The sequence below is a fragment of the Lepidochelys kempii genome, chromosome 6 (genome assembly GCF_965140285.1).
Source record: "Lepidochelys kempii isolate rLepKem1 chromosome 6, rLepKem1.hap1, whole genome shotgun sequence".
NCBI classification, from domain to species: domain Eukaryota; kingdom Metazoa; phylum Chordata; order Testudines; family Cheloniidae; genus Lepidochelys; species Lepidochelys kempii.
Window position 1 is genome coordinate 113669861 of NC_136385.1, and position 71857 is coordinate 113741717.

At 44.9% G+C, this 71857-nt stretch overlaps 1 protein-coding gene and 1 non-coding gene across 3 annotated transcripts; both read left to right on the forward strand.

Moving 5' to 3' along the window:
- Positions 1-18699: 18699 nt before the first annotated feature.
- Positions 18700-29577, forward strand: EIF5 (eukaryotic translation initiation factor 5). Of its 2 annotated transcripts, XM_073349737.2 has the most exons (12): positions 18700-18809; positions 18933-19117; positions 21989-22268; positions 22649-22730; positions 23139-23311; positions 23734-23845; positions 25876-26015; positions 26631-26786; positions 27160-27321; positions 27727-27891; positions 28227-28361; positions 29195-29577. In XM_073349737.2, exons 3-12 carry the CDS (start codon positions 22197-22199, stop codon positions 29285-29287), a joined length of 1290 nt encoding a protein of 429 aa, XP_073205838.1. In that variant the 5' UTR covers positions 18700-18809; positions 18933-19117; positions 21989-22196; the 3' UTR covers positions 29288-29577. The 2 variants fall into 2 exon arrangements, with proteins under 2 accessions (XP_073205838.1, XP_073205836.1); XM_073349735.2 differs by lacking the exon at positions 18700-18809 and having other exon boundaries at positions 18860-19117.
- LOC140913958 (small nucleolar RNA SNORA28) lies at positions 24038-24161 on the forward strand. Its single transcript, XR_012159719.1, has one exon. It is a non-coding gene; the product is annotated as a small nucleolar RNA SNORA28 (small nucleolar RNA).
- Positions 29578-71857: the final 42280 nt, after the last annotated feature.

Below are 71857 nucleotides of genomic sequence, written 5' to 3' on the forward strand. Positions count from 1 at the left end.
GTTCTGACGTGAAAATTTGGTCAGCCCTGTTGCTGGGAAAATGTGGTAAGGATTTTACCTTGAACCAAGTCTAGTTTGTTAAGTTTTAGTTACTAGAAAGCATTTTATCTTTATTTGTGCATACCTTTACCATGCACTGATGCCCAATCCCAGGCATCAGTGCATGGGTCAGACAGGTCCAGCCCTGCAGAGACTAGCATCCAGGGTGGCAGAAATCCAATTTGGCAATGGCTACCTTGAGCCAGTTGAGATCTCCACACAGTGGTGTGATGTCTTTATATGCAACACATGCACTGCATGCCCCAGAATTCACACACACACAAAAAGTTTTATTCTACAAAAGTATGAAAGTCCAGCATGTAATCGATCTGTTCACATTGGCTGTCTTCTTTTTTTGCTGGCAAAGCATGCAGTGCTCAAAGTTGCATCACATTGCCTAGGCAACATCACTCTGTGGGCAGCTCACTTCCTAACTGGCTGTGCTTTGGAAAAAGTAGTTAAGGCAGTCAAGTGTAGAACTGAATCATCCGTCATAGAACAGAGCTAGTGGAGCAAACTCTTCATCAGGATAGGAAGTTTAGTGCAAAATTTGTTCATTAATTCATTTTGTACAAGAGACTATGTAACAAAACCAGCAATTATAAGAAATGAAAGGTCAAAACAAAACCTGCAATTAGGGAGTACTTAGAGAAAAGCACAAAAAGAGCTGAACCAGCATTTCAGTGAAATGGTGTACTAATAGGAATGGATCCGTGGTTGCGGAAACAAACAAGCTATACTGCTGGCCCTGTCTACTTTTTGTCAGTGAAAAGAATGTGTGGTAAAAGGCAGGACACAACGACCTAAACAACCTACACAATGCCTCCAGACATTACAAAACTAGCCGGCAGCACTTACTAGCCTGTAAACAGTTACAAACATTTGGATATGCTCGCATTCATCTTCAGTGAGATGAGCAATAGAGAATTGCTCTGAGACAACACAATGAAAAGGTTTGTCAGAATTGGGCTATTTTGCAAAGACTGGTAATTCGTGTTGTATGTCATCTCAGAGAACAAAAGCTGATATTTCATGGGCATAACAAATTGGATGACTCCCTGAATCAGGGCAATTATGTAGAAACCTTAGAATTAGTCTGTGAGTTTGATCCCTTACTCAAACAGCATTTAGAAACCTCTACTGGTTTTTCTGGAACATCAAACAGAATTCAGAATGACCTAATTGAAGCAGTAAGTAAGGTCCAACTTAATGCCGTTGGCAAAGAAACTGAGGCACCACCATTTGTTCCTATTTTACTTGATGAAACCTTGGATACTGTCAATAAATCTCAGCTTTCATTTGTACTGTGTTACAGGATCAAGAGTGGTGATGTTGCAGAACACTGTTGATTTTACTAATGTTACTAAAAATTGAACTGCAGCTGACCTTGACCAGCATTTGAAACTGTGTGCCAGAAGTTTAAATTTGGTGACAGGATGGTAGCTCAGACATATGATGATGCAGCAGTAATGGCAGGCAATGTATGTGGGCTTCCGAAGGTATTTGTGAAAGGTTCCCCTGTGCACTTTTTGTTCATTGCTACATTCATGTTTTAAATCTTGTCCTCAGTTTTGCAGCAAACAATATCAGAGAATGCTGGATTTTCTTCAGAAATTTAGAAGGAACAGCTACGTTTTTCTCTCAGTTTCCAGGGCTGAACTTCTTCAAAATACAGTTAAATGGAGACTGCCTTCTATTTGTATCACAAGGTTGAATTTTCATTCGAGGCTTGTACAAACCATAAAGCAGAGCGTAGAACCTCTGACTGAATTCTTCAAAAGTGTGGTACAAAATCCTCAACCAAGGGTCTTCTGACCATGCTTGATGATTTTCAGTTTGTGTTTCCAAGAGTTCTGAAGGAACTCAAATGTGAAATTGCAGAACTACTAACTGTCTGTAACCTATCATTTAAATCAGCTTCTGTACCAAATGACTGGAGGATAGCTAATGTGATGCCAATTTTTAAAAAGGGCTCCAGAGATGATCCTGGCAATTACAGGCCGTAAGCTTGATTTCAGTATCGGGCAAACTGGTTGAAACTATAGTAAAAAACAAAATTGTCAGACACATAGATGAACATAATTTGTTGGGGAAGAGTCAACATGGATTTTGTAAAGGGAAATCATGCCTCACCAAGCTACTATAATTCTTTAAGGGGGTCCACAAGCGTGTGGACAAGGCAGATCCAGTGGATGTAGTATACTTAGATTTTCAGAAAGCCTTTGACAAGGTCCCTCACCAAAGGCTCTTAAACAAAGTAAGCTGTCATGGGATAAGAGGGAAGGTCCTCTCGTGGATCAGTAACTGGTTAAAATTTAAGAAACAAAGGGTAGGAATAAATGGTCAGTTTTCAGAATGGAGAGAAGTAAATAGTGGTGTCCACCAGGGGTCTGTACTCGGACCTATTCAACATATTCATAAATGATCTGGGAAAAGGGGTAAACAGTGAGGTGGCAAAATTTGAAGATGATACAAAACTACTCAAGATAGTTAAGTCCCAGGCAGACTGTGAAGAGCTGCAAAAGGATCTCTCAAAACTGGGTGACTGGGCAATAAAATGGCAGATTAAATTCAATGTTGATAAATGCAAAGTAATGCATATTGGAAAACATAATCCCAACTATACATATAAAATAATGGGATCTAAATTAACTGTTACCACTTGTGACAGACCCAGACCAGTGGGGTACAGGAGTCTGGTAGAAGGCAAATATACTGGGCACTGGATGAATAGTTTTCTGTTCCCTGAGTGACCAGAGCAGGGGCTGCACTAGGGCAATTAGGAACCTGTTAGAACCAATTAAGACAGGCAAGCTAATTAAGACACTTGGAGCCAATTAAGAACATATTAGAATCAATTATGGCAGGCAGACTAATCAGGACACCTAGTCTAAAAAAGACCTTCCATCAGTTAGTGGGGGGGCGTGCAAGGAGCAGGGAGTGAGAAGGAGTGCTGCTGGAGGAGTGAAGAGTTCAAGAGTGATCAGGCTTCAGGATGAAGATCCTGCAGTGAGGATAAAGAAGGTGCTGGGGGGAAGCCATGGGGAAGTAGCCCAGGGAGTTGTAGCTGTCACGCAGCTGATACAGGAGACGTAGACAGCTGCCATCCACAGGGCCCTGGGCTGGAACCCGGTGTAGAGGGCAGGCCGGGGTTCCCCCCAAGCCCCCAAATCCTGATCGGACACAGGAGGAGTTGACTGGGTCTGTGAGCAACACCAGAAGGGAAGGTCTAATTTGGAAAGGGATCTGGCCTGTTCCCAACCCACTAGGTGAGACAACAGAGACTGCAGAGATAGTTCTCCGTTTCCCCCATGCTGGCCAGTGATGAGATTAGCTCAGTGAATGGAAGGTTTGAGCCTCTAGCAGAAGCGGCCAAACTGTGGGCTGCCGTGAACCTCTGAGGTGAGCAAATCCGCCAAAAAGCACAGGACCCACCAAGGCAGAGGAGGAACTTTGTCACACATTCAAAAAAGAGATCTTGGAATCACTGTGGATAGTTCTCTGAAAACATCCACTCAATGTGCAGCGACAGTCAAATAGGGGAACAGAATGTTGGGAATCATTAAGAAAGGGATAGATAATAAGACAAAAAATACCATATTGCCTCTATATAAATCCATGGTACGCCCACATCCTGAATACTGCATGCAGATGTGGTTTCCGCATCTCAAGAAAGATATATTGGAATTGGAAACAGTTCAGAAAATGGCAACCAAAATGATTAGGGGTATGGAACGGCTTCCGTATGATGAGAGATTAATAAGACTGGAACTTTTCACCTTGGAAAAGAGACGACTAAGGGGGGATATGATTGAGGTCTATAAAATCATGACTGGTGTGGAGAAAGTAAATAAGGAAGTGTTATTTACTCCTTCTCATAACACAAGAACTAGGTGGCACCAAATGAAATTAATAGGCAGCAGGTTTAAAACAAACAAAAGGAAGTACTTCTTCACACAACACACAGTCAACCTGTGGAACTCTTTGCCAGAAGATGTTGTGAAGGCCAGGACTATAACAGGGTTCAAAAAAGAACTAGATAAATTCATGGAGGATAGGACAATGGGCAGGGATGGTGTCCCTAGCATCTGTTTGCCAGAAGCTGGGAATGGGAGACAGGGAATGGATCACTTGATTACCTGTTCCATTCATTCCCTCTGGGGCACCTGGCATTGGCCACTGTTGGAAGGCAGGATATTAGGCTAGATGGACCTTTGATCTGACTCAGTATGGCCGTTCTTATGTTCTTTTCCGCTACAGCAACATGACTGAAGTGACAGAGGTGTTGTTTGACATTCTTCAAACCAAAATGTACAATATTGGAGTTTATATTCAGCAGATTCATGAGACAATAGCATAAATTTGCCAAAAGCAACAAACTTTTGATAAGTTTTAGAAAGAGGGGTTGAAGGTAGATTCACATGAACCTTGGGAAAAAAGAGCAAGAGAAGGCCAAGCGAGATATAAGCATCTCTTCTGTGATGTTAGTGACAATATCAGCAAAGAGCTATTGGTACCCAGGTAATCTACTCTGAAGACCAGCCTATGCACAACCAGAATGTGTGCAAGGTCCTAGAAAGACTCTGCCAACACAGGCTCTATGCTAAGCCAGAGAATTGCATCCACCATGGAACTGTTAGGCTAAATTCTGTTCACTGAGGGGTCTGCATGGACCCCCGGGAGGTGGAAGTGGTTTGCGATTCAGCAACACCACAAAGCATTTAAGAAATTCAGCCCTTTATTGGGTTTGAGAATTTCTACAAATGTTTTATAGGGGATTGGTCCGAAATCCTGACCCCCCCCATAACCTCTCTGCTGTGAAAACCCTTCAATCACCTGATGGCAGTGTTCACCTCTGTGCCCATCCTCGTACATCCCAACCCAGGTCAGCCATTCTTCCTGGAAACCAGTGCTTCCAATGTCACCCTCGGGGCAGTGCTGTCCCAGAAACAGGGCCTCGACCAAGAAGTTCATCCCTGTGTGCCAAGCACAGTTATGAAATTTCGGACAAGGAGCTACTTGCCATCAATGCGGCTTTTAGAACTTGGAGGCATTAAGGAGCTAGACATCCAGTTCAGGTGTTTACTGACCACAAAAATCTAGAATACCTGTGCTCTGATAAAGCCCTAATGCAACCACAGCATTGCTGGGATCTCTTTTTTTCTAGGTTTAATTTAACTATCACCTGGCTTCCACAATGGTAAGGCAGATGCTTTGTCCTGCAAAGGAGAATATGCCAATGATCCTAAGGGACCTGAAGAGGAACCTCCCTACATCCTGAAATGCAATCACTTCCTTGGAGGATCACCACTATCCAATTTGTTCATGAGCATACATTCCACCCTATCAAATGACCCCTTCACCCAGACTCTCCAAATTTCCAACACTGAATCACAGGGTAAGTTCACACAAAAGTCAGCCTGTGGGATTGTGGAATACTTTGACAGACGCCCAGAGCATGAGGCCAGTGGGGTCTCCATCTACACAGCAAAGCAATAGGGCTTGAACCCTGGGTCTGAGTTGTGGGTTAGTATGATTTGTGTGTAGACAGAAGGGGGATTAGGCTTGAGCCTTAGTTTGAACCCTGGGTTTACACTGCAGTGTAGACAAAGCCCTAGATATGAAGAAGGAAGATATGGAACCTCATTGACTGGGAAAGGTACAGGCTGGAAGAGTGGTCCTGGGAACCACCAGCCCATTATATGCGTGCTCCCAAAGTAGTCAGAGCCTTTAATAGACTCCATCTGGATAAGTCCAAAACTTCAGCCCCCTAAGGAAGTGGTGGGGAGATCTCAGGACCCAAGCATTGAACCCCGATCTGGAAGGTCTTTTGGTGCACCCTTAACCATTGCACCACAGTCGTGCCCTCAATCATGACATCTGACCTACAAACCCACAGCAGCCACACCCCAGGTGCCTGATTGGATGGGTAGGCAGCAGTCTTATTGGATACCTGGACTATATAAAGGCCCCAACAGGAAGCAGAAGCTGTCTGAGTGACAGACCATTGCCTGCTGGTTGCTGCCTAGACTGCCTTGCCTGACCCTATCTTGCTAGCCTGCTGTTTTGCCTGACCCTGCCTTGTTGCCTTGCTGCCTCCCTCCCTAACCAAACTGACTTGGCCCTGTGGATTGGATCTTTCCGCTATTGACCCCTGGGAGAACTCCAATCATTGCCCTAGACTCCCTCTGAAAGTGATCGACCTCCAGGCCACCCGACCACCCATGCAAACTTGACAACTGCTCTGGACTGCTCCCAGGCCTGCCTTTGCCACCAGACAATCCAGCATCACAACAAAGAACCAGGACCGAACCCATGTGAGTGGGGATGGGGAGAGAAAAACCACTCCAAGAGCTCAGGCTCCAGCCCAAGCCCGAGCCCAAACATCTACTCAGTGATTTTTCATCCCCGGAGCTCAAGCCGAAGTCAGCTGACCTGGGCCAGCTGTGGGATTTTTATCCCTGTGTAGACATACCTTTAGATGCCTTTAATGTGTAGATTGGGTAGTATCCCTTTAAAAAGTTTGAGAGCCCGCTAGTGGGCCTCCCTGTCTTCCTAGTGCAGTAACCACCAGAACCCTGCTAGAGCAACAGTATTTCTGTGTAGTTAGGCCCTGTATATTTGTATAGAGTTAATACGCATTGTTATTTGGAATCTGTGTCCCTGGGGCTTTCTCATATTGTTAACGTTGTGTACAGAGCAAAGACACAACAAGGCCATTGTAAATGGGTGTGCCTATTCTGGAGCGCTGCCTTCTGGTCTCAGGTGGCTTTGCAGCACCCTGCCTCAGTTTCCCTTCACCCAGGAGCTGATCAATTAGTCCACTGATGACTGAGTCATATAACAACACATCTTCTTGAGGATTATTATTAATCTTATTATATATCTTATTAATATACAGTAGCTTCAAGGAGCACAGTCCCTTTTACACCAGTCTCATTCCCTCCTCTTTGAGGTCTATCTTTCTCCTCTGACCTCTGACTTCAAAAGTACGCAACTAAATACAGGATTTCTACCCTCCCTGGCTGCTCCTCACTCTTTCCCCCTTAGTCACAGTAGTTACCCAAGTCCCTCTTCATGGGCCTGTGGTCTCTGGGCTTTCAGGCCACTACCTTCTGAAGGCTTCCCCAAATACTTCTCTCAGGAGCTTGGCCCCAACTACTCAGCTGCTTCCTTCAGCCTCTCAGGAGCTCCTCCCCTACCTTAAGCCACTTCCCTGCTGCTTCTCTGTCTCCAGCAGCACTTTCCTGCTACTCCTGACTGTCTTTTCCCAGGAAACTCTCATTCTCCTGTCCTCTCTTCCTTGCCTTATAAAGCCCAGGTACCTTCCTTTTCAATCAATCAGTAACAGACAATCGGTCACAGCCATACTGAGAAATCTACCTTAAAATATCCACAATCTTCCTCTCCCCTGCCATGGACTACAGTATAGAACTAAAAGTCCTGCATCAAAAAATATCTGTCTCCTGTTTCTTCTCCTTGTCAGGTCTTGATCAGGTCTCGTCTGCTCTACAAGGCATAACTATTTTTGGACTGTAGTATAGCAAAACTATGTTGTAAACAGGTACTCCACCATGATTAATATTGTCGCATAGATGAGCCCTAAGTGTCTGAACTAGTGTCAACTCTACCATGAAGGTCGAACACAGCTTGGGGCAACAGCCAGTTCCTTAAAACCTTGCAGCCCTTTCTGAAGAACTACGCACAAATCTTCTCTGGGCTGGTAATCGTTGCATATGAAAGTCACACATACGTTCTACAGATGGCTGTGGTCATTTGTTCATTAAGAGATACTTTGAGCTTTTTGGTCACATTTTATAATAAGGGTACTTTAATTATAGTACTTATTATTATTGCAATTAATTAATAATTACAATTCTAGTGCAGTTACCTTGTGGGTTTGCTTTTCAAGATGTAATTACCACTGATTCATATAATCTGAAGGTTAACTGATCATTGCCAAAGATTTAACATTCTTGCCCCTTCAGTTAAGATGTGAGAACATAAGAACATAAGACCGGCCATACTGGGTCAGACCAGAGGTCCATCTATCCCAGGATCATGTCTTCTGACAGTGACCAATACCAGGTGCCCCAAAGGGAATGAACACAACAGGTAATCCTCAAGTGATCCATTCCCTGTCGCTCATTCCCAGCTTCTGGCAACAGAGGCTAGGGACACCATCCCTGCCCATCCTGGCTAATAGCCATTGATGGACCTACTATCCTCCATGAATTTATCTAGTTCTTTTTTTAACTCTGTTATAGTCTTGGCCTTCACAACATCCTCTGGTAAAGAGTTCCACAGGTGGACTGTACGTTGTGTGAAGAAATATTTCCTTTTGTTTGTTTTAAACCTGCTGCCTATTAATTGCATTTGGTGGCCCCTAGTTCTTGTGTTATGCGAAGGAGTAAATAACACTTTCTTATTTACTTTCTCCACACCAGTCATGATTTTATAGACCTCTACCATATCCCCCCTTAGTTGTCTCTTTTCCAAGCTGAGAAACTTCTCAGTATACAGAGGAGCCCTTCAAGAAGACATCCCGCTAAACAAAGAAAGTCCAGACTTGAGCCCCGGATATTTCTAAGGTGAAAAAATAAGCAGAAAAAAATGTAACAGAAAGTTCCGATCTTCTCTATGTATCATACAAGAAGCAAAAATCCTTATGCAGAGGTGGATTAAGATTTATTGGGGCCCTGGGCGCAAAGAACTTTTGGGCCCCCACACACCTCTCTCCACAGGACCCTGCTCCCTCTGCTGCATCCTGGCTTCTATGTATGCATGTTGCCTTCCAGACCTTCTCTCTATATTTTTGCTTGCAAAGAGATTCTTTGGTCCCCCAGTATTCTACCAAAGGATCCATTAAAAGTTAGCAGAGGATTATATTATCAGGCAGTTTTTGTGAAATTGTGTTGGTGAGTGGATGTACTTAATTATCAGGTGATGAAATATTGAAAGCGCTTTAGCTTTTCACAATTTTCCCATCAAATCAATGTCTGCTTAACCAGTTCCTCCTATATTAGCCTTTCTTCCCTGCAAGCAGACTACTCAGGTTGGTATAACTTGGAGAAAGAGAAGAAATAGGACATGTACAGGTCTTGGTTTTTTCCATAGATGAGTTACTGTACAGTAAGCAGAGAACAGGCAGTCAGATCATTTAGCTAACAGTTCAAAATAAAAACTCAAAACATGAACAATGACGGTGAAGAGGGGCATTCGAACAGTGGCACAGTGGAAAAGAAAAAGTATTTTTGCTGTTTTAATGACGAATGGTGCAAAGAAAATGCATTCAAAAACTGGCTTCGCAAAATCAACACGGTTACAGCAGAATGCATTCTATGTCATCAAGGGGTTTTGGTGAAATACGAGGGAAGACGAGCGTTAACCAGCCATGCAGAGAACACAAAACACAAGGAATCAGAGAAACAACAGAAAAGAACACCACAAATCAATGGGGTTTTTTTACCCAAAGAGGTTCATCCCAAGAAAATCTGCTGACCATGGCTGAAGTGGGGTAAGTTTACCACAGTATTTCGCACCATTTAAGTTATGCAAGCCAAGACTGTGCAAACAAAATGCTTCCAAGATTTTTACTTGATTCTGAAATTGTGAGAAAAATGTCTTGTGGACAGATGAAAGCAACCAGCATAACAGACCATGTTTGGGTACCAAAATCACAAGAACTTTTGCTTAAGGACTTGGATGGTGCACATATTTTTTCAGTTGGATCCAACAAGGGAAATAAGACATTCTCACTGTATTTTCCACTGAATGCATCTGATGAAGTGAGCTGTAGCTCACGAAAGCTTATGCTCAAATAAATTGGTTTCAGAGTAACAGCCGTGTTAGTCTGTATTCGCAAAAAGAAAAGGAGTACTTGTGGCACCTTAGAGACTAACCAATTTATTTGAGCATAAGCTTTCGTGAGCTACAGCTCACTTCATCAGATGCATATCGTGGAAACTGCAGCAGACTTTATATATACACAGAGAATATGAACCAATACCTCCTCCCACCCCACTGTCCTGCTGGTAATAGCTTATCTAAAGTGATCATCAGGTGGGCCATTTCCAGCACAAATCCAGGTTTTCTCACCCTCCACCCCCCCACACACAAATTCACTCTCCTGCTGGTGATAGCCCATCCAAAGTGACAACTCTTTACACAATGTGCATGACAATCAAGTTGGGCTATTTCCTGCACAAATCCAGGTTTTCTCACATCCTCCCCACCCCCATACACAGAGTTTGTGTGTGTATGGGGGTGGGGGGGATGTGAGAAAACCTGGATTTGTGCAGGAAATAGCCCAACTTGATTGTCATGCACATTGTGTAAAGAGTTGTCACTTTGGATGGGCTATCACCAGCAGGAGAGTGAATTTGTGTGGGGGGGTGGAGGGTGAGAAAACCTGGATTTGTGCTGGAAATGGCCCACCTGATGATCACTTTAGATAAGCTATTACCAGCAGGACAGTGGGGTGGGAGGAGGTATTGGTTCATATTCTCTGTGTATATATAAAGTCTGCTGCAGTTTCCACGATATGCATCTGATGAAGTGAGCTGTAGCTCACGAAAGCTTATGCTCTAATAAATTGGTTAGTCTCTAAGGTGCCACAAGTACTCCTTTTCTTTTTTCAAATAAATTGGTTAGTCTCTAAGGTGCCACTAGTACTCCTTTTCTTTCTGGTAACTATGTGTTATTTCTTTGTGACAGAGGGAATTAAGCATGGCTTGCTTGATTTTTATAATGACAATGACGGGACAAGTGAGGCAATTACAACAGGGGTCTCCAGTATTCTACAGGAGAATGGTCTCAGAATTAACAATGTGTCGTCTTATGTGGCTGACGATGCCTCTGAAGTTTGGGAAACACAGGTCAGCGTATCAGAAACTCAAACAGCTTAATGACCAACTGATACAAGTGGGATGCAAATGTCATGTAATCCACAACTGCCTCAAAAATGGGATGTGAGGGCATTGAGTTTTGATGTAGAAACACTCATTCTCAAAGTATACAGCTCATTTTCCTCCTCAGCCAAGAAGACAGAGTCTCTTATGTCATTTTTCGAGTTTGTTGAAATGGAATACAAAGATGTGCATAGGCACGTACCAACAAGGTGGCTGTCACTTCTGCCCGCTATTGAATGAGTACACAAAGCTGACCAGCATTGAGGGAATACTTCTTGTCAGAGGGGGAAGAAGAATGTATCAAGATTGTGTGGGACGCATTCAGTGAGGAAGAACATGAGTCTCTTCCTCTTTATGTTTACTTTCTGCACAACTAAAGAGAAGAAGAGAGGACAAATGCTATGGAAGATCAGCCCAAGGCATTTTGGGCATCATCTCTCCATCTGACAACATAAAATTCAGAGAGGAAGCAGTTAAGACATTGACATAGTGCACTGAATACCTGGAGAAATGGCAGTGCTCTCACTCAACAACGAAATGAAATGGTCCGATTTTGAGACTCTTGCTACAGCACTCTGCATCGAGATTGACATTGACTTACTGTTTGATAACTACTGTGTTTTACAGCAGTCAAGAGAAGAGATTGTCTCAAAGGGGCAGAAAACAGATCAGAGAGTGGTTGAGGTTTTCAGACAAATCCCATAGAGCGGTGACAGCCAAATGTTAAAATTGCTCTCTTTTGCACTGTCCATTCCTGTATCCAATGCCTACTGCGAGAGAGTTTGATGGCACAATTGTGGAACAAGGACAGAAACAGACTGAGTGATAGCAACGTGAAAGCAGAGCTGCAGGTGCAACTGAACGTCAATATCCTGTGCAGACTTTCATGAGTTCTTAAAAAAGAACCCCGAGTTGCTTAGAGAAGCAAGAGGCCAGCTGAAATACAGATTTAAAAGAAAGGAAGCCAAGAGCCACAACATTCTGCAGGTGACCCAGCTTTACGGTAAAAACATAACATTTAATTATAATTAAGTATTTAAGTATGAAGGTTTAAAGTTTAAAGCTATTCATTGTTGTTGCTCTGTAGCTAGCAAACTAATACTCAAAATAATGGGTAAACATGTAGAAATGTAAAATCGCTTTGAAATAAAATTATCATATTGAGAGTAACATTAGCTAACTAATACATTATTGAGATAACTTAACCCCCCAACCCAGAGCCTGCACCCCCTCCCGCATTCCAATCCTCTGCCCCAGCCTGGTGAAAGTGAGTGAGGGTGGGGGAGAATGAGCAACAGAGGATGGGGGGATGGAGTGAGCGAGGGTGGGGCCTTGGAGAAGGGGTGGGGCCTCAGGAAAGGGGTAGGGCAGGGCTAGGGTGTTTAGGTTTATGCGATTAGACAGTTGGCAACCCTACTGGGGAGCTCTGGGCCCTCCACCTGGCCTGGGTGGCGCACCCCGGGGGCAGGGACACGGGCCGGTGGCTGCTCTTGGGCCTCCCCACCCCCTGCCAAGGGCAAGTGGAGAGTCCAGGGCTCCTCACAGCAACCCAGGCTCCCTGGGAGGCTCTTACCAGGGGCCGGCTCTGACCTCTGGCCTGGCTGGGGGGCCTAAGTGGGAAGAGGAGGAGCAGGGGGCAGGGCCACAGTTCTGGCATATGTCCCCCCCACACTTCTACCCAGGTTCCAGTGCTCCTGCTATGTCCCCCAAATTGTCCGGGGCCCCATGGGCCCATGTATTAATCCACCACTGCCTTTATGACACAAACACATGGTTTTTTACATCTTCCACCACCTTTATCTCAGCACTGCAGAAAACTGTGACTAGCTAGATAACAGCAATGGCCATGGAGTGAACTCTGTTCTTAATGAGAAGTTAACTTCAAAGCCTAGTTGGAACTATTCAAATGCTAACATTATTTTGGAATGACACGGAGAAGACCTCTGTATAAGCTCGAAAGCTTGTCTCTTTCACCAGCAGAAGCTGGTCCACTAAAAGATATTACCTCATTTACCTTGTCTCTGTGGCTGACACAGCTACAACAAAACTGTAAACATTATTTTGGAATGGCACTCTAGAAACAAACACTTGAGTGAAGCTGAGTGGCTTTAAAAGTAGTCTTTATCCTTGCCCCCTTGGAAGTGAAATGCCTATTTTAGACATGGGTTTACCAAACTCATTAGACTCTTTTTAGTGTTTTGTCAGGCCACAGCCCAGAAGAGCATCACACCTCTATTTAAGAAATCACCATGAGTTGTATTGATCTTTCTTGCTGTATACTGATCTGAGAGATTGGCATATAATATTTACACATTTTCCTCACTGTTTGCATTTGGCAGGGCTGGCTCCAGCGTTTTTGCCGCCCCAAGCAGCAAAAAAAAACAAAAAACCTTGCCGCCGAACACGGAGGCGGAGTGATGGTGTGGCCGCCGAATTGCCACCAGCGACCGAAGAAGAGTTCCCTCCCCACCGCCGAATTGCCACCGAGCATGAATCGTGCTCTGACGGAGCAGCCGCCGAATTCCCGCCACCACCGAGGGCGGATTGCCCGACATCCTGCCGCCCCTGTACATTTGCCGCCCCAGGCACCTGCTTGGTTTGCTGGTGTCTGGAGCCAGCCCTGGCAGTTGGCAAAAAATGGGTACTCTAACCTTCTGAAAAAGGAAGTTGCTTCACCTTGTTCTGCCTTTGTTTTCTCTCTCAACCTCTTAATGTCTTGTCTATTTAGATTGTAATATAATAAGAGACAGTCCCTGTCCCAAATATGTGTCTGAACAGTTAGCACAATGTTTGATGTGGCATGCCCTCTAAGCACTACCATAATAAGTAGTAATAACTAGAAAATTATGCATTTACTGACTATACACATACCTTCTACTACACTCTTGTTCTCCTGTTCCTTTTTAATTTTGTTTATTTTTTAATTAAATAACAAAACTAGCTTACATTTATAAAGCATAAATACCAAGGCATTTTACAAACCAAATCCACTCAACAAGATGAACAGCAAGCTGCACAATAGTGGAGGCTGTGGAGATTCTGGTCAAGTATAACAGAGTAGACCCCTGTTCTGAGTGCTGCAGGATCTTTAATGTCAATGCAGAACAGACATCCAAAAGACCCCTGCACAGTAAACTGCATGATTTTCAAGACTGTGTTAACCCAGCTGGAAGCTAGACTTGTGCTTCCCAAGAGTTTACATATTCAGACCTGACACCTACATAATTAAGCTATCCTATTGCCAAGGTGTGAAGAAGAATAGTGACCCTCCCAGCTGACCTGATTACTACAGACAAAGCTCAGCTGTGTCCACACAGTAGATTTTCTCGCAACACAAGCATGAATCATCCATATTTGCGCATCTACTGCCACACTCCCCAACATGTTTGCATCAGTGCATTCTGGGAAAATCTGAACAGCTTTCAGAGGATGTGTCTCAGAGGAACAGAGTGTCCAGAGGATATGCAGGCAAAACCACACACAAGGCAATGCATTCTGGGATGCCCTACAGCACAGAGAGCTGGGAAGAAGGCAGACTGACCAAACCAGTTATACCAGCATAGTTAGGAATCCTGCCCACAGTGCAAAAAACCGTCACCAAACCAGTCACAGGAAGACAGTGTGAATAAATTTGTTAGTCTCTAAGGTGCCACAAGTACTCCTTTTCTTTTTGCGGATACAGACTAACACGGCTGCTACTCTGAAAAGTGTGAAGCTCAACACTCTGGCATGGTCAAAATGCTTTTCACAGCCATGATTGGTTATAACTGAATACTAATCATGTGGCATTGTTAGAGCCAACTATGTTACTAACTGATTACAAACTTGCTTAAAAGTTGCAGTATAGACATGGCTTAACAATGGATATCCCACTTTATAGCCATTTCAGATTATTAGAATTTCCATGCTTTTGTGGGTTTGGATCTTAATATAAATATCAATTAAATTCTTGTTTTTTAAAAATTAGCTGTATCATATGTAGCAGGTATTCACTTTTTGGGAGGGGGAGGAGATGGATTCTTTGACAAAACCTGATCAGACAATAAAACAAATTTGAATTATTCAAAGCTGAACTGAACCATCATAAAGCAGTTCTGCTATAAGGGAACGCTTACTCTAGGGAAATGATTCATTGCTGACAATTTCCTACTGTCAGTAATTAAATCACCATTAAATAAAAAAGAAACCCAGGCAGCTGGGTTAATAATGTCTCAACAATAAACGTGGAGTATAGTTATAAATTGTTTAGTTTATAGCAGTGAAATGCAAAGCTCACAAGTGGCCTGTACTTTGAAGATCACACGAGCAATTTGAACTATGAACTCTGTGACTCATTAAGGCATGACTTTAAAGAAGGGGAAAGGTGATTTCTGTCTTTTCAGAGCCCGTAGTTTCTAAGTGTACAAAATTAAAATGACTTTCAGTCAGTAAAAGTACTTGACATCTAAAATCAAATTTAAAAAGATTGTTTTGATCAGATGAAATGAAAAACTAGGCTCCCCCAAATAGCAAAGAATCCACAATTTTTGTATATTTTGTATAAAGATTGCTAACAATAATGTCCTCTGACATCACCCATATTGGATTAATTCCTGCAGTATGCATTAGGACTAACATTTTAAAACAGACCTATTAAATTAATTATGTCACTTTTTATACTATAAAATATAGGTCTAATCTGCATCTCAAGACCGTGAAATCAGACCTCACTAGGGTCATTCATTATGTCAAAATGCTGCAAATTCAAGGTCTCTGTTGCTCCTCTGCCATACCATGAAGCGGTGTTGTCAGCAGCACATTTTTAGTACTGTAATTTATTAACCTCAGATGTGTTGTACCATGAAAGGAAAGTCACAGAAAGGAGGCATTGAGAAAGTTATAGGTCCACGCATAGTGTCACAGCAGAGAAGTTTCCTGTTGTACTTTTCTTGCATCCCACATTCTGATTATTTTTTTCCTCATGATAATTGCCAAGTCTGACATATTTTGGAGATACGTTTCCTTGTTTGGGGTTTACATTTTAAGGCAGTTTTTAAAACCTCTCCCTCTTGTGGGGAATGATTTTATTGTGCACATTTCAAAGAGACATTTAAAATTTCCCTCAGGATTTATTGTACCTCTCCCTAATTCAGTCAGAGCTCAACATAGCCCTGACTACACAGTTTATAGGCCAGTGTCCTGCCCTGAACACTTGCTATTCAGTAGACTGAGAACTTGTATAACTAGGGCAGCAGCCATGATGTAGGAGGATCTTGTTAGAACGCAGCACTAAGCACTGAGAAAAACACACACTCATTCTCTGGTAACTGTACTCCAGCTCTGCTGCTGCAGAAATAACCTGTTTTTCATTGTAATGTGTCACTGATCATGTCCTTAATAATGGCCTGACTTTTCCTTTGTGTCTTCTAGGAAAATCACATTTATAAGCCACCTTTGCATTTGACTGTTGTTCTTTTTTCTGCCAGACCAAAAAGAGCATTCCAGAGTCACAAAAGGTCTAACAAGAGTCCTCTGTCTGTGACAACTTGGTACCAGTGATGGCCTAATTTAAAGATGGCTTGGAAACCTAATTTTGTAAGTATTTTATTAGCTATTGTTATTAATCATTTTATTTTTGAAGTGGTCCACTCCAGCCTATTCTCCTCTGCTCCTCTAGACAGCCCTCAAAATACTGTACAATATTATCATTAAAACATGCCAAATGACAAGGACTGAGGTTTCTTCTGCTGTTGTCTGAGTGCATTTATAAGGAAGCAGAGAACAGTAAGACAGAAAAGTGATTTGTATATTTAATTGCCATGATAATATCTCAGAAATGCCCATTTAATGCCTTTCTGCTTTAACATTATTTGTATTATACAATAACAAAAATATTAAATTCCTACTTTATTAGGAGCCTTCAAAAATCCTAATGCTGGCCCTGCTTGGTGCCATTTAGGAGGAGTGGAAGAGAACATGGCATTAGTAGTAGCAGGTAGCAATTGAGATACTTGGTTAGAGGGAGTGGAGGATGGGAAAATGGGTAGAATTTCATGCCCTTTACAAGACTAGTATTTTTTAAAATGAGCCCCCAACTCCTAAAGCTGGACCCACTCAATGCCTCTGTCCACTCAGGAAGGGAGCTAGCAGTACTGGTGACAGGAATAGTAACTGTCTGCAAGAAACAGGGGTTGTATCTTTTCCTGGGCTTTGCTTTTATCAAAATCAAGACCCCGTACCCTGAAGACAGCTCTAATAGTTTGTCCAGTAAGGAAGAAAGTTAGTGGTAATGGAGACTGTATATATGACAGGGAGAATTGGAAATTCATGCCCTTTTGTGGGGTCAGGCCCTGCTCAGTGCCACATTCCTATCAGAATGAATTAGCAGCAAAAAGGACAATAACTATCTGTGTGACAGGGAGAACTGGGTGTTCATGTCTCCTTCTTGGGGAGCAGCAAATGTAGGAGGCTGTATGCCTGTTTTTGGGGTTAGCATTTTAAACCCCACTCTAGATGGATTCCTTATTGGCTGAGTAAAATGAGGCCTGACATTGAACTTGATAACATTTCTCTGTCGGTATGGAATGCAATAACTTTTGGACACTGCATTCAAACAATTCCAAAATGTCAGGGAATGTTATAGGCATCAATGGCCAAAATCCTATTGATTTTGAGAAAAACTGGAAAGGGGGACATGCAGAGCTCCTTCTGTATGATTAGCAAACCCAGCAGTTTCATTCACATTTGTGACAGGTTTCAGAGTGGTTGCCATGTTAGTCTGTATCAGCAAAAACAATGAGGAGTCCTTATGGCACCTTATGGACTAAATTTATTTGGGCATAAGCTTTCATGGGCTAGAACCCACTTCATCTAATGCATCTGATGAATTGGGTGCTAGCCCAAGGAAGCTTATGCCCAAATAAAATTTGTTAGTCTCTAAGGTGCCACATGGACTCCTCGTTGTATTCTCCTTTGTAACTTTCTAGAGATCAAAGAACTGGTTGACAGCAGCCATCAACACCTTCCAGCATAACAACAGCAACTATGTTCATCATCGCAATAGTTTAAAATGTTAACAGTCTGATTTATCTCCCAAACAGAAAGGGGTAGGGGGAAAAGGAGGGCAGAGGAACAGGGGGCACATGGGAATCCCTGGCACAGGGAGAGAATAAGGTTGGTATGGGGAAGGAGAGGAGAGCCCTTGGCATTAGAGGGAAGGGGGGCCATAGTGCCCTGGCATTTGGCAGAGAGGGGGATGGGGGGGAGACACAGAGTCTCTGTCATCATAGGGAAAGGAGAATAGGAGTCATGGGAGAAGGGGCACAGGGAGCTCTTGCCACGGGGGGCAGGCAAAGGAATGGGCGGGGCACAGAGCCCCTGGCATAAGGGCTGGGGCAGTGATTGCAGGGACGGGTATTAGAGGCGAGCACACAGGGCTTAGGAGGATGAAAGGAGCCCCTGGCGGGTGCAGTAGCTCAGCCTACAGAAGCAAGGAAGCGGGCAGCCCTCTAATACGTATATGGCGGTGACCAGCACCATTTCTGTGCCCTCGGCCACACCAGGGGCCAAAGAGGCCAGCCACCCTGCTCCTCCCCCACTCGACGCACAACCCGGCCCGGCTGTTTCAATGACTCATTCTTTTCTCTCCCGTCCCTACCCCCTTGCTCTCCTTCTCGCGAGCTTTGGCCACTATAGACGCGATGTCCTTTAGAGTGCTGGGGGTAGGGGGGGAAAGGGCGGATTGATTGACCGCAGCGGCAGCCAATAACATAGGCGGATGGCGAGCGGCGAGCTAATGGTGGGGCGAGGGAGGTGCGGCCCGCCGCTGGCTGATTGATCCCAGCCGTGGCGTCGCTCAGTTGGAGCGAGAACATTCTAGAGGTGAGTACGCGGCGCCCATCGCAGGGGCAACCAGCAACCGCCCCCTTCGGCTTCAGTTGTGCCCGCCCCTTTCCCTTCCCAGGTGCCGCCGTTAACGGTGCCCTGATTGTATCTCCCCCACAGATTGACTGGCGCCGCCGCTGCTGCTGATTCCGCCCGCCCCAGGACGCTCGGACCCGGCGGCTGCGGCGCCCGCCTTCCCTCCGCCCGGATATAAGCGCCTCTCGGCCCCGTTCTCCTTACACACTCGGCTTCGTCGCAGCCCGGGGCGAGCAGCGTTGGGTTTATGTCTTTATTGGACGAAAACGGTGAGTGGCCGCCAAGGGGGTGGCGAGGCGCGATGTGAGGAGAGCGCGTCTGGGGACGTGGGGGAGGATCTACAGGCCGGGGTACCCGGGGTGGGGGCGGCTGATGGGGGTCCGTGCAGCCTCGACGGGAGTGGCTGAGGTACTCCCGTGCGGGGGGAACAGGCGGCGCTGGCTATCCCGGTCGGGTGGTCCCCGTGCGACGAGGCAAAATGGCGACGGTTGGGGCTGCGCCTCGTGATGGGGGGTGGAGGGGAAGCTGTGTGGCGCAGTTAGAAATCCGCAGCGCAGGGGGGGGAGGGGGCTGCATTCCAGGGGTTACATCGGGAGGGGCGAGTTGGGGGGGGCTGCCTGAGAAACCGCGGAGGCCCCCGCATGCGCAGTTGGAGGGGGTGTCGTCCTCCCACCCGTTCTGTGAAAGGCTGACTCAGTGCTTAATCGCTGCATTTATGAGTCATCCCAGAGCGGAGTGGGGCGGTTCGGCGGGAGGGAGGCTGGCTGCTCGCTCAGCGCGACGGGCTCGGGGGCGGTGTCGGGAGGTGGGTGGGGGCTTCGGTCGCCAGCAGACAAAAGCAGCGATGTGGATGAGGCCACACGTCTGTCTTCCTTCCCCTGAGGTACCTGGTTCCTCTGCAGCCCCGTGTGTAGGCCACATGATGGCTGGTTTTAGATTGGCTGTGGAAAGCACTGCCAGTCTGTTGTGTGGTGTCTGTTTTTTTTTATTATTTTTTTTTCCCTTTATAAAGGGCTCTTTCTAGCTGTTCTGGGGCAAAACTAAGTCTGTCGATCAGGTCCTGTAGATCAAGTAGTGTAAGCTGATCCTTGCAATTTACAATACAAAGGACTTGTAAAGATATTAGTTGGTTTTCACTCCAGGGATTTTACAGGCATCCCAGGGGAGAAGAGCTGCTTGTTATATTGGAAAGTGAACACCTAACTGCCCACATCTCCCTAACTCTCTGAGGAAAACAAAGGTAGAGAAACGAAGGGAGCATTATTTATATCAAAACAAGCTAATACAGGGGTTCTCAAACTTTTGTCCTGGTGACCCCTTTCACACAACAAGCCTCTGAATGTGACACCCCCCCCCCCAATAAATTAAATACATTTAGAAGCATTATAAATACTGGAAGCAAAGCGGGGGTTGGGGTGGAGGCTGACAGCTCATGATCCCCCCCACCCCCCATGTAACAATCTTGTGATCCTCTGAGGCGTTCTGACCCCCAGTTTGAGAACCCCTGAGCTAATACCTTTGATATGTCCCCTGCTACACCTCAGGGTTCACACTTAGCTGCTTTTTTTGGTCAGCAACTGTAAATGACTTCCAGTTACTACGACTAACTAAATGTTGGGGAAACTGTTGTTCAGTATTGAAAAATACATTCTTGTGCTGTTTTGTTGCTGTTATAGATTGAAGTATTTTGTACATTTCTATCAAAACAAGTTACCTAAACACCTCCACTTGAAGTAGCAGTGTGGTAGCATGTATAGCCATTCTAAAGAGCTGGCAAGAATAAACTTGTCTCAAATGTGGTATCTATCTAAATGGTCAGTCAATATTTAATCACAGTACAGCTTAGAAACTGAATTGTAAATGTATAGCAGAAGTGATGCAATACTAGGGTGCTTCTGAGAAATCAGGGAAGCATTGGGTAAGTTAATGAACATCTATGTACCACAGAAGTAGGAAGCCTAGAAATGCAAAACATCTTAAATATTTGGGGGTGGGGAGGTGGATGTTTTGGTACTACTATGCTGAATCAAAGGTGCAGAAGGAAGTTTCTATAGAAACAAGATGGGGCTGCTACACTTATGAGATCTTATGAGTGGAAGGAAGCACTGGTTAATTTAACAAGTTTAGCCGCTTAAGTCCAGGAGAAAAGCAAGCTGTTGGCAAACAACAACAATTTATAGTTATATAGAAGTGACAGTATAGTTTGCTAAACACTACTTATTCATGTTGAAGGTAGGTATTTCACAGCATTCTGGGTGACTAAATACAAATAAGCCACACACTTCACTTTAAAATGAGTCTATTCAGTTACACCATAACCAAGGATTTAAGGGCTGTTTTTTCCTTGCCTCCTTCTTCCAGAGCAGTCAAACTTTCACCCCATGTGACTCTTTCAATAGCAAGGCTGTTCTGTGACCCGTGACAGGGTACTGTGCAAAGGATTGCAGATCCAGCCCTTTGTCATGCCCGCTCATTAGGGGAACAAATTGGAGTGGGCTGGAGGTAACCTGGCCCTAATTGGGGAGACAGACGGCTGCTACCTAATTAGCCTGGGGCTCCATAAAAACCTCAGGGGAAAGCCGGAGGAAAAGAAAATGGCAGGGAATAGAAGCAGGGAGGTAGCTCTCCCCTCCCACCTGCCTGCAGAGAGTGAATGGTAATTTGTATGTGGTGGGAACAATCCTGAGAATAAAGTGCACCTGTGGTTACAAAGCCCAGGGTATCAGACTGACTTTAAGCCTAGCAAAAGCCAAAGGGGATCTGCTGCTCATTCCCATCCATCTCATAATATAACATTTCTCTGGTAACCTTTTACATGGAAAACTCATTCTTTAGCTGTGTCTGTGCGCTCTAGTAGGCGAAAAAGGGGGAAACTTGTACCATAACACAAATCAGCATTCTACAGGACAGCAGAAGTTGACAGTCTACAGCTGAGGAACTGCTGCTGTAATGATACAAACTGAGACTACGTAGTCAAATAACTGACTTCATGCATAGGAAATGCTTTTATGTCCAGCAGAAATAAGACTTAGAGAACATAACTAAAATTTCAGATCCAATAACTATTAAACAGTGTCCTTCAGCATGAATATACTTCATGAAAAGTTTTAGACTGAACTTCTTTTTTTAAACACTTGCAGAGCTGTTGCGCAGCCATTGGTACCTGTATTGGGGGAACATAGCATACAAACAAGAACCTTACAGCCTCAGTGGCGAAAACTTTTTCATGTCAGAGACCGAGAACTCTTGCAGTCGTTTATGTCATCCCGTCTTCTCCAGACAGAAGATACCAAAAAGCTGCAATCAAAGATCTCTTCATCTTATTGATAAAGCTACTAATAAGACAAAATGTCTGTCAATGTCAACCGCAGTGTTTCGGATCAGTTCTATCGCTACAAAATGCCCCGTCTGATTGCAAAGGTAACTCTTCCTAAACTCTGGTAATCAGAATATAAGCACTATTTATATAGAGCTTTTCATCAGTATGTCTCTTGTAGATCATTTTGAGAGAGTCGGTATCATTATCTCTACTTTACAAAAAGGAAACCAAGGCAAAATTAAGTGACTTGCCCAAGGTCACTCAGCAGGCCAGTGACAGAGTCTGGAATAGAATCCCAGTGTCCTGTGTTCTGGTCTGCTGCTTTATCCACTATACCACACTACCCCTCTTCCATAAGTAATGATACTGCTTTAAGCAGTGTTTAACTTTGTATGCATTTCTTAAATGACTTAGACAGTGGTGTGGCATTGACCTTCACATGTATACCTAATTGTGTGAATTTGATTTTTTTTCCTCTTAGGTTGAGGGCAAAGGAAATGGAATAAAGACAGTTATAGTCAACATGGTTGACGTTGCAAAGGCGCTTAATCGGCCTCCAACGTGTAAGTAACGCTTAAAGTAACATGAAATTCCCTCATGGCTCTTTTGGTCCCCAAGGATTGCTTGGATAACATCATATGGTGAAAGCAGGGGGCGGCACTTTTTTAGAGGTTTCATATGCATATTTTACTAGTGCAGCACTGACACAGGCTCCATGGGCCTTAAAGTTTAATAAAGGGAAATATATTATTTCTAGGGTAAAACACTACTTGGGTTGAACTTTTCTCTTAGAAAGACATGACCCAGTACAGCTAAGAACCATAAGAGACATGACCTATTAAGAGTACTGCCAAGCATTGTTAGTGATAGTGAATTATATTTGAAAGATGAGCACTAGTATACAGGTCAGGCCTGGCTGTCAGGATCTTACTGGCAGGCTTTTAAATGTGCCAATTTCTGTCTTTTGAAAGATCCCACCAAATTTTTTGGTTGTGAGCTGGGGGCACAGACCCAGTTTGATGTTAAGAATGACCGTTACATTGTCAATGGATCTCATGAGGCGAATAAGCTGCAAGACATGTTGGATGGATTCATTAAAAAATTTGTTCTCTGTCCTGAGTGTGAGAATCCTGAAACTGATCTGGTGAGCATGCTTAAGTTTTTTCCTATAACCAAACAGGCTTTTCTGGTATTAAAAACACCCACGACTGTCTTATTCTTAGATAATGTGCACGCAAGTGCTAATGCATGCAAGATTGACTACTTCAAGTCAATTTCATGCTGATGCTAGTGTGTAGGTGAAAGTTCATTGTAATATAATTCAACTTCTGAAGTGTTCGTCTGGAAATGTTTCCAGTCTCAAACCCTAAAATTTCAGGATTGAGAAATTTAAAGAATTAGTTATGTAAAAGTTAGCATAACTTCCTTATACAAATTATGATAAACAGCCTGACATGAAAAGTTTATCTGAAATCTCTATTGGCCTCTTTGGATGTTTAAGTTGTGGCATAAAGAAGTAATATCAGAGTTGAAATAAGGTTTTAATTTTGACTTTCCCTCTGGCAGCATGTCAATCCCAAGAAACAAACTATAGGTAACTCTTGCAAAGCCTGTGGCTATCGAGGCATGCTTGACACAAACCATAAACTCTGCACATTCATTCTCAAAAACCCACCCGGTAAGTGTTGCATATTTTTGACTCTCATAAAGGAAGCAATCCACATGCTAAAACATCCTTGTAGCTGAAATAGACTCTAACTTCTACCTCTATGTTGGAGGGGTTAGGCAGTGGGATATGAGGTTGGGTGAAGTTACAGACAAGTTTATTTTTTGTCCTTCACTGAGAAGGACTTAACTGGTTACTCTACGCAAGCAACACTCTGTGGCAGATATCCGGTTGCCTGTCTCAATTTAAGCTTGCTATAATAAAAAAGTCTAACCTATTCCAGTGGTCTCTACTAAATGAGGTCATGTGTTATATAGACTCTAACAACCTATTTGAACTTGCAGATCAGGAAAGTAATATTTGTGTTACCACACACTAGCCAACTTTGGGCCAGACTGCTTCCCAGTCCCTCCCAATGCTTATAAACAGCACACTGAGCTACATCTCCTGGAGAACAATTGTAGGTTAATCTTGCAGGCACCAGGTTGATTTATGGGAAGCAAAGTCAAAATGAGTAGTTTTAGCTCTGCATGCTAACTGCTGCTTTTAAATGCCCTACACAGGGCTATAGTGCTTAGTACCAAAACCATTACATGATGGCAGAATGGCTCCATGTCACACTTTCCAAAATTAAGCTTTTTTCCCCCTCTGCTCTGGAAGTCTTACAGAGAGCACTAAAAACAAAGTATGGCTCAGTCTCCCAAGCTGCAACTCTCACTTAGAGGGATTTCAGCACTGAGCCTGAGGATGCAAAGGACCAAGAAGACATCACTCTTTCTGCTAATAAGATTAGTGATGGGTACAGGGGTCTTCAGTCTATTTCTAATCTGTGAAAGTGGCTTGACTCAAGTTTTATGACTTAATATGTACATTTATATCTCAAAATATAAGTTTGAGTTAACTGCTTCTGCAACTTCAAAAGTGACTTACTATAGTAATTTTGAGGCCATAACTGGTTGGCCATGGCCAGCCAGTTACGGAGACATCTGATAGAGCTTTTGCTAAGCAGACAAAAGCATAACTAGACTAATGGCTGGAAACAAAGCTAGAAAAACTCAGACTGAAAAGCTGCCCTCAACAGAGAGTGACAAACTACTGAATTAGCTTACCAATGACCTCAAGTCCTCTATTTCAAGTATTTAAATCAAGCTTGGATTTAGTCAACTGTGAGGTAGTGACTCTAGTTCAGGAATTACTAGGTGAAATTCTGTGGCCCATACCAGTGGTTCTCAACCAGGCATATGAATCTCTGGGGGATACCTTCCAGAAGGTACATCAGCTCATCTAGATAGTTGCCTAATTTTATAACAGGCTCCATTGGAAGAAAGCACTTGCAAAAAGCCATTATATGGCGCTCTAAAATTTCATACATACAATGACTAGTATAGTTACTATCAGTGTTTCTCAACCTGGAAACTGTAATTTTCAGTAATGTGCTGTGACACTTTCTTGTAAAGTACTTTAAGTGGGATGAAACCTGGGGTACATAAGACAAATCAGCCTCCTGAAAAGGGTACAGTAACCTGGAAAGGTTGAGAACTGTTGGCCTATGCTATGGAGGATGTTGGACAAGAGGAGCATAGTGATCCCTTCTGGCTTTAAACTCTCACCAGGCCCATTCACTGGAGACCTTGTAGATGTGATATGCACACTTTACCAAATCATGGCTCTGATATTTAAAACAGGGAAGGGGGGAGGAGGAATAGTACTTAATGTGTAAACCTTAAAACTAGGTCTCCAATATCTGTCAAATTGTGGCTGTTGGCTTCCAGCCTTGTTGGACACAAGGGATGTTGTCTTATTTGTCTTAAGACTAATTTCATCCCATGCTATGTGGGGTCTGCAGTGGTGGCACAACCTTCACATTGAGGGAGAGGTGGCACTATGAAAAGGAGCCTTGGAATACTGAATTAAACTAAAACTTCTTCAAACTAGGTTCTGTAGGAATCTGATACATTTGAAATAGTGCTGACAAATTGTCTCACTAAGTGGAAGTCTTGTTCCCACTTGGAAACTAAAGTATCGAGTCTATTTTCTTCCAGAGAACAGTGATGCTAGTACAGGAAAGAAAGAAAAGGAAAAGAAGAACAGAAAAGGCAAGGATAAAGAGAATGGTTCTGTGTCTAGCAATGAGACACCATTGCCGCCACCACCAGACGAACTTGATGCTCCACGTGCAGTGGTAAGTAGACTTTCCAGAGACTTGTAAAGAACAGTGAGGTTGGCTTATAAATTAGACTTCAAAATTAGAGTCAGGTAACACTTCCACTTATAACTGCTTTCTGAAATGGTGGTGGCTCCCTTTCAGAGCTGCACTGAAAATGAGCCGTATAGGTAGCCCAAGCCATTTATGCTGGCTTTAGTGATGATAGGTCCTTACCATCCCATGATACTGAAGCATTCTTCCTTCCTGTTTGGATCTCAAACTGTTAGGGGGGTGGGAGGGAGTCTCGTATCCCATCCCCAGCTCTGCAGTTTAATCCATGAAGTGGTTAATGGAATTAGTCTACCACTAGACCTACTTTCTGTGGGGTGGGGGCAAGCTGGAAATATGGCTAAAATACTAAGCTCAGTATTAGCTTTTTCTGTAGGTAACTGCTATAGGACCATAGGGTTGCCCCTCACTGGAAGTTACTCATGAGGCATCCCTATGAATTTGAGTACTCCCCATCCCCCCATCAAAACTACAGATTCACAGTAGAATACCTTGGAATGGCATTAGTATTTAATATGCCCATAAGCAGAGCATCACTTGCCCTTAAGAGCTCATTAACTCTGTGTGAATGCTCTTCTTCAGGAGGATGATGATGATGACTGGGGTGAAGACACAACTGAAGAAGCCCAGAGGCGCAGAATGGATGAAATCAGTGATCATGCAAAGAACCTCACACTTAGTGATGACCTAGAAAGAACAGTAGAAGAGCGAGTCAACATATTATTTGACTTTGTTAAGGTAAAACTGCAGTTCCTCTTCTAAAACATTAGCTCAAAACAATACTTGATGTCATTATAGTAAACAGTTCTAAGGTGAAAAAAGGAGTTCTTGTGGCACCTTAGTCGAACAAATTTATTTGAGCATGCATCCGATGAAGTGAGCTGTAGCTCATGAAAGCTTATCGGATGCATGCTCAAATAAATTTGTTAGTCTGTATCCATAAAAAGAAGAAAAAGTGTACTTGTGGCACCTTAGTCTAACACGGCTGCTATTCTGAAACTTGTTCTAAGGTGGTGTAGTTTTCTAACTGTAACCTGGTGGGGGGGAAGGGAGAGTGACTAGAAGTACAGGCTTGTTAGCATTGGAGTTGTGACTAATTTCTCATCTGCAGAAAAAGAAGGAAGAAGGTGTCATTGAGACTTCTGACAAAGATATTGTAGCAGAAGCGGAGAGACTGGATGTAAAGGCTATGGGCCCTCTAGTTTTGACTGAAGTCCTCTTTGATGAGAAGATTCGAGAACAGATAAAGAGATATAGACGCCATTTCCTACGTGTAAGCTTTTTAATCTCCAACAGTTTTACTGGCCTCCATATATAAAGTCTGACACTTTAGTGGCTTTTAGGAGCAACAACTACTTAAATGAAGCTCTGAAAACTGGTAGAACAAAAGTCTACAACAGAAAACTCATTCTCTTGTCCCTAAACTCTGCAAACCAGTGGTTCTCAAACTGCATTAAGACCCCAAACAGGTCGTGACCCTGTTTTTAATGTGGTTGCCACAGCTGATAGACTTAGTGGGGTTCAGGGATGACCTCCAAGCCCTGCCACCCTGGGCAGCCGGGCTCAGGTTACAGCACCTTGGCTGAAGTATATTGTACAGAAGGCTTGAACTTAAAAGATTAGCGTCTTACCTGCCCACAAAGAAACTAATATTGACAATTGTATGGCTTTATTACAGTTCTGCCACAACAACAAGAAAGCTCAGAGATACCTTCTTCATGGCTTGGAGTGTGTGGTAGCCATGCATCAATCTCAGCTTATTTCTAAAATTCCACATATCTTGAAGGAAATGTATGATGCTGATCTTCTGGAAGAAGAGGTCATCCTTAGCTGGGCAGAAAAGGTACTTGGATAGTTCCACTATTAGGTGGACACGGTACTATATCACAGTTTCTGAGGTTTGCAGGGGGGGAAGTATGGTGTGATGTGGTCTCTTCATATAGTGTTGTACAGTGCATGTCTCCTGAAAGTGTAGACTGATTAAGGTGGTGGTTTTTTGTGGGGTGTGGTGTGTGTGTGTGGTTTGTTTTTTTTTCCAGGGTGGCTGGGCTTGGCTTTGAGTTTCTGAGAAGTCCTTTATAGAACCAGTATCACTCCTCTGGCTAATATGTAACTTTTTTCAGTCCTCATAGCAGCTTCTGCACTAGAGGTTTTTAAAATACTCTTCCTTTCTTGTAGGCCTCTAAGAAGTATGTCTCAAAAGAGCTTGCTAAAGAAATCCGCATCAAAGCAGAACCCTTTATCAAATGGCTGAAGGAAGCTGAGGAAGAGTCCTCTGGTAACGAAGAAGAGGATGAAGATGAAAATATTGAGGTAAGAAGATTGGTTTGTGTCCATCCATTGTTCTTCTCCCTCCTCCCCTCCCCCCCTGTTCATTCTTCTTGGGCCTGCATGCCTAGGTGTGGCCTAAGACTAGCTTTTCCTCTGAGGCATATGGCTAAAACCCCACTACTATTTGTGGGGGAGTTCCCCAGTCCACATAATCGTCCTTTCCCTCTGTACACCCTTGGATTCCTCCACAGGCTCCTGTCTTCCCCTAATAAAGACAGGATAAAAACTTCACCAGCTAGGACAATGAGTAGTCTTTTCCATTTTAAGCTTCCAAGGTCTAGATGGTTACCTTGTGAGCAACACAGGATGCTCATAGTGTCAGCCTTTTAAAGTAAGGACTTCTAGTACAAGCAATGAAGGTTGAATTTAAAGAGCAAATTGTCTAGCCTCTGCTGAGGATGCAAACCTCTGTTAATATATGGTGCACCATTACAGAACCAAGGTAAAATGTCTTGTGAGCTGGTAAAATAACATGACAGTTCTTTGCATGTCACATTTAGCATGTCTCCCTACATCAGTAAGACAAACTTAACTACCTTTTGAGTAATGGGGGTGTGGTGACTAGTAGAACCAAACAATTTGGAATAGCTTTTAGAAGAGGATTCCTGACACAATGCTCTGACTATGGTTTCAGATATGCTGTTATGCCACAAGGAGACAACAGTCTCCCTAAAATGAATTACCTCCATACAGGCTGTGTACATATATCTTATACCTTAGCTAAACTTACTTCATTAAGTAGATAGAGGGTGTCAGCATCATTATGGAAGATTGTCAATGGATGTCCTTAAACACTAAATATCTTGTCTCACTAGGTGGTGTATTCCAAGACTGCCAGTGTACCTAAAGTTGAAACTGTGAAGCCTGTAAACAAGAAAGATGATGACATAGATATCGATGCCATTTAAGTGATGTGACCTAGCTTCCAGTGTAATACTGAAAACTGCTCTGCATTTTTCTTCCAGAAGTGCAACATGTACATGCACAAGCTGAAATGGCTTAATATTATGCTAATTAATACTCAAATGTCTCTTACTGTGACTGGTCTTGTGTAACTATAAGCCGAACACCAAGGAGTCTACACATGAGTGAACCAATCTAGTTTGTTAATGGCATGTTTCTTTTTAAAGTTGTGTTGGACACAAATACTTGGAACACATTTATACAGCTGTGGGAATAAAGGATTTGGTTTTGGTCAGCCTAAAGAGTTATGTTCACCTTGGAGTGAGACCAGCTTAACAGGTGTCTGTTTGCTGGCAATGGTATTCTGCTCCTGTCTAGGAGGGAACAGAAAGCTGCTCTGAGGAAAATAGATCCCTGGTAGAGAAACCAGTATGCAATTTTTCTAAACTTGAGTGTCTCTAGCAAGCTCAAAGAGCAGCGAGAGACACTAGTGACTGGGTTTCAACTGGCAGACAAAGCTAGTCTAGCATTCATATGGTCATAGGGCTAAAATTTGTGTGATTAAAAAATATATATACCTCTTCATCTAGCATCCATATTTTTGGCCGACCATATTTGGTGCTGACTATTTCAGACTGCCTTTGATAAACAGCTCAAAAATTGCAAGAGGGAAGATCAAGACTTGCTCCAAAAGTCATCTTTATTCCATTCTAGTGTCCAGAGTTGATTGTAAATATCACACTTATTTTAAGTGAGGTGTCATTCTTACTACCACTGTGACAAAATAGCCAAATCAAAATCTTATTGAAGTAGAAGAAATATCTAAATTCCTACTCTAGCTATAATTCAAATGTCCTCTTTGCCAAGAGCAGTACATACTTTTTTTTTCTTACAAGTTAAAAATCAACTGAGGGAAAAGTGGTTGAAGATTAACTTAAAATTGGGGTGAGGAAAGGAATGGTCCGAGCAAAAACAACTTTGGAGACTAATTTTTGCTTCATGCAGTGTAAAGACTAAAGTAACTTAATTATTTCTCTAAACATACCCAGCCTTTGCTGTTGTAAACTTCAAGGTTGATCTCAGACAAAAGGCCAAAACTTCAACAAAAGCAGTTTTCTTAAGCTAGGAAAACAGTGGTTTTCAACATGTGGTCTGTAGACTGACATAAGGGATCTGTGAAAGGTGACTTATGGAAATAAAGTTTCAGATGCTAGAGAAGGCTGTTTTTTCTGATGAGTCAAAACTATGTGACTATCGCCACCTACAGTTCACAATTCAGTGTTCATCTTTATAGAAGCCTACAAGTTTATACCCTTCTCATGCTGTGTCAAATGCTGAGCTGAACATCTTAACCATTAATAGTTGAACTCTATACTCGGTTTTCAGTCTAACTTCTAGACTAGGTGACATACTGAATTTCCAAAGGAGTCCACACCTCCATTTGAAATTTTGTAGGGGTCTGCAAGTGAAAGGCTAAGACAAGAACCATCCCCCCCACCTCAAGTAGAGGGTTTTTTTTCCTATTATCAAAGGCTAAGTTAAGCTTTCGTGTAATTACATCTATACATAGGTGTTGCTCAGCTCTTTGTGTGGCTTTTAGCTTTGCATAGAACAAACTTAAAGGAGTAAGTCTAAAGCTATTGATGAGAAATTGAAAAGCCCTGACCCCTTTGGAGGAATTCTATATCTGATTCTTCAGTAGAGGTGGCCTTGTCCAAGTTCCTGTTTTAGTCACTAGTGGCGTATGCAAAAGGTCAGATAAGTAGCATGGCTTCTGGGTTATGTCTCACCAATATTGGGGTTCTTAGCACCTGTTATGTAGACAGGCTATTAAAAATTCTACTGGCTTTGGAATGGAGAAAAGTCTGGATTTTTAAATCTCTCTAGTTTTGGTTTTAATATAATGTGTGGCTGAGATTTGTAGGGATGCCCTTGTGGAAGAAAAACAGTCTTCACTCTTAGGTTGTTTGTAACAAGTCAGAGACTGTTTATTCTCAAGCAGTTGCAAAGGGGAGAGTGCACAAACAGGGATTCCCCTTTCCTAGGCAGGTCGCTGCCAGATAAACAGGGCAAGCATTTATACCTTTTGTTGCATACAATAATCAACAGCCCTGTCTTTATTTTAATACATATTCCTTCCTGATCTCTGTCTTTTCTAAGCAGTTCCTCCTAGTCTGCATTCCATTCTTATCTGACACAAGCTCAAAACAGCATCTCTTACGATTTTCCCACTCGCCCAGGCCGTGCTTCAAAGTCTGGCGTTATTAGAGTTAGTTAGCCTGACGCTTGCTCTATTCCTAAAATGTCTGCATTCAAGTTCCCTTTTTCCGCTTCCAGCACAACTATCAGTCTTAAACCTCCATTTTCATCAAACCTTATATTGCTGATTCTAGATCAAATGGTTCAGCCTCATGGGTTTTGGTTGGATGCAACGACAATGCATAGTTAGTATGAACATAAAAGGTGGTGTTATTACATCCTTTACAACAACCTAATCCTAAACTGAACAACCATGAAAGCATTAACATTCCCTTTGTAATATGATGGGGTTGTATAGCCTTAGTCACAAAACACAATACATAGACACTCTATAGGCTGTATGAAAGGCATACTTTTCAATTGGATATATATTTTGAAGCATATGAATTTGACTTTGTAATTCAGAGATTTCTCAGTCCTCGGGTAGGAGTGAAAGCAAATTTTGGAACCAGTCAGGTACTAAGGCAGTCCAATTAAAAGATATCTGAAACCTAAGGGCTGATTGTAGGATTCTATCCACAGGCCCATAAATAATGTTTGCCTGCAGCAGTGGTGAGATTAAAATGTATGTCTTGCAAAGTGGTGGCCTTAACATACAGCTGTCATTAGCTTGGAAAAGCAGCTGTCCTGTCAGGGAAGTTCCTTGTCCCATACCCTCCCTACAAACATAATGAACAGTGACAGCTTCCCCTGGCTTCAGTTTTCATACACACTGAAGCTGTGCGGGTTCTGAAGGCCAGAGTGTCTATTGACTCCCTATCCAAATGTCAGGTGTTATTCCAGGAGCACTGACTATAAATCAGGCATACCAGGTAGTTTAATTTCCCAAATGTCTCGGTGAATTATCCAATCCCACATCCATCCTCCCCATAGACGTGGCAGGATTCAGTATGTGGGAGCCCACATCCTTCCAACTGGTCCATGTGCTTGGAAGGAGCACTGCGAACATCTGCACTTCCACCCAGAAAATCTCCAAGTATGTCTCCGTAGCCACAGATCAGATGATACTCCTGAAGTATCTGTAAGGGAAGTGGGCCAAGCCTGATGCACAAGATCACTCTGAATGGCCATGAGCTGGTCATTCAGGAAATCCTGAATTTCTGAACAAGCCGGATCAATGCCTTTGCAGCCTCAGTGATATTTAATACCATCGTCAGAAGTTTCTGGGTCACTGAACTAAGGACGGAGATAACATGTAATTCATCGACTCCAGCCTGTACCTCAGTTAACTGCTCCAATAATAAGACCTGTGGCTTTTTCCAATTGTCCTAATTTTTCTTCATGTTGTTGGCCTTATAAATATTCCAAATTGCAGCTGCACTATTAGCACCATCCCATAGGTGTCCAGTCAAGTCCTTCTTCGTTCTAGAGGAAACCCAGGCCTTTTGCTGTGCTATCTTAATGGCAGCCCCTTTTGAGCAATTAGGATATGTAAAGGTGACCTGAAAACTGGATACAGGCAGCATGAATTTTATAGTCTCTAGTGTAGTATTAATCACAGTCCATCAATAGCCTAACACATCTCTCTTTGATGAAGTACCATACCATATCTGTTGGCTTAACACTTTCATTTATTTCCAAGAGGCATTAGCATTAATAGCATAGGAAGGGGTATACTGCAATATGGTGCAGGTTAAATTATTAGTTACTGGGATTATTTCAATGCAGATAAAATTTCCAGTGGCAGAACAGACTCTTTGAGTGTACGTTTGATTATTCACTAATTGGGTGACCAAATAACAGTAAGGGCCTCTTTCATCTAACATACTGCAGACTCCAGGAACGGCCGTCATATCTACCTCACTATAGAATCCATTAATCTCAATTTCCAATTCTTGGGGCTCATTTGTAGTGATATATATTTCTATCATCACCAACCCATTTGTTTTCCACTCAATTATTCGCTCATATGACTTATTCTGAACTTTAAAAAATACATTTTCTGAACAAAATTTCAGTAAATTACTAAGATTTGAAAGTCTTGGCCATTGGGTTTCATTAGAATATACAGTATTGTCTGTATTTGGGTAAATTACAGGGGTGGTGGCAAAGGTGGAGGGGATGGTGGGGATAATGTTCATGGCAGCAAGGCATCTTTGGTATTTGTCATCAGGAAGCCATTTAGGGAGGGCAGTATGTTCTGATGGTACTTGTCCGTAAGCACAAAGCCCAGACCCTGGGAAAAAAATCCAAACCACCACTCAACTCCAAATTCCCAAGAATGGTCCTCGCAGTTCCCTCCCTGCCAATACACAATACTCCGTTTCCTCCACCAGGGCCAATTGTTAATGTCCTTTGTCATCAGGAATTTCTGGACCTCGGTGGTTTCAGCAGAGCGAGTGTTCCTTCTTCTCTCTTGGAACAGTTGTGGTTTAGCATTATGCAGGGGAGAGGTTACTAGCACATCACCCTGTAATAATTTGGTTCTAGTGAAATCCTAATGCATGATAGTTCTGTCAGTGGACATGGGAGAGGTTACTAGCACTTCACCTTGTCCTTTTCTCCTGCTGTCCAGAAGGAACAGCAGCACCAGAAGGAGAGAGAGACCGATCATCAGTCGGAGAGTCATCTCGAGGTGGAGGGGCCTTTTTGCAGTGAGAAGCATGGGTCCAGACAATCAGTCCTTGGCACTTCACAGCGGTGTTGGTAGTTAACAGATTTTTTGGTAAGGGCCTTTCAAGTGCAGGGTCAGGGCCGTCTTTAGCTGATGAACCTTTATGTAGACCCAGTCTCTTGCTTCCAATTAGTGGCAGGGTTACTCAAGATCCTTGGGTAGTGCTTCTTTCACCTGTGTATAAAGAGACCTAACGCATTTCATTAGAGCCTAACAATAATTAAGCATTGTGTCATCCATTAAATGAATGTCCATCTGGGCGAGGGTCAGTGAGGGTACGCGAGCAAAGGGGGGATGATTGCTGTAGTTAAACGAGACTAGTTTGCACCGGATTTTTCCTCTGTGGCCCAGCACTACTGCCAACAATGTACGACCTGCCAGCAGCACAATGTTGGTAAGGCTGTTAAAGTTAGACAGTCAGTGCGTCCCCCTCCCTGGGGACCTTTTGTAAATATTCAGATTGATTTTATTCAAATGTCTAAATGTTGTAATTATGAGTATGTGTTGTTTTAGTTGATGTATTTTCAAACTAGGTTGAGGCCTTCCCTTGCAGAAGGGCAGATGCCAAGACTGTTGTGAAAATTTTGCTTAAGGATTTTTATACCAAGGTTTGACATACCTGTTGGTATCAACAGTGATCGGGGTACTCATTTTACTGGACATATAAAAGAATTATGTGCAGCCTTGCAGATCCAACACAACCCCATTGTCCCCACCACACGCAGTCTGCTGGGATAGTGGAACGTCAGAATGGGATCCTGAAAAATAAACTGGCTAAGATCTGTGCGGAGACAAACTTAAATTGGCCAGATACCTTTCCACAAGACAAAACACCACAAGGACATAGAACACAAAACACGTCTATTGTGCCAGTAAACGCATGGTATGTTGGATTGCTCTTTAGCTGGCATCAGCTTTCTCTGATTTTCTGAAAAACTGCCAGAAGCTACATTGGATGCCCTGTCAGGATCTCAAGAGGGCTGAAAAACGAAAGAACATATTTCTACCCCTTCTGGGGCAATCAGTCATTGCTTAAAATATTACTTTCTTATACAAATACCCTTGCAGATTGCAGGCAAAACACAGGAATTACCCCCATATTTTCTGTGTTTGTTTCATAGGCAGGCCAGGTTTCAGTGGCTCTTATCTTTATCAGTTAAGTACTTTGCATAAACACAGATGTTTTCTGGATTGCTTTTGGATCCAGAGCCAGTCACAGATTAAAACTTTTACTTAAAAGGGACACAGTTAACTTTTACCAGAGTTCTGATTGCCTTTTACTTATAACTCCTGCTTTCAAAACACACAGCGATCTGAAAAGGGAACACCACCTATTGTAGCCACTTGGAGCGTAATAGGATTTTAATTAAGTAGCATTGTATATTTACATTCCTTTCACCTCTTCTACAATATACACTGCACATGTTCTTGTCCTTAACATCCCCTGTATACATTTTGGGCGGTTAAATTCCAACAGACACCCCTTATGTTCTTTTAGCTAATCTGACTAAAATATTCATAGCCAAATGATTTCAATCAAATAGTCTCTTTGCATGGATTTATTTACAGACATTTCTTTGGGAAAAGGGCCCATTTTTCCTTCAGAATGGCTGCAAAGAAACCAAGAATTATTTTCTTTTTAGCGTTTTTACAAAATCCAACTGATAATTCCCTCCAACAACTACAGAGTTAAATTTTCACTCTCGTTCCTTTAATCACTTGCTTATTCTCCCAAAACGATACGCTATCAACTCAGATTTTTACCATTCAGATTATTGTTGTAGGGGTTTAAATTTCCCATGCCTATATTTACTGCTTTCCCTTAGTCCTTCCACCATGCCCCTCAGGGCTTCCAACCAGTTTTCCATTTTTTTTTTCCTCTGCCTGCCTGTCTGCTTGTCTGGGCCCGATCTTTTTTTCCTTGCTGCACCATCCCTTTCCCTGGGCACAGGCTTTGTTCCACTACCAATTTAGCAAGGTGGGTGGGCTCCTCAACCAGCCCGCACCCCTCCTGGTCTCTCTCCTTAAACATTCTCACTCACAAGGGCTACCCAAGTCCTCCCCCGTAAGGCTTGCCACCTGGACAGAATGCACAGCCAATTGGTGTTTTAACTGTTCAATTTTTCCTAGCTGTCAGGTACACATCTCTTCCCTTTTCCCCAGCTCCTCTTATTGCCCAGTCCTGCTACGACCGGGAGTAGACCCACCTGCACCCTTTCCCCGTAGACCAGGGTGGAGAGAGGAATGCTAAACCTCTCTCTGGTTCTCAAGCATACTGCGACTGAGAGTGGGGCTCACCTTTAATTATGCAATCCTCAACATAAAATACCACCAGTGCTAGGCAAACTAACGTGAAATGTCAAGGGCAAAACAGAGAGCTGGTGTGCGCTCTGCGGCACTCCTCCCCCCCACCCCCCCCCCCACGCACAATTCTCCACCAAAACTGTGACAGATTTCCGTTACCAATCTCCTTGTGCCTCAGTTGATCAGGCTAAGACCGCAGGATCATAGGGGTGGAGATGAAGAGAACACACCGTATCACTACATTTTAAAGCTTCATTAATAAAATAATAAAAAACAGTGGTGAGTGCGGGAACTGCTTTCACGTCACTCAAAGGAAGGAAGAAGCATTAGTGCTCAAACCATGACCCACTTTCGTACTCACAAACATGCTACCCGGGCTGGCCAGGCCCGGGGGTAGGAGAGACAGAGAGAGAGGTGGACGGGAGGTTATCCTATGGACAGGTTGTCCAGAGATACACTGCAAAAATCTCCAACTTGCTTCCGCTCTTGGGAGGGATTTTTTACGCCCTGGGGTCTCTTGGGGTGTCCCTTTCAGAGACCTTTGCTTGGTATTCCAGTCCAGGCTGGCTGCCAGTGGCTTCTTCAGCATCCCCAAACCACACCAGCTCCAGGGTCGCAAAGGCAGACTGTTGGGTCTCACTGGGTGGCCAACCTTTGCAAATGTAATCTCAGTCCTGCAACTTGTTTTGCCTTTGTTTTGCCTCTGTCTATATTTTTCACAGCCAGCTGAGGCTGAAAGCGGTTTGTGTGTGTGTGTGTGTACTTGGCATGGTCTGTGTTGATTCTTGACCTTGAACGCAGAGCAGCTTTCTCTTTATCTCTAGGTCAAGCTGACTTTTCATATTATTGTTCCATGGGTTTAAATTAATATAATGTGTGGCTCAGATTTGTAGGGATGCCCTCAATTCTAGATCTTCCCTGATTTTGAGATAAGATCTAGTTCAGTATGAAAAACTATCTCCCCCTGCATTTGAGACTCCTTGGTCATCTCCACCTGGAGTAATTCCAAATTTGAGACACCCTGTCTCCCCACCAAGGCTCATGCCCCAGAATACCACTCTCCCAATTTCAGATGTACATGCATACACACAAGCATCTTCCCTCTGAGGTATCAATCCCTACTATCGTCTGTTAAGCATTTAAGTGGTTTCATTCATCCTAGCACAGAAACTATGTAATGGTAATGGCTATGGTAATTTGTTGGAATTCCATGAAATATCCTTCATTCCAATGAGCACACAACTATGGATCATATTCAAAGATATGCAGTAGCAAATAGGATAAATGTTGGTATTTCAGAAAAATGTCAAATAGCTGCACAATCACAGAGCATTGCATGCAATGACTGGGGCAGCTCAGACCTGTCGGAACCATTGTTTCAGGTTGTTCATGGACTCAGATGAACAAGTTTACATTGGTTTGCAAGGTTGTCTTTATAACCATAAGGCAGGGGTGGGGAACCTACGGCCCCCAGGCCAGATCCGGCCTGTTGCTTAATTTCATCCGGCCCACAGCAAGTATTTCTAAAAACACAGACCTATGACAGTAGCCTATGGTGGGTGGAGACAGCGGAGGAGATGAGGAGGGAGGTGAGCGGCAGGCAGTGGCTGTAACTGCAACACTGGGGCAAGGCAGAGCCTCCAGCCACTCTCGTGTGTTATGACCTCACAACGGCTGGCCCTGGAGCCCGGCAGCGTGTTCCTCAGCCCATGCGTGCTTCCAGCGCTCTAGTGCGGAGCAGCCAGTAGCATCCCCAAGCCGCGCACATGTGCATGCCTATGGTGGTGGTTGGGTTGCAAGAGTTGGGTGAAAAACTGCTATCTGACTTAATTTGCAACCTCCACCATCACACTAAAAAAGCGGGTGAGTTGAACGTTTTATATTTCTCTCTCAAACAAAGCTTAAATTAAGTTGCTTTTTACTTGTGTGTGGCCCGCGATTGATTTTTAATGTGGGTCAATGACCCGTGATAGAAAAAAGGTTCCCCACCCCTGCCATAAGGGGTAAAAACTTCCTTTGTTAAAGAAAAAAAAAGAGATTGAGTACAACTCCACAGTCAATTCTGCAGTTGCAACGACAAAGGTGCTGGCAGTCAACCTACTATGTTCAAGTTTATATTATGCAAGAGATCCTAAGTTTATGCGCTTAAAATGGTAGTGGATGGTAGTGGAAAACAGCTGAACTCATTGCCCTCTGTGCTTCAGAAGCAGGACATATCCCTCCCAACCTCTTGTGGCCCTTTGCTTGCTGGAGAAGGTACTTGACTAGAAGAGCTTGAAAATCCACCTCTTGTTTATTCTCTCTGCCCACTCAGCCTGTTACGTGGCTGACCATCTCCCTGCAGCACAATCATCTCCTTCCCCTCCAGTCTTCTGCCCTGCAAAGATACGAGGCAGTCATTCTATACTGGCAACCCTGGTAAATAGGGTTTAGGAGGGAAAGCGAAGAGAAAAGTAGATAGAAAGTAAAACTGAAATGATGAATACAGAAAGGAAAGAAGGTGGGATTATTTCATCTTTAACCACAGATCATTGTACTGGAATGACAGCAATATACAAGACAACTATATTGCTAAATTACAACATATCTGATTAGGTTCAGATTTATTATTCGCCAAGCAAACCACTGTTCAGCCCTTCTGCTCATTTGTCTCAGTATTTCCTCATTTTTTATAGACCTTTTGTCCATTAAGGATTGAGTCTTTTAAGTAAGATATACAAATCTTGTGCAGGCAATCTCACTAAATAGCCTAGAAAAGGTAGCTTAACTTCCATTGATCCTTTCAAAGAGTGCCACTTCTTCTATGCGTGAGCACGTGCTCTCTCTCTCTCAGAGCACTATCTGTTATCACATTAATGAGCATTTCACAATAGGGATTCTCTCTGCCTGGCTGGAATGCAGTTTGGAAAATCAAAATTCATAGACAATACAGGCCTCTTGTTGCAGTGGCAGAGGAGCTGTTGTGGAGCTGATTACTTCTGCAGGTCTCTGTCTCTGCCACTATGTAGACTGCTGTAATCTATGCTGGCTGGCCATGATTCCCAAAGGGACCATATGCCAACTGGAGATAGCCAGAGCCAGCTGGGGATAGGAGCTGGCAATGTCCACTGGGGAAAGGAGGGCAGTCTCTGCCCATTTTGCGCTGCCTGAGCACTAGAATAAGCCAGAGCATCCCGCCCAACATCCAGCATACCACTATACCATATACATTTCATGTCAGAGAGCAAGACTGGGACCAAACATAATACATAATAAAACAAAGAAATCAGTGATAATTAATCCCTAGCCACAAAAGTGTCAAGCCACAGGAGATCCCTCGTGCAGTCCGTAATTGTTTTACATAGGAGTTGTACACGTTGGGAGTGATGGGGTCACTTCTTCCTGTGACAAACTCTCTGGATGGGACATTGGTGGGGAAGATAAGAACCTTGCAGTTTCCCACCGATCGTCTCACCAGGATGGCGGGTTCAGCTTCATTGTCCACCAAAACAGGCAATGTTCAGGGTCCAAACCCTTGTGGATCTTGGAGACCTGCTGGCGGTGCAGGAGCCATTGTGCCTTCTACACAGTTCTTCCAGCTCACTGGCAGTATGGCCTCAATGGAGCAATGAAACCAGGGCTTCCCTGCCACTGCACCTCTACCCCAACATTGCAAAAGCTAGAGCACCCTCAGTCTGTATTACTTTCTTAGTGGATTTTCTGCTGTGGATAGAATGATGAACTGAGCCTCAGACTCACGCTGGGTCCTTCACCAGGGTGCGGGGCTGAAAACGTAGGTGCTACGTCTATCTGCACAATAAGGGTGAGAGCTGTATGCAGAGGATCCCCTCTGCTTGTGGGTCCCCGAGGAATCTGTTGCTCTTGGAGGGTCCAGATTCTCAATAGCCATAATTTGATGTGGTTTCACAGAAACCAGTGAAGCTATATTGAGGATCTGGCACTAGGACTTCATTAGGAGGTTTCTGTTTGAAGCAAGTTTACCTGTTGTTTGTCAGAGCCCTGTGATGTGATAAATATTCAGCTGTCGTATTTTTGTTTTCTTTGAATACTGAAGTCCTTGTCATCTTCCGAATCACTCTTAACTGGATTAGACTCATTAAATCTTTACAAAAATGGGGTACAACTGATTTACAGTCAAGTTATCCTGTCCTCTTATTTCCTGGCCCCCAATAAGTGACACGTATGCATCTTTTCATGTAGGCACTGGTGTTTCCATCCCCGAGTCTATCTCATAGAATGATCTGGGGGCCAATGCCACCTCCCGATTGATTTGAGCTGCCACTTTGTTCTTGTATCTTTAGGGAAGGTGGAAATCTGAGATTTAAAAGATTCCTCAAGTCTTTGAAATTTATCACTACTGCATAATAAACTAATGAATAAATCTTCAAAAGACAACTCAGCATTTAGATGCTGTATGGGCCCAAAGCTTCAAAGAAACTTCTGACAACTGGAAAGGAAATACTGGCTGTGCAATGATTTCCTTCATTTCTGAGCCAGCATAGTCCCTCTGATTTAATACCCAGGATGAATGCTTTCATTTTGCTGGTAGACAGGTCTTTCTGCAGCTCCCACATCCATTAATCTTGGCTTTATAAATCTTGAACATCTTCCTGCAGTCTGGAGCTTTAATTCACCTTGACAACTTCCATCAGTGGCCCCCTTGTCATCCAACAAGACAGGGAGTTTCTCAGGAGACAGGTTTGCCTGGTACTGTGTGATAGCAGCGTGAACAGCTGAAAAAGACTGACAAGTTTGTGCTGGGGCTTGAAATCATTTCTGTTGTTTAATATTAATAAGGACAACAAAGTAGTGTTGTTATTACTGAGTGCCCAGAGGCCCCAAAAAGGGATCAGGACTCCATTTTGCTAGGTATGGTACACACACATCACATGAAGAGACAGGCCTTGCCCCAAAGCTCTTAATCTACATCTAGGATGAGACAACAGGTGGACATATGTAAGCAGGGACAAGGACAAGGTGACAGTGAAATTATTATATTAGGTATTTAAAGCATAAGTATCAAGTTCTTTGTAACTTAGTCTCTGTATTAGTGCTGATTTCATGTGCCAACATATAGCCAAAACCTGAGACGTCTCTAGAGGTCATCTCAGCCCATCCTCTTCTGAACAGACTGTCATGCAGTTTACTGCAGGGCGTCTTTCACAAGAGACCTGACAAATGTAGAGCCTGTCTTCTTCATTTGCACTGTATAATAGTAATAGTAATTAATAATACTCACCTCTACAGTTCCTTCCATCCAAGGATCTCCATGTGCTTTCCAAACATAGCCCTTGGGAGGTAGGTAGGTATTGTTATCTCTGTTTTACAGATGGGGAACTGAAGCCCAAATTAGTTAGCCACCTTGCCCTGAGTCAGTGGTTCTCAAAGCCAATCCGCTGCTTGTTCAAGGAAAGCCCCTGGCAGGCCGGACCTGTTTGTTTACCTGCCGTGTCTGCAGGTTCAGCCAATCGTGCCTCTCACTGGTCACGATTCACCGCTCCAGGCCAATGGGGGCTGCGGGACGCCTAACCTGCGGACGCAGCAGGTAAACAAACTAGTCCAGCCCACCTGGGGCTTTCCCTGAACAAGCGGTGGACCGGCTTTGAGAACCACTGCCCTAAGTCACACAAGAAGCGTATGGCGGAACCAGGGATGGAATTCCTGTCTCCTAGCACTGTGCCTTAAGAGCAAGACTATCATTCCTCCCCTTTCAGATCCCAGGTCTTTTCATAAGAAAGTAATGTCCAAAGTGCAGATGCTCCCACCATTGAATGTAATGGGCCACGGTGTCCTGGGCCCTGCACATTGCAGAGTTGGCTGCCCTTTGTGAGGAAACTCTCCAGGGGAAGTTTGTGAAGTACTTTGTTATCATTTGGTTGACAGTACAATATTGTTATTATTCTCCTCTTACAGCTGAGTAGATAAAATACCCCTGGAACACTCCAGTACAAAGCAAGTTTTTACCCTTGATGTTGAGAAGGAGTCATGAATGAGAATCAATCAGTAAAGTGATTCCATACCAAAGCTGCACTCTCTCTTTATGGCTGTCACACAGTAATGTGCCCCCAAAGTAACTTGATTTCAAAGGACAGATAGAATAAAAGTATTCCATTTGCCACTTAGACGCCAAAATTGCAGCAGGTGTTTTGTTCTCAAACTAATTACTCAGAAAGAACTGGGTACAGTTGTACCAAGTGACAAGGCTAGACTATGAAGATAATGAGCAGAAACTCCAGAAGGAAAAACAATCAAAGGAGAGGCTGTGTGAAAACAATGCCCCTTAAGGCCTTGATCCAGCAAACATTTGCTCACATGTTTGTCAGTCTGTGGATAGTCTTACTCAAGTCAATAGGATTACCTGCATGCTTAAAGTTCAGGTGTTTTCAGGAGTATAGTCTGATTGTGCTGTCATTGTTTTCTCTATATACAGTGCCCCTTGCAACCCATGCAAGTGGGAGCTGGGAGGCATTAGCTTCTCTACTCCCATCCAGAGCTAGATGAGAAATTGTTTTGGTGCTAAAGAGCTGGCCATGAATATGTTTGCACTCAGTGAGCCTGATTCTCCTCTAGTTCACACCACCATAAAACAGGAATAGCCAGTCTGAGAGAGGAGAATCATGCTCACACAAGGGGCCAGTATCCCAGCTGGTGTAAATCAGTTGTAGCTCCAAGGCTTTTGTGGAGCTGCTCTGAGTTACAGCAGATGAGGATCAGCCCAAGAGATCAGCTGAAGCTCCCTTTGAAGTCAGGGTGAGTTGCAGTTCCTTAGAGTCTCTGAAAATCAGGCCTTCAGTGTCCCAGGTTGGGAACCCAAAAACTGAGGCTCACAAAATCATTAGCCAATTTTGAAAATATCTCAGTTAACTTCTTTGTTCCTCAGCATTCCTATCTGTAAAATAAGGATAACAACTCCTCCATCCTGGGGTGGTGCAAGAATTATTTTATTGATGTTTGTGAGAGGCTGTGACTGGGGTCCCACTGGGGGCCACTCAATTAGGGTAAACTGCAAAGAATGGGGCAGATAATCTCCAAAGCTGGTGGATATTTTCCATACTTAGATTTACCAAGCCAGCATAAAACAGCTTCTTTATTACCTCACTGGTTGTCCGGAAACCAACAACACAATTCCCTTAAAGTAACCCAGCCTCCGGCCTCCATCCAGGTACCCAAGTCAAACATGATGAAGATTTTGAAAATCTTTTCATCATATAAAAGAAAAGGTTCTACCAATCCCAAAGAATCATATACATTGTCTCCCAGGTTATTGAATATTCCAGATCTTACCCAAATACATACATACAGCCAACTCTTACTAACTAAACTAAAGAGAGAGAGTACGGTTAAAAGATCAATATACATACAGACATGAGTTCAATTCTTGAGGTTCAGATTCATAGCAGAGATGGTGAACTTTGTAGTTGCAAAGAGTTCTTTTAGAATTTAGTTCATAGGTTATAGTCAAATGTCCAATATCAGATCCAGGGTGTACCAGCTTGACTGGGATCTCATCTTGCGACTCAAACTGCGCCTGATGAAGCTTAAGCAGAACTGAGATAAAAAGAATCAGGATCCAAGGATCTTTTATACAATTTCAGGTCTTCTTTGAGAAGTTGGAGTCCCTCGGGGAACAATAGGTAATTAGGGCGAGTTTCAAGGGGGTCCATCACCAGTATTTTAGCTGTATGAATTAACACAAGACAATCCCCTGTTCCTCCACCATTCACTGATCATTTGCTATAAATTTCAAAGAGAGATGAATACAGATATATCCCGTGTTTACACTTCATTTAAATGCTAGGATGTTCTTTTGATCTTTGAATTAACAGAATACAGCATAGACAGGGACAGTTGATTACATTGTTGACCCTACTTATATATATGTAAATACACAAAAACACAAACATCTCCCCACATGTCTTTAAAGGTTGAATTTGAGTCATTTATTTTGCAGGATGTTTAACCCTTTCTGGCCATGCATCACAGAGGCACATTGATGTTTGTGACCCAGAAAAAAACAATAAATAAGCAACTCTCTTCTGTGAAGGTTGGCAAGGATTCCTCTGCCTACAAGTGCTTCAAAGTTAGGGTCTGTTTGGTGTCTCATCTTCAGATATTGATGCTGTTAAATAACTTAACCATGGCAACAAGCTCTGTTGCGAGTTTCTGTGAAGCCTGGAGACCATTCTTATGAACCTTACTAGACAGCCCATCATGTACTGCAAAAATGATTCTTTCATGTTTCTAACACCACCTCATGACCCCAGTGATAGGTATACTGTGGAAGCAGAGAAGGTAGAAACTAGATTGGTGCGAAGGGAGAGAATTTTCTGTTGTATTTTATACACAATATTTTTCCTGCAGGAGAGAGGAGTACGTAATGCACAATGGGGTCCTGGGCTATGACTCAGGCTTCTTGGCACTGCTGCAGTAGGAATAATGAATAATTAAAATGTAAATCAAAGGGAACCCCCCATGTGAGATTTAAGATGGTGTTGCACATATTTGGCCATATTTTGATTTACTAGTGGAAATCCAGACTAACTCCCCTGAAACCAGTTGAGCTCCTCTGGATTCTGAGATCAGAATCTGGCCTCCAAAAGAAACTCAGGAGAAAGCAGGTATTGTACTACATGATAGTACTGCATGCATTTTATTTCAGGGGGAATTATATGTTTATGATGTGTAAGAGACATACTTATGAACAAAGTTGCAGGTTTTTCAATTGTTACTTGGATAGCTAATTTATTTAAAAAAAATTAAATAGAGACTTGGGCTTGTAGCTCAAATCTGTGATGGTGAGGAATATAATTTTACGAAGTCTTTTGTCTCCAGCCTTAGCATGTGTTAACATTCAAATTCTTGGTCACTCCTGAAAATCAGTGTGGCGATCTCAGCCATTTGTGTACAATATAAAACCACCCCACAGTTTGGTACAATTATACACAATTGATAGTCTAAACCATCAAGAGAAACCTAGGAGTGGAAGAGCAGGCAGTGTTGTGGGTCAAAATGGAGGGGCAATACAGATCCGTGGGTGGAAGTTTGCAGTGTCTCCAATATCTATGTTGTGAAGCAGCCTCTGGTCTCTCTTACACCAGTATAAATCAGGAGTACCTAATTTGGAGTCAGCACTGTTATCAACCCCAAACAGTCAAAAATCTTGAGTCAAAGTCATGGAAAATCAAGAGACTTGGTTAAAAATCATGAGATTTTAAAGACTAATACATTTTAGACTCTTATTTGCTTTTCCATCTTTGATCCTTTAGGGTTTGCATTTTCCAGCTTTTCTATGCAACCCAGAGGGCTAGACACTTTTTATTTTAAATGAAAGCTGAAATTCTTGTGTAATCACTTGAACCCAGAAGATGAGGCTTTAAGAAAAACACCAAATATCACGAGACTTGTGATAAAATCATGAAAGTTAGCAATATTGAGTCAGTGGTGTAAAAGTGAGATCCTTGAGATAAGAATCAGGCCCTGACTGTGCCGGGCTCAAGACAGCACTGAAATTCCCTCTTAACTGGCAAGTAAATCTGGAGTAGTCCAAAGTAAAGAGGAAACCTTTGTTTAAAAAGAAGCAGACTGGACCCTAACAGGTGTCCACTATCAAGAGCTCCTTTATAGTCCATTTAGTTGTAAGTGCTGGAGGTTTCCAGCTGCTGTGTTGTTTCGGGGAGCATACACCTAACAGGGATGATATTAACTGGAACCAAGCATCCAGAAAGGGGAAAGAATAACATTAAAACACTGACAGAAACAAGCAAAGCTAATTGATGTATATTCTCTACAGTAACTAAAATAAACATGGGGAGGGAGCTCACTGAATCACTGAGCTGGATGCTGATCTTGCTTATGCTAAGGTAAGTCCACTGACTGGCAGGATTACTCCTGCTTTACACCTGCATAAGTGAGATCAGAATCTGACCGGTTGGTCACAGAAATAACTGACAACAGAGACCAAGCAATGTAATTAGCTAGAGAAAAGATAGACCAGAGGTGGGCAAACTATGGCCTGCTGGCCACATCCGGCCCGCGGGACCCTTCTGCCCGGCCCCTGAGCTCCAGGCCGGGGAGGCTAGTCCCTGGCCCCTCCCGCATTGTCCCCCCTCCCCCGCAGCCTCACCTCGCCGCTGGCGCAATGCTCTGGGTGGCAGGGCTGTGAGCTCCTGGGAGAGCACAGCTGCCGCGCCCAGCCTGACCCAGTGCTCTGTGCTGCGAGGTGGTGGCAGCGGCGTGGCTGGTGCTGGTGCTTCAGGCAGCGTGGTAAGGGGGGTTGGATAGAGGGCAGGGGAGTTCGGGGTGGTGGTCAGAGGGTGGAGTGTGGATAGGGGTTGGAGTGAGAACAGGGGGTTGAATGGGGGCAGGGTTCCCGGGGGGCAGTCAGGGGAGAGGGAGAAGGGATGGTTGGATGGGGCAGGGGTCCTGGGGGGGCAGTCAGGAAGGAGAGGGGGGATTAGATGGGGGGGTCTGGGTGGTCAGGGGACAGGGGACAGGGAGCAGGGGTGTGTGGATAGGGCAGGGGTCCTGGGGCGGGGCGGGACAGTCAGGAAGGAGAGGGGGGTTGGATGGGGCGGCAGGGTGCAGTCAGGGGACGGGAGCGGGGGTGTGTGGATGGGGTAGGGGTCTCCGGGGGGCCATCAGGGAACTGGGGGGGTTGGATGGGGCAGGAGTCCTGGGGGGGGACAGATAGGAGGTGGGGGCCAGGCCACGACCCCCTCCCCTAACCGGCCCTCCATACAATTTCCGAAACCCGCTGTGGCCCTCAGTACAAAAAGTTGCCTACCCCAAGATAGAAGATGCTCTTTAAAATTGCCTTTCTCTAGCTCTCTGTTCCTAGGAAACATCCTCACTATCATTAATTACAGGGGGGATGTCACTGGCTGAGCTGGCCCTGGAAGGGAGTTTGGGCCCAATTCAACCTGCATCTGGTTTTCTCCTGAATTGGGGCTGAGGAGCCTTCAGGTGAAGCCCCTGATCTGAGGGATCATGTGGTCAGGAAAGCTCACTGGACTAGGGTCAGGTGACTACAGGCTGGCAGCCGTACCTACTACACAAGGAGCTGCCCTTGTCTTAGCCAGGAACAGCCCAGGGCTTGGGAAGGGCCTAGGACAGGGGCAGGCAAACTTTTTGGCTTGAGGCCTGCATTGGGTTTTGGAAATTGTATGGAGGGCCGGTTAGGGGAGGGGATTGTGGCCATGTCCCAGCCAGCAGTATTGTAACTTGAGCCCAGTGTTATAGCATCTCAGCTCAAGACTGGAATATAGCATGCTGATACCTGTAATCCCCGCTCCCGCATCAAAGATGAGAGCAATTAGGTGCGGTGTTCAGGCTTTTGGCAAGCTGTCAGTGTTGCTCTGAGATGGGCAAACTTTGGGCATCCTGGGCTTAATGGTGGCAGTGGTATTAAAAAAAAAAAAAGCACATTAGTAAGTAAATACTAAGAGTGCCAGAAGACCTGTTAGCACCTATGTGGGCACCTATGTTTGGCTTGTTTTCTTAGTTCTTAAACACAAGCTGAGCTTTGTGTTCCTCAAAAGCAACATCTTCTGGCCAGGGCAGGGCATTAATAAGAGAGGAAGAACAGTCCACCTCTCCAAGCAAGAGGAAAGCTGAGCTACCATGCTCTTAATGGGAATCTCTGGTGATAGTGCTCTCTGCTGCTACATGGAGCTGCTGCAACGAAGAGGTAAGGAGACAGACCTTCATAAAGGTAGTGAGGCATGATTAAAGTGCCCTGTTACCTAAAACTTAGGTTCTCACAACTCCTCCCAGCTGGAAGGACCCTGAATCCCAAAGGCAAGTTAAGGCAATTTGGTGTCAATTTGTGGCTAGTCTGAAAAAGTTGTCAAAACAATGACTAAAGTTATGGACTAATATTTACAGTTATGCAGACACTTTTCAGTTGAAAATTGTTTGCCCGTGCAATTCCTTTTCTATGCACAACTTGTATACGTGTGTCATACTGTCATGTAGATAATCACTGGGGATTGACCCTCGGCCCTCCAGACTTGAAAGCATGAGTTTCTACAGCTTGAGCTGAGAAACTATTTCATGTAAGTGGAAGCTGTAGCAGACTCTCCTCCACAGTGGATGGGACACAGAGGGAGACATGCAACGCATGGAAGAGTGGGTTACATGTGTTATGTACTCTTAGTTTTACTCTTAGTAGTGGAGGGGAGAGTTCTTTGTGGAGGGGTGAGGAGGGACTCAAAAGAGGAGGTATTCACTCATCATGAGGGAGGCTTTGGTGTCAAAGTGACTGGGAGCTGCTGGTTTTGAGAAGTCTTGTTGACTTGTAATCGGGAGCTGTGGTGCCTCATTAGGAAAACAATGGTGCTAATTCTCATGGTTGGTTTGGTTTTTGTTTTTAAAATCATGAGTCTTGTGATATTTGGTGGGTTTTTTCTTAGTCCTAGCTCCTGGAGTCAGGTGATTATGTGAGAATCTCAGCTTTCATTTTAAACAAAAAGCTAATCTCTAGTCCTCCTGAGTGCAGAGAAAAACTTGAGAGCGCGACACTACTGTAACGGTAAAGGCTCAGAAACCAGAACGCAAAGATGCATATGACTGAGGTTTAGGAGCTGTGACTTCTAGTTCTTGTTTTCCTAGTCTGTCTTTGTGCCTGTGGGAAGTCATTTCACTCATCTGCACCTTGGTTTTCCATCTATAAAATGGGGATAAATTCCATGCAAATATACCAGGGGTGGCCAAATTTACTGAGCTTCTGAGCCACATGCGACAATCTTCAGAAGTTCAAGAGCCAAGGCACACCTGCCAGGGCACAGGGCTTCTAAGCCCCAGCAGGTGCACCCCACTGGGCTGAATCCCGTACCCCACTGCAAGGCAGAGGTCCTGAACTCTTCCCCCCCGACCCACCCACTGAAATATAGTATAGAGAGCAAATAACAGCATAGAAAAGAACAAATCCTTTCAGATTGAATTCATATAGTGCTCAACAACCACAAGGGGGCATATCTGTAGACATAATGCTGACAATAATCTTCCTAAAAAAGAAAAGGAGTACTTGTGACACCTTAGCGACTAATAAATTTATTAGAGCATAAGCTTTCGTAAGCTACAGCATACTTGTGACACCTTAGAGACTAACAGTCCTTTGTCTGCAGGTCAAGATTCAACATACACATCAGAGGACTATGATGTGACTGTGTCCCATAAGTTAAGAGAATGGAACTGTAGAACTCAAGAAACTTGCATTCAGCATTTAAAATAGGGAATTGTATACCCCTCCCCTTCTAGCATATGAAAGAGGAATGGACCTGATTAGGCACTCTGGGAAGTTCGAATATGCAAAAAGCAACCAGTTCCAGTAACTGAGGAATCGTTAAACATTCATAGTGTCTATGATGAGAGGTTATGTTAAAAAAATCCCACAACAGAAAACCAGATGCATTTTTTGTTAATTAGGAGCCATTCTGCATGAAAATTAAGACTCGGTATGAACATTTAGCTAAAATTTTGCTTAGACAGTTAACAGGAAGATCATTTTCAGAGTAGCAGCTGTGTTAGTCTGTATCCGTAAAAAGAAAAGGAGTACTTGTGACACTTTAGAGACTAACAAATTTATTAGAGCATAAGCTTTCGTGAGCTACAGCTCACTTCATCTTGACCTGCAGACAAAGGACTGAGGTCTTCTAGCCTCATTCAATCACCTCCCCAAAATTGCCAGGCCATAGGCAAAGAATGCAATATCAAAAAGACAAAAAATTAATTGAACCCTCAAGAGGGCACATGACTCACAAAGTATCCTTGAGATCTTTCTGTCTTTATCCTTCCTCCCTTTTTATGACCCTTCCTTGTTGTGTCATAGAAAGTTAAGGGGTGACTTGATAATGGTCTATCGGTACCTATGGGGTCTCTAAGGGTATGTCTACACTATGAAATTAGGTCGAATTTATAGAAGTCGGTTTTGTAGAAAGCGTTTCTATACAGTTGATTGTGTGTGTCCCCACACAAATGCTCTAAGTGCATGTAGTCGGCGGAGTGCGTCGAGGCAACCGTCGACTTCCGGAGCGTTGCACTGTGGGTGGCTATCCCACAGTTCCCACAGTCTCCGCTGCCCATTTGAATTCTGGGTAGAAATCCCAGTGCCTGATGGGGCTAAAACATTGTCACGGGGGGTTCTGGCTACATATCGTCAGGCCCCTGTTCCCTCCCTCCCTCCCTCTGTGAAAGCAAGGGCAGAGAATCGTTTTGCACCTTTTTTCTTGAGTTACCTGGGCAGACGCCATACCACGACAAGCAAGGAGCCCGCTTAGCTCACTGTCACCGTGTGTCTCCTGGATGCTGGCAGACATGGTACTGCATTGCTACACAGCAGCAGTTTATTGCCTTTTGGCAGCAGACAGGGCAGTATGACTGGTAACCGTCATCGATGTAGTGCTGGGTGCTCTTTTAACCGGGTGCTGGGCAAACATGGGAGTGACTCAGCCAGGTCATTTCCCCTGTTTCGTCTCGTGGCGATTCAGTCCCGCACTGTCTTTTAATCTGCAGCCAGCAGAAGATGACGGCCAGTAGTCATACTACACAGTCTTCTGCCGAGCACCCAGGTGTTGATGATGGCTAGCAGTCATACTGCACAGTCTGCTGCCAGCAAGATGTATAAAGATAGATGAAGTGGCTCAAAACAAGAAATAGACCAGATTTGTTTTGTATTCATTCTCCTCCCTCTGTGAAATCAACGGCCTGCTAAACCCTGTTTCAGAAGCTGCAGGAAGGGACTTTATTCCCAGACCAGAAAATAACCTTTGGGGATGTTGAAATGCCTTAGTTATCCTTGGGGACCCAGCCTACCCCTTAATGCCATGGCTCATGAAGCCGTACACAGGCAGCCTGGACAATAGTCAGGAGCTGTTCAACTACAGGCTGAGCAAGTGCAGAATGGTGGTAGAATGTGCATTTAGACATTTAAAAGCGCACTGGCGCAGTTTACTGACTTGGTTAGACCTCAGCGAAACCAATATTCCCACTGTTATTACTGCTTGCTGTGCGCTCCACAATATCTGTGAGAGTAAGGGGGAGACGTTTATGGCGGGGTGGGAGGTTGAGGCAAATCGTCTGGCTGCTGGTTACGCACAGCCAGACACTAGGGTGGTTAGAAGAGCACAGGAGGATGCGGTGCGCATCAGAGAAGCTTTGAAAACCAGTTTCATGACTGGCCAGGCTACGGTGTGAAAGTTCTGTTTGTTTCTCCTTGATGAAACCCCCCGCCCCTTGGTTCACTCTACTTCCCTGTAAGCTAACCACCCTCCCCTCCTCCCTTCAATCACCGCTTGCAGAGGCAATAAAGTCATTGTTGCTTCACATTCATGCATTCTTTATTCATTCGTCACACAAATAGGGGGATAACTACCAAGGTAGCCCAGGAGGGGTGGTGGAGGAGGGAAGGACAAGGCCACACAGTACTTTAAAAGTTTAAAACTTTAAAACTTATTGAATGACAGCCTTCTGTTGCTAGGGCAATCCTCTGGGGTGGAGTGGCTGGGTGGCCGGAAGCCTCCCCACCGCATTCTTGGGCGTCTGGGTGTGGAGGCTATGGAACTTGGGGAGGAGGGCGGTTGGTTACACAGGGGCTGTAGCGGCAGTCTGTGCTGCAGCTGCCTTTGCTGCAGCTCAACCATACACTGGAGCATATTGGTTTGATCCTCCAGCAGCCTCAGCATTGAATCCTGCCTCCTCTCATCACACTGCCGCCACCTTTCAGCTTCAGCCCTCTCTTCAGCCCGCCACCTCTCCTCCCGGTCATTTTGTGCTTTCCTGCACTCTGACATTGTCTGCCTCCACACATGCGTCTGTGCTCTGTCGATGTGGGAGGACAGTATGAGCTCGGAGAACATTTCATCACAAGTGCGTTTTTTTCACCTTCTAATCTTCACTAGCCTCTGGGAAGGAGAAGATCCTGTGATCCTTGAAACGCATGCAGCTGGTGGAGGAAAAAAAAAGGGACAGTGGTATTTAAAAAGACACATTTTATAGAACAATGGTACACTCTTTCACGGTAAACCTTGCTGTTAATATTACATACATAGCACATGTGCTTTCATTACAAGGTCGCATTTTGCCTCCCCCCAGCACGTGGCTAGCCCCTCCACCCCGCCACCCAACCCCCGGCTAACAGCGCGGAACATTTCTGTTCAGCCATAGGCAAACAGCCTAGTAGGAACAGGCACCTCTGAGTGTCCCCTTAAGAAAAGCACCCATTTCAACCAGGTGACCATGAATGATATCACTCTCCTGAGGATAACACAGAGAGATAAAGAACGGATGTTGTTTGAACGCCAGCAAACATACATTGCAATGCTTTGTTCTACAATGATTCCCGAGTATGTGCTACTGGCCTGGAGTGGTAAAGTGTCCTACCATGAAGGACGCAATAAGGCTGCCCTCCCCAGAAACCTTTTGCAAAGGCTTTGGGAGTACATCCAGAAGAGCTGCAAATGCCAGGGCAAATTAATCATTAAACATGCTTGCTTTTAAACCATGTATAGTTTTTAAAAGGTACACTCACCAGAGGTCCCTTCTCTGCCTGGCGGGTCCGGGAGGCAGCCTTGGGTGGGTTCGGGGGGTATTGGCTCCAGGTCCAGGGTGAGAAACAGTTCCTGGCTGTCGGGAAAAATGGTTTCTCCGCTTGCTTGCAGTGAGCTATCTACAACCTCATCATCATCATCACCAAAACCTGCTTCCTTGTTGCCTCCATCTCCATTGAAGGAGTCAAACAACATGGCTGGGGTAGTGGTGGCTGAACCCCCTAAAATGGCATGCAGCTCATCATAGAAGTGGCATGTTTGGGGATCGGACCCGGAGCGGCCGTTCGCCTCCCTAGTTTTCTTGCAGGCTTGCCTCAGCTCCTTAAGTTTCACGCGGCACTGCTTCGGGTCCCTGTTATGGCCTCTGTCCTTCATGCCCTGGGAGATTTTGACAAATGTTTTGGCATTTCGAAAACTGGAACAGAGTTCTGATAGCACGGATTCCTCTCCCCATACAGCGATCAGATCCCGTACCTCCCGTTCGGTCCAAGCTGGAGCTCTTTTGCGATTCTGGGACTCCATCATGGTCACCTCTGCTGATGAGCTCTGCATGGTCACCTGCAGCTTGCCATGCTGGCCAAACAGGAAATTGAAATTCAAAAGTTTGCAGGCCTTTTCCTGTCTACCTGGCCAGTGCATCTGAGTTGAGAGTCCTGTCCAGAGCGGTCACAATGGAGCACTCTGGGATAGCTCCCGGAGGCCAATACCGTCTAATTGCATCCACAGTACCCCAAATTCGACCCGGCAAGGCCGATTTGAGTGCTAATCCCCTTGTTGGGGGTAGAGTAAGGAAATCGATTTTAAGAGCCCTTTAAGTCGAAAAAAGGGCTTCGTCATGTGGACGGGTGCAGGGTTAAATTGATTTAACGCTTCTAAATTCGACCTCAACTCGTAGTGTAAACCAGGGCTAAGAGTAGAGGGGTCTTCATTCTAGCTGACAAAGCATAGCAATGGCTGGAAGTTGAACCTGGACAAATTCAGGCTGCAAATAAAGCCTGGTTTCTTAACAGTGAGGGTAACTGACCACTGGAACAACTTACCAAGGGACGTGGTGAATTCTCCATCATGGGAAGTCTTTAAATCAAGATTGAACTAGAGCATGTGTTTTAGAACGACATCCAGTCACAGGCTGTTAGACTCAATGCAGAAGTTACTGAGTGAAATTCTCTGGCCTGTGTTATGCAGGAGGTCAGAGTGTATGATCATAATGGTCCCTTCTGGCCTTAAAATCCATGAGTATGTTCTTTGGGGCAGGAACTGTGTCTTTACTTTGTGGGACACTTAGACTCATAGACTATCAGAGTTGGAAGGGACCTCAGGAGGTCATCTAGTCCAACCCCCTGCTCAAAGCAGGGCCAATCCCCAATTTTTTTTTTGCCCCAGATCCCTAAATGGCCCCCTCAAGGATTGAACTCACAACCCTGGGTTTAGCAGGCCAATGCTCAAACCACTGAGCTATCCCTGGGCATTATATCAAAGTATATTAACTGTATGTGGGAGCCACACTCACAAGAGCAATTACAAAATCTGTGCACAAAATAAATTCACTGTCATTTTTAAGATCCCATCCTGCAAACATGTCTGAGTAAAGTTACTCATGTACAAATCATCCTGTTAATTTCAATTGTGTGACTCATATGAATAAAACGTCTTGCCTAAGGTAATGTACACACTACAGCTTAAGTGGGTACAAGTTATGGCGCTGAGGGGTGTACGTCGACAGGCGAGCTCTCTCCCACTGCCTTAGAGCGTCCGCACTACTAGCGCTATAGCAGTGCAGCTGCGAGCTCTGGGGGGTAGCCATAGGCGGTAGGTCTGAGGGACTGGATCCCACGGTTTTATGCCTTGTCATGTACATTTCCTGACTGTAGCTTCAGAATTCCACAACACTGTGTGAGCACCGTGGAAATGAAACACACACTTATGCAAAAACTTTAGTTGATTTACCTCCCTTTCAACCAACTGGTGCTCTTAGGTGGATTTTGTTGTTTTCCAGAATTGGATCCATGGCTTTAAATGCCGGGCCTATTTAAGTGCACATCAAGCTTTCTTTGTTTTGGTTTTTTTTTTCTTTTTAAAGAGAGTAAAGCTAATGACTGACAAATAATACAATGAAATGGCGTGGGAGAGGGCGTGGGGGGGACCCCAAAGAATAGGAGAAGAATGAAAATAGAGCAATTAAAATCACAGGAACGGAATGTGCTGCTCAAACACCTTGCCTGTCTCTAGTACTGTGCAATGCAAAACTCTCTCTCTTTAGAAAGGTTTCAGAGTAACAGCCGTGTTAGTCTGTATTCGCAAAAAGAAAAGGAGTACTTGTGGCACCTTAGAGACTAACCAATTTATTTGAGCATAAGCTTTTGTGAGCTAGAGCTGTATCTCACGAAAGCTTATGCTCAAATAAATTGGTTAGTCTCTTTAGAAAAGAAGCCATCCCGTTTATCTACAGAACAGAGGTAACAGCAGATAATGTTAAGTTACTAAATGCCCCTTTACTGTTTGAGTGATCAAAAGAAATTGAATGCACAATCCTAAAGAGAAAACACAAAGTAGCAGCCCCTGCCAGAAAAGCTGCAGTGTAACAAAAAGAGAAATGCACAGCAGGGAAAATGGCACAGTGTTCAAGACACTCACACAAGGCTCCCCGGCCCACGCACAGGCAACTTGTTAAGAACAGCTCTGCAGCCTGATGGCAAAGGTTTAGACTTCACTTACGTTCAGAATATTTCTGCTAGCTATAATTAAACTCCCAGAAGAACTACTGCACTACATATTAATTAACGTGAGGGATACATGAGGCTGGAGGGGGAGCCTAAGAGAAAGCAAATGTTTGCTTCCAAAATATAGTCAGTCTCTCAGCCTGCTTGTCTGTAGAAAAATAATTAACTGTCCTGCCCTTATGTTGATTTCTGAGTGTGGGGATCATTATTTCACTGTAAATGCATTCAGCTCTTAACTGAGCGAGCACGATGCTGAGTGCAGTATACCTGCGTAGACAGGCTGATGAACTATGAATATTTAAGGTGACAGCCCAAGGAAAGAGAGCTCCCCACAAGCGTAGAAAGACTCTTGGCTGACAATGGACCAGATCCATCCCTGATGTATCTCCAGTGGAGTTCCAAGAAGGGTTGAATTTTGGCCCAGTGATTTCAGGGGGGAGTTATTTTTGTCCTTGAAGGGAAGCAACATACAAACCCTACAGAAACCACTGCTTTAGTCTGGACATATTGTACACTATGCACAGTGGTCCTGTCCTGAGGGGTGCTGGGTGCTCTCCACTCCCTTTGAGGCTGATGGGAGTTAGAGGCGCTTGCACCCACTCAGGAGGCTCTTGAAGGATCAGGGCCCAGGAGTGAAATTAGCTGTTTCTGAGCCTGCGGCTGGTGTTGGAGAATGAAACAGGGTGAAATCCTGCTTGTCTTATTCATGCTATTAGTCCCATTACTCCCAATTAAGCTAATCTTGTGAGTAAAGGGAGCAGTATTCAGCCCATAAAGATATGAAAGTCTGGTGTCATAAGAACGGCCATACTGGGTCAGACCAATGGTCCATCTAGCCCAGTATCCTGTCTTCTGATAGTGTCCAGTGTCAGATACTTCAAAGGGAATGAACAGGACAGGGCAATTATCAAGTGATCCATCCCCTGTTGTCCAACCCCAGGTTCTGGCAGTTTAGACACACGCAGAGCATGAGGTGGCGTCCCTGACCATCTTGGCTAATAACCTTTGATTACCCTAATTCTTTTTTGAACCCAGTGTCAGAACTTCTAAACCAGATTCCATTCTGCTGCTTTCATAGTGCTTTAACGGTTAGAGAAGTAACTGAGAAACTACACATTCTTCTTTGAGTGATTGCTCATGCGTATCCCACAATAGGTGTGCGTGCTCAACAAGTGCACAGGTGCCGGAAGATTTTCCCCTAGCAGTACCTGTAGGGGGAGCACCCCAGCGACCCCTGGAGTGGCGCCTCCATGGCGCGGTATAAAGGGAGCTCCGCGCTCTCCCCACCCTCAGTTCCTTCTTGCCGCCCGTGAAGGTGCATTCGGAACTGCTCTGCTCCAGCTTTGCTGTAGCTTGTCCCCAGAATTTTTTGTTCGTTCAGGGCTAGTACCTGTAGTTAGTTAGCTGTTACAGTTAGTTCATTTAGTTAGAGTACCCAGGCCAGGGCATGCCCCACGCCCCAGGTTTGAAGGCGTGCAACACTTGTGGGCGTTCTATGCCAAGGAGTGATCCACACGCAGACTGTCTATGAAGGCCAAAGGGGGACTCAGGCCCATCCTGGACCTGCAGGATCTGAACCGGTTTATGGTCAAACTCAAGTTCCGCATGGTCTCCCTGGCCTCCATCATCCCCTCCCTGGATCTAGGGGATTGGTACGCCGCCCTGGATCTGCAGGACACGTATTTCCACATCCACATATTCGAGGGGCACAAATGCTTCCTCCGTTTCCTGGTAGGACAGAATCACTACCAATTTATGGTCCTCCTGTTTGGCCTATCCACTGCCCCAAGGGTGTTCACAAAATGTATGTCGGGGTAGCGGCCTACCTCAGGCACTGGGAGGTCCAGATCTTTCCCTACTTGGACGATTGGCTGGTCAAAGGCAGCTCCCGATCGCAGGTGCGGGATCACGTGATGCTTCTACTGTCCATGTGTGCTGTGTTGGGCCTGTCAGTAAACAGCACCAAATCCACGTTAGTCCCGGTCCAGCGCATAGAGTTTATCGGGGCACTCCTGGACGCCTCATCAGTCACGGCTTTCCTCCCACCTGACAGATTCGAGACCCTAAAAGGGCTCAGCGACACGGTCACAAAGTTCCCTGTGACAACAGCCAGAGCGTGCCTCCAGCTCCTGGGTCACATGTCGGCATGCACGTATGTGGTCCGCCACGCCAGGCTCTGAATGAGCTTTGGCTGGCCTTGGAGTTCTCCCAGGCCCGGGACAGGATGGACAGGGTCCTCACTGTGCCCGACCCGGTGATTGCCTCCCTTCAGTGGTGGTCCACCCCGAGCAACATGCTCCAAGGGGTCCCTTTTCGAGACAGGGCCCCGTCGTTGGAGCTGGTGTCCAATGCGTTGGACCTGGGTTGGGGGGCCCATGTGGGGCCTATTCAGACCCAAGGGCTGTGGTTGGCCCCAGAGCTATTCCTACACATAAGTGTCAAGGAACTCAGGGTGGTGCGTCTGGCGTGCGTGGCCTTCCACTTGCACTTACAGGGCAAGGTGGTCAGGGTCCTCACGGACAATACGGCCTTGATGTTCTATATCAACAGGGAAGGCGGGACCCGATTATCCGCCCTCTGCCATGAAGCCCTCAGACTGTGGGACTTCTGCATCGCCCATGACATCTCTCTGAGGGCCTTCCACTTGCTGGGTATCCGCAACACGTGGTCAGATCGCTTGAGCAGGGACTTCTCCTCCCAGCACGAGTGGTCTCTCCACCTGGAAGTGGTTCACCAGCTCTTCCAAGTGTGGGGAACTCCCCAGGTGGACCTGTTCGCGATGACACAGAACTGGCGCTGCCCCCGGTTCTGCTCCAGGGCAGGTCTGGGAAAGGGCTCTATCTCCAATGCCTTCCTCCTGTCCTGGTCGGACCAATTTCTCTATGCCTTCCCCCTCGTTCCCTCTCATCAGCAGGGTCCTGGAGAAAGTAAAAATGGACAAGGCACGGGTTCTCCTGATTGCCCCGGCAGCATTGGTACGGGACCCTCATGGGCCTGGCAGTGGCTCTTCCACAGCTGTTGCCGCTCCGCCCGGACCTGCTCTCCCAGGACCAGGGCCGCCTGCTCCATCCCAACCTAGCAGGTCTCCACCTCACATTGTGGCTGCTCAATGGCTAGGCGGGGAGGAACGGACGTGTTCGGAGGGGGTCCAGCATGTCCTTCTGGAAAGTGGGTGGCCCTCCACACGCCGTTCCTACTTGGCAAAGTGGTCCCGGTTCTCCAGATGGGCTGCCAAGCAGGGTGTTTCCCCGGTGGCCACCCCGATCCAGCTTATCCTGGACTACCTCCTTCACCTTAGAGCCCAGGGCCTGGCGCCCTTGTCGGTCAGGGTGCACCTGGCGGCCATATCGGCCTTCCATCCCCCAGTGTAGGGACACATGGTGTTCTCCCAAGCTATTACTGGACCATTCCTTAAGGGATTGGACTGTCTTTTTCCATATGCTAGGCCCCCGTCCCGCCGTGGGACCTGAACTTGGTGTTATCCCGTCTCACAGGGCCCCCGTTTGAACCTCTGGCCATGTGCTCCTGGTCTCACCTCTCATGGAAGGTGGCCTTCCTGGTTGCTATCATGTCGGCCAGGCGGGTCTCGGAGCTCGGATGGCATTTTCCAGCCTGTCCTCTGCCCCAAGCCACACGCATCCAGTGAGGAACGCCACCTCCACACGCTCGACGTGCGTAAGGCACTGGCCTTCTACCTGGAATAGACTAAGCCATTCAGGAAGTCCTCTCAACTGTTTGTTGCCTCAGCTGAACGCATGCGAGGTAGGTCAATTTCCACCCAGTGCTTCTCCCACTGGATCACCTTGTGCATTCGCACCTGTTATAATCTGGTGGGTGTTCCCCCGCCACCAACTGTAAAGGCACACTTGACTCGGGCCCAGGCCTTGTCGGCTGCCTTTGTGGCCCATGTCCCTATCCAGGATATTTGTAGGGCTGCCACTTGATCTTCGGTTCACACATTTACCTCGCACTATGCAATTGTCTCCCAAACCAGGGATGATGCCAGGTTTGGCAGAGCTGTACTCCATCCCAGGGATCTGTGAACTCCTCCCACCTCCAACAGATATAGCTTGGAATCACCTATTGTGGAATACACGTGAGCAATCACTCGAAGAAGAAAAGACAGTTACCTTTTCCGTAACTGGTGTTTTTCGAGATGTGTTGCTCATGTCTATTCCACATCCCACCCTCCTTCCCTTCTGTCAGAGTAGTCTGGCAAGAAGGAACTGGGGGTGGGGGGAGCACGCAGCTCCCCTTATACCGTGCCATGGAGGCGCCACTCCAGGGGTCGCTGGGGTGTTCCCGCTACTGGCACTGCTAGAGGAAAACATCCCGGCATCGGTGCATGTGGCGAGCACGTACACCTATTGTGGAGCAACACATCTTGAAGAACACCAGTTCCGGAAAAAGTAGCTGTCTTTTTTTGAATATTCAATAGCAAGTCTCTGCTAAGCCAGCCTGAAATGAAGATAGAGAATTGATGACAAAGTTGTGCACACAAACAGCATTGTCAATATCACTCTTGGCAAAAGGCTAACCTCAGGTAAGAAGCTCAGATGTGCTGATTTTTATCAAATATTTTAATCCCAAATACAACTGATGGTTTATTAATGGAATTGGCTGGAAGAGCATTTGATTTTAGTTGATGTCTTTCATAAGGCACCTCAAAGTATTTTACAAAGTACTATGTTAAATACTCCCTGCAATGGAATTCCAGAAACAGCTTCATGGCGGTCAATGCTGCACACCACGGCTATTGCTCAGAATTTAGAGGTGATGACAACAGCAATAGAATGTAGAACATCCTCCTTCAAAACATCAGCTCCTACCCCGGCAGCTAAAGGAGAATCACCATTAGCTGTTAGCAGTAAAAAGCCTGACACACAGCTGACCAGTTCTGAATTCCAGTCAATAAAGGACAATGTATCTCGCTCATGCACATGCTACATCATTTGATACCCTTGGTTTAACAAATCTCATCCTGAAACTTCAGGGGTTCACAGGACTTCACATCTCACTGTAGCCAGGTGTGTAATAAATTAATGGCATGTAGGAACTTCCTGGTTATCAAAATGCTGCACAACATGGTAACTCAACGGCAAGATGAGGGATTAAACTGACATCCTCCAGTTCCAGAAACTTGCTTGAATTTACTCCGAGCACTCTAGCTGTTGGCAACAGAAGGCTTATGATGCAAAGCTAAGCAGTTCTTATTCAGTTCAGGAGAAGGCAGCAGTTCCCATATACACCAGCTTCTTCATCATACTGTGTATATATTACACCCACACTGGATATCCTTATGGTAATATAAAGAACAGCAATACAAAATGAACTACAAGCTAGGCAGGTTTCAGAGGAACAGCCGTGTTAGTCTGTATTCGCAAAAAGAAAAGGAGTACTTGTGGCACCTTAGAGACTAACCAGTTTATTTGAGCATGAGCTTTCGTGAGCTACAGCTCACTTCATCAGATGTTTACCGTGGAAACTGCAGCAGACTTTATATACACACAGAAATCATGAAACAATACCTCCTCCCACCCCACTGTCCTGCTGGTAATAGCTTATCTAAAGTGATCAACAGGTGGGCCATTTCCAGCACAAATCCAGGTTTTCTCACCCTCCACCCCCCCACACAAATTCACTCTCCTGCTGGTGCTAGCCCATCCAAAGTGGGATGGGCTAGCACCAGCAGGAGAGTGAATTTGTGTGGGGGGGTGGAGGGTGAGAAAACCTGGATTTGTGCTGGAAATGGCCCACCTGTTGATCACTTTAGATAAGCTATTACCAGCAGGACAGTGGGGTGGGAGGAGGTATTGTTTCATGATTTCTGTGTGTATATAAAGTCTGCTGCAGTTTCCACGGTAAACATCTGATGAAGTGAGCTGTAGCTCACGAAAGCTCATGCTCAAATAAACTGGTTAGTCTCTAAGGTGCCACAAGTACTCCTTTTCTTTTTACAAGCTAGGCAGTAATTAACCAGTGTTACTTTAACAGATTAAATGTGGCTCTCTACCTACATATTTTACCAAACATGGCAGAAATTGTTGTTTGTGTTTGAGCTGAGTGGCTGCTGTTCACCTTTATGTGGTGCCCCTGTGAGAACCAAGTGTGAATTATTGCTTTGGAACTTTCCGTGAAGCTCACAGAAAGTCATGGCGTTGGTGCTTTAGTTAGTTTGATTCTTCACACTCCTAGCAAGGGGTGGGGTATTGATTGTTTTCTTGTTACAAAGAGGAGACGTTTTCATAAACCTCTTGTGTGTTCAAGAGTGACTTCTGGAGGGAGGAAAATGTGGGCCTTGTGCCCTCTCTCACTTCTTTACAATGGATAAAGGAGGCCTGAAAGGGTTGCTGGGTGTTTTTTTGGGTTTTTTTTGTTAAAGTTTTCCTCAATTTTCTGCCTGTTGTTTACATTACAACTTCAGATGTGGCCCTGATTTTCTGGGCAGACTCTATAGATGACTAGAGAACTAGTGGGCTTGTGATCTCACAGCCACCAGTGAAGTGTCACCTGCCTGACTGGATTTTATTCAGACTTTATTAACACTTGGGGGGAGGGGAGGAAAGGGGAGGGTCTGTTTAACATCTGGTTAACTCGAATGTGAGAAATGGAGTATCTACACTAAGCTTTTTTTACCCCATATTTCCAATCTTTTGCTACCCCCTGTAGCGGGGCAGTTACCCCACTCCTAGAAAAAGGCTAGGCTGATTGGGGAAGCAGCCACCGCTGGGGCCACGCCTCAATCAGGCCACAGCTGGCCCTATAAAAGGGCTTTGGAGTGCCAAGGACCTGGCTGCTTGGAAGCTCAGAGTACCTGAGGTAGAGCAAGGCTGGGGAAAGGCAAGAGGGGCTGGGGAGCTCCGGCCTGGCAAATCCCCAGGCCTTGCTCAGGGCCAAAGCAGGTACTGGGGTTGCAGAGGTGCAGCCTGGGGTTAGGCAGAGGCAGCTGGTCTGACCCCCTTACCAATGATGAGTGGCCTTTACAGACTGCAGTTTGCCCCAGTGACGGGGGCTTGATGATGACTGGCAGTAGCCACTGAGGCAAGGTCGGGGTAGAGGGTTCCCCTGGGAGGGTAGACCGAGCATGTGGGGGTACTGTGGTGGGGCAGCACCCCAAGGTATGGGGCACTGGGGTCTGGGAGGGACACGGGGCCTAAGGCAGGTGAGACACTGGCCTGCAGAGGGCACTTCAGGCTGGACAGCAGCTAATTCCCAAGATGACCAGCAGGAGGTGCCATGCCAGTGAGTCATCACTTTGCTACACCCTCAATTCAGCTCCAGTGATGATATAAACAATGAGAGTACTAATGCCGACAGGCCTTCTGCCAGTCATTACATCTTATGCACCATTGCGTCTCCGTGCTCAGGGAGAGTCTACATGGCACAATGCTTTACAATGCCAGCAGATTGCTGGAGCCCTGTCTAGATGAGCATGCCCATCCTTGCTACCACCAGCAGAGGTAAACAATGCTAGATCGAGTGAGAAATCTTGAGCCAAAAAGCCTAGGATAGAAAAGGTCAGACTAGAATATCCCTCTCTTAAAGGTTTAACACTATGCCCCTCAAAGCAAGCCTTGAGAGCTCCCACTTCACTTCGCAGGGTATGTCTACACTGCAAAAAAAAACCAAAACCCAAACCCTACAGCAGTGAATCTCAGAGCCCAGGTCAACTGACTCAGGATTGCAGGACTTATGCTATGGGGCTAAAAATAGCAGTGTAGCTGTTCCCACTCAGGCTGGAGCCTGGGATCTAAAATCCAGTGAGAGGAGTGGGTCTCAAAGCCTGGACTCGAGCCTGAGCAGGAACATCTTCCTTGCTACTTGTGGCCCCACAGCATAAGCCCAAGGCAGTTGACCCATGGTCTGAGAATCACTACAACAGGGGATTTTTGCAGGATAGACTTCCCCTCAATCCTCCGAGGGGACCTCCAGCAAAAACAGGGAACACAAGGCTTGATATTCTGCTTTGAACAAGGTAAAAAGCCATCTGAAAAACAATACTCCTCGTTCTGTACTAAAATCCAGTTGCTAACTGCAACCAATACAAACCAATGGAAAATTCAACTGGAATTCCCCATGAAGGCATCTCTGCTGGCTTTATCTGTGTCTCTGCCTGGGTGGTTGTTATCTGGGAGGGACATGCTAGCCTATGAGAGATAAGGATGGCTCAGCAGACAAATAGGCTGCAGCTTTTAACTACATTTAAATGTACTGGTCACAGAGGGCTTTGGGAAAAAGGCCAATATATGTTGTTTACAAAAAAACAGGGGCTGTCCCCCCTGAAAAAGGGATGGTTGGGCTGATTCTGTATCTAGGACAAGTCTCTGCATGGATATACTAATCTATCCCCACAGAATTAGAGAGGATAGCTCTCTTTGGATTGTCCAGCACTTGGCAAAGGTGCTATCAGGCATTCTGGAGCAGCAAGCCAGCATCCCCCAGTAAAAGTCTGTGGCTCAGCCACACATCCTTCTGGGCGCTCCCAGGAAACCCACACCACTATGCTCACTATACTACTATTGAAAGGGGGTGCAGCTTTGCTGGTCAGTGTGTGGGAGAAGGGGAACATTATTCACCCTGCTCTTCCCTGCCCTAGGCACCATGGATCTCAGCAGGGATGCCAGGAGGGAGCCAGGGCTCTGCTTCCCACCAGGATTCTCTCCTGCCCTGTGCAGCAGGTGTGCGAAGCTCCTCGTGCAATGGTTGGCCTGAGTCTGTCCATTATCGGCCATCTTTTCACCACATTTTGTGGCGTTTTTCCTTGGAGGAGCTAGAAGGAGGAGTCAGGTGAGCTCTCAGCCCTTCACTGAAGAAGTGGAGGCGTGAAACTTTGCCAGAAGAGTTTTTCATCCAATGGTGTGTCTGACATTTGAGTTAAATAGGTGCTAACAAAAGCAGATGAGCCAACTCCTCAGCTGGTGTAAATCAAAATAACTCCAGTGGGATCAGCTGAAGTCAACGGAGTTTCCCTGATTTACTACACTTGCCGAGGCTCCAGCCCAATGAGTTAAGGCTCCCTGAATAAAGGTTACTTCCCCACTCAGTTGATCAGATTTCACTCCCATTAGTATTATTTTTATTTATGTGGTGGTCGTGCCCAGAGGCCTGAGCAGCAATTGTCCTTGGTGCCATACTAACACACAACCAGGCCTTGGAAATGGCCAGTATGTGTCCATTTGTCATACTAGGACTTCTGTGAACTTGTCACCATCTTGTCCCACCACCATCAGCTCCCTTGGCCAAATCAGAACTGCTCTGTCTGCTGATGGACAGCGTATTTCTCAGAGCGTGGAGCAGCTAGTGCTCCGTCTCCCGCCCTCTCAAAGCACAAGGCAGGAGCTTGCAACCTCGGAGCAGGATGAAAAGCAGCAGCTCCTATCCCCTTCACTCCCCACCTAGTCTGGGAGTTAAAGGTCCACCAGTGGTGGTATCTCCCACAGGCCTGGGAGGGGAATGAAGATCTCCCAAGGCCTATAGGAGGAATATCAAGTGGGGGTGGAGGGCTGGTTGAGGAGGGATGATGAAGGGAGTTTATAAATTTTGGCTTGTGGGGGGGTTCTGTATCAATTGGGGGACTCTGCCATGTTGACTGTCAATTGTGGGAGGCTGTGGTGGGGAAGGTTGTGTATCAATTTTGAGGGGCGTTGTTCAGGGGTCTATAATGTGTGTTGAGTCTCAGATGTTGAAGGTTTCAGAGTAACAGCTGTGTTAGTCTGTATTCGCAAAAAGAAAAGGAGTACTTGTGGCACCTTAGAGACTAACCAATTTATTTGAGCATAAGCTTTCGTGAGCAACAGCTCACTTCATCGGATGCATCCTGTTGAAGGGTCTATGTCAATTGTGTGTGTGCTCCTGTGCATGCCAGGGTCTGTATCAACTGTGGTGAGGATTTGCACTGTGTGGAGATCTGTGTCGTTGGGAGGTACATGTATGGTGTGTGGATGGGTGTTATGTATCGACTGCGGGAGGCAGAATTAAATTCTGTCTAGCTTATGTTTTGTAGTTGGAGGGCAGAATTCAATGGTCTGTGTTGTGGGGAGAAGCACAGTTAATTGGTGTTGGGTGAAAGAATCACATTGTCTGTTTTCTGCAAAGGGTGGCCCCTCGGTGGTGGACAGGACTTCATCAGTGGGTAGGGTTTTAGCGAGTATCACCACCTATTTTTCCTGATCTGACACCTGCAGCAATGACCTTAAAATCTAAGCGACGGAGATGTGAGGTGGATGCAACAGGCAGACCAGGGGAGCACATGGTAACAATGAGCTTGTGATCATCAAGAGAAGGCTGTGACCACTGCTTATCAGCTGCCTAGCCATAGTAGAGTGTTTTATCTGCACCATGCAGAGGAAAGGTTTTAAGGAGAGAGTTGAAGGAGGACAATGATGTGGCTTTGTAGAATTTCACAGGATGCTCCTACTAGGTATAGAGGGCAGCATAGAAGAGAGTGTGGAGGTGCTTGCTGGAAAATTTGACAAATGGGTGATCAAGACAGATCCGACTAGTAAAGTGGAGGTGGGAGTCAAGATCTCAATAGCATACAAGAGATGACAGATAGGGTGGGGATAGGTTTTGAAAGGTGGTCCTAAATGTGAAGACAAATAGTATGATGCAGCGGAGGGATGCAAAGAAGAGGGTCATGTGGTCAAAGTGCTGAGCCAGGAAAATTGTCTTTGCAGCCATATTTTAAATGGGTATGAGGGGAGCAAAATGGGATGTGTCAAAGCCAGAGATGAGAAGGTTGCAGTAGACAGGATGGAAGATGATGAGGGTCTGGACAAGTGTTCTAGTTGTAACGGATGACGTAATCCTGCTATTTCTCCAGCTGTCCTTAGTGTCACCCAGAAACACAAGGATAGACAAGTCCTGAATTTCTGAATATAAAAAACAAGCAGATAAAATAGTCTTTTGGACAAAACCTTTTCAGGCCTTTTTTATCCATCAAAAGCAAAGAAGGGTCACGTTTCACCTGGCAGCACTGCTTTACATTCACCCTAAAAAGAGGGTGCTGCCATGCTATTTCTAGCTCGTTCAGCAAATGACTGCCTCTGGGTCAAAACACTGGTAAGATTATTTTCAGTGTGAATTTAAGATAACCCTTTTTGTTCCATGTGCAGCCCACACACTGACGTATCCTCCTCCCCACCCACCCCCCTCCGCCCCCATTGTTCACGATGCTTAGAAGTGTCTCCGGAGCATTTGATGCTCACTGCTTGTCCTTATGTAAGGTGACTGATGCAATTAGAAATGCTGCATTACAGTGACACAGGAGCTTGGAGAACTTGAACCAGCCTGTATGCGAGAAGGCAGTACAGCTATGAGTAGGCTTGACAGAACTGGATTTTTATTTTTTTTATAATTTTGATAGTATCAATATTTATTTTGAAGCATTTCTTATTTGTATTGATTTTAATTTTCACAGTGGCACAAAATCATGGGGGTTTAATTTTATTTTTTATTTTTATCAATTTAAATGTTCGTAGTTGTGGAAAATTATGGAGAGTCAGATAATTATTTAATGACCAAGGATGTTGAGATTCAAAGAGTGAAAGCTTTATAACCGTTAAAACTCCAGTTGTCAACATCACGTCAAAATACACAAAGTAAATAGCTTTAAATCAAACTCTAGCATGTTCTCAAGCAGCATTTTTCTTACTTTGCCTATCTGTTAATTTCTATCATCATCAATGGAAATATTTTTTTCATCGGTTTGTGTGTGTACAGTGAAATTGATGTTTATCGACATTTACTGACAAAAATCGAATCCTTCCAAGCCTAGCTGTGAGGCACATGGCTTTCCATCAGCTCTTTTCAATAAAGAATGCTGCAGATGCAAGATTTCAGTGAGAGCGGATAGGCCAATACTGACCATTTTTGCAAATCCCACCTTAGTCTCTCTGTGCCTTATGATTGTAAGCTCTTCTGGGACTGTCTCTTCCTATGAGTATGGGGAGCATCTAGTGCAATGAGCCTGTGATCTCAGGGAGTCCCTCTAGGCTCTAGTGTTATACAAATAACAAGTAATGACTCCAGAGCAGACCAGTGTGAGCTGTAGCTTGAACTTCTTGAAAACTGCTTTTGGAAAGAAAGGAAGGCTGGGTTGCTGGCTCCAGGCCATGAGCTGGAACTCGGGGGAGTGGGGTTCGCTTTCCAACTCTGCCCCTGACTACCTCTGTGACCTCGAGCAAGTCATCTAGGGCTTGTCTGCACATAAAAGTGCTTCTACCAGTGGAGTTTATTTCTATGTGGGAAAGGGAATACGGCTGAGATGCTACTATAACTGGGTCCACACTATGGATCGTACCAGGGTAACTATTTTGGTAAATAATCACACCCTAACCAAATAGTTATACTGGTAAGACTTTTAAGTGTAAACCAGGCCTGAATGTCTTTGCCTCAGTTCCCCATTTATCAAATTCTTTTCTCCCATGCTTTGCCTATCTTGTCTATTAGACTGTAAGCAGTTTGGGTCAAGGACTATCACTTACTACGTGTTTGTACAGCACCTGGCACGATGGGGTGCTGATCTCAGTTGGAGTCTCTGGGCGCTACAGAAATCTAAAGACTAGTTTTGAAACAATGAATCACATATGATAGCCAATGACCTGTTTTATGCAAATCGTCTAGGAAATGATCTTCCGCGATGTAGCTTCCTTACCGAAAAGGAGCATTGTGTGAAATAATAACAGGTCCTCTGGCCCAAGGCAATCAGAGAAGCTTTGAAAAATAGAATTAGTCCTCAGAACAAGAGCCACCTTTCTTCACTCTCCTGTCAATAGGATGTTTGCTACAAGTAATGACTTCACTGCAACATCCTGGGATGATTAGAGGGGTTTACAGCTCCAGCTGCCACAAATCTCTCCCTCTCTTCCTTCCCAGAGACATTATTACAATTCTAACATTGTCCTGGTGTGGTCCTATTTAATAATGTCCTGTTAACAGCTGGTACTACTCAGCTAATGCAGGTCTGGGTCACTTTAGAAGCCGCGGCTGCATTAAAGAGTGTGTGTATGTATGGCGAAGTACCACTGATTTTGCAGTGGCTGGAAACCTCATGCCTGAATCCTTTAATGGAGAACATGCATAGCAGTAACTGCTATGCCTTTAAATAGGTACAGCTTGCATTCACCTTAGGCCCTTTGCTGGAGCACTGGAGGGGTGGTGCCACCCCTCCTGAGTGTCTCATGCCAGTGGTGGTGCTATAACCCATCTGCTTCGGTCGCAGGGAATGCAAGGAATGGGATTCTGATGGCCCCTGTTACAGCAGCACAAAGGTGGAAAGACTCCTGGCACTGTTCCCTCCTTCCACTATTCACTCTTGCAAGACAGGCCAGAACATGCTAGAGACTCCCAGAAGGTAGAGAGACAGAAGTCCACTTAGATCACCAAGTCCATCCCCTGGCTTGTGCAGATTGTGCCTTCATGTACTTTAGGAGCCCATAGCAAGAAAGCATTACACAGTTTGGGGCTGATTCTCCATTGCCTGGTATCTGTGTTGTCACTTCCACCAGTGCCACGGGTGTGAGATGGATCAGGAATTGTAGATTTTTACACCCACTTTGCACAGGTGTAAATGACAAAATGCAGGGCAATGGTGAATTGGGCCTGACATGTTTACTTTCAGATTTGGAGGCTTTGAGCCTTATTCTGCTTTCAGTGACTCTGGTGTAAACCAGAAGTAGCTCCATTCTGGTCAGTGAAGTCACACCAGTGTAAATGAGCTCTGAATCAGACCTACCCTGTTGTGGTTGAGTGGATTGTCTCTAGGGTGAGATTTTTAAAGGCACAAAAAGCAGCTAGGCCCCTGGCTTTCTTGCTCATTTCCATTTCTGCCTTTGAAAATCTCCCCTGTAACTTTAGCAGCAAATGCCAGGGGTAGCCCCTCTCTTTAAAGGCTTCCTGTAGCTTTTTTGCATCTTTTTGGGCTGATTCCTGGCTGGAAGGCAGAACCCGAATCCTGGTGCTAAGGCCCAGACTCTCATTCACAGGATTTTCATAACTACTAATGTGTATTTTGCTCAGGGCTCCTGAAGCTCAAGATGATCTCTGCAGCAAGACTACAAATGTTCAGACGTGAAGCTAGCTGGAGATTTATGCCCCCCCAAATTCATTATTAGTTGCCATTTTCCAGGAGCCCACACCTTTCACAATCCTCTAGCCATTAAATAATTCATTGGCCAGGGCTGAGGCAGACTGGTATGTATGATTGCGTGTGGGTATCATTTTTAATGCATTTATTTTTAGCTTCTTTTATGGTCAGCAGAGAATTCCACAGGAAATCCTGCAGCCATGGAATCGTGAAAAGCTAGGGTCCCTGATTGTGTTACACACACTCACAGAGATGGGATCTATACTGTTTTAAAAAAGCAACTATAAATACTTCCTCCAGCTGTACCAATATCCCCTCATCCTGTCATTCCTTGACGACACCAGTTGACACTTGTGTACCAAATTAAGATTAGCTGCATAGTGGCAAAGGGAAGGCCCTGAGTCTGTAAGCATTTGTGGCCGCCAACACAAGCTATGTTGCAGCAGGCACCTGGCCAACCCATTTAAGAAGACTACTTGGACTGTCAAAATATATGTAATCTGAGAATACAGACTACAATGTTGTGACTCCCTAGAAGAACAATGGCAGCAGGAGAGAAACTGAGTAGCCATAAAGGAACCAAGGCAGCACAGCCCAAAAGACAAATTATGCATATCCCTTAGAACTAAGGCAAATGAAAGGACAAAAACAATAGTGGTCAATAACATGATGTTCAAAGCCCGCTAGAGAGTAAGGTCATAAGATGTTGTATATGTTAGCCAAAGCAAAGAGATTGCCTGCAATTGCTCAGGGCACAGAAGCACTGTACCATCATCTGACAAATGCATCAACCGTTTCTCCGTTGCCATGAAGCTCCATTACTGTAAGCAAGCTACTGGTTCTCTGCTAAACTTTGTCAAAGGCTGGAAAGTTTCCACTTCAGCACTCTTTCCATTTCACAATCAGTAGGAAACAAAACAACCAATGGAATGGCGCCTCGGGGATGAGTGAGTGGAAGGCCTGGTTTGGTGATTTATTTGACAACTGTAGGGCTGTGGAGGTACAGCACTAACGGCGGTGTCCATTTGATAGGATGACGAGCTGGGCACCCAGAGAGGTGCCTGTATGTGAAGTGCTGATGTAGAACAGTATCCGCTGTGGAAGGAGGCTGAACGCTTTGTAGCACACCTGGGCATGCTCATGTGAGCAAGGGCTGCAGGGTCAGACCTGTGGTATAAAACACGGAGGCACTCCATCTGTTTGCTACTTTGGTCCAGTTCCTGGCATCCAAAATGGCGGGGGAAATAGCTTCTTGGTTCAAAAAAGTTTTCAATGGTCTAGTTTGCTCATGGTTCAAACTGACTTTGAACATGAGAGATATAAAGAAAAGGAGGACTTGTGGCACCTAGAGACTAACCAATTTATTTGAGCATAAGCTTTCGTGAGCTACAGCTCACTTCATCGGATGCAGAGGTATAGAGATTCTAAGGATAGGATAGTCTTGATTTATCATTTATTCTTTGTGTTGCCATAGGGCCTATGAGCCCTAATTGTCAACCAGGACCCCCTGCTAAGCTAAGAAGTAGTACCAGTTAAAAAATTTCATATTTTGGCAGCCAGTTAGGGCCCTGATCTTGCATTGACATCTGCTAGCTTGGACTCCAGGGCCCATGCAGAGTCAATAGCATAGGAGGTTGCACTAACAGATCCTGAGGTAGGATCAGGACCTAGTATCAGCACCTAAAACAGTGAGTGAGTATGTGTGTGTGTGGGCACGTGCAGATTAAAAATAACATGATACATTTGTACCAGGTGACTGAAACACTCACACAGTAAACATCTTAAGGTGTATTGTGTTTTAGTAGGTTTTAAAGCAGGGCTTGCAGGCATTGTATTTAGTGCTTGTGACAGCAAAGGATTAATAATATTAGTCTGTCCCAGCGGATCCCTCCAAAGCAGTCAGTTCTTTCCCCATCACAATGGGCCGAGTGGAATTTGGCATCGCAATGTGCTTGCTGAAACTGTGGGTCCAATTTGAAGATGTAGCCAATAGAGTGAAAGTTGTGTCTCCAGAAGATAGAACCTTCCTCTTCCTCAAATGGGACCCA

Excerpts from the sequence above, each read along its gene's own strand:
- EIF5 (XM_073349737.2), top strand. The coding sequence starts at position 22,197 with ATGTCTGTCAATGTCAACCGCAGTGTTTCGGATCAGTTCTATCGCTAC. Across the intron at positions 22,269-22,648 it reads TGCCCCGTCTGATTGCAAAG|GTTGAGGGCAAAGGAAATGG; the intron begins GTAACTCTTCCT and ends TTTTCCTCTTAG. Across the intron at positions 23,312-23,733 it reads AGAATCCTGAAACTGATCTG|CATGTCAATCCCAAGAAACA; the intron begins GTGAGCATGCTT and ends TCCCTCTGGCAG.